Source organism: Lycium ferocissimum, chromosome 1 (genome assembly GCF_029784015.1).
Source record: "Lycium ferocissimum isolate CSIRO_LF1 chromosome 1, AGI_CSIRO_Lferr_CH_V1, whole genome shotgun sequence".
Lineage (NCBI taxonomy): Eukaryota > Viridiplantae > Streptophyta > Magnoliopsida > Solanales > Solanaceae > Lycium > Lycium ferocissimum.
In genome coordinates this window covers 11017400-11088809 of record NC_081342.1, presented here as the reverse complement: position 1 = coordinate 11088809, position 71410 = coordinate 11017400, and the positions used below count along the sequence as shown (strand labels likewise).

At 34.6% G+C, this 71410-nt stretch overlaps 7 protein-coding genes, 1 long non-coding RNA gene and 1 pseudogene across 9 annotated transcripts; 3 read left to right on the top strand and 6 right to left on the bottom strand.

Moving 5' to 3' along the window:
• Nucleotides 1-4444: 4444 nt before the first annotated feature.
• On the bottom strand, nt 4445-5734 carry LOC132068646 (GATA transcription factor 16-like). Its single transcript, XM_059462301.1, has 3 exons — nt 5444-5734; nt 5248-5352; nt 4445-4960 (listed from the first exon to the last, which is right to left on the bottom strand). Exons 1-3 carry the CDS (start codon nt 5462-5464, stop codon nt 4730-4732), a joined length of 357 nt encoding a protein of 118 aa, XP_059318284.1. The 5' UTR covers nt 5465-5734; the 3' UTR covers nt 4445-4729.
• Nucleotides 5735-8828: 3094 nt separating this feature from the next.
• On the bottom strand, nt 8829-11543 carry LOC132068638 (uncharacterized). The gene is made up of 3 exons (XM_059462291.1): nt 11125-11543; nt 9976-10356; nt 8829-9382 (listed from the first exon to the last, which is right to left on the bottom strand). Exons 1-3 carry the CDS (start codon nt 11522-11524, stop codon nt 9015-9017), a joined length of 1149 nt encoding a protein of 382 aa, XP_059318274.1. The 5' UTR covers nt 11525-11543; the 3' UTR covers nt 8829-9014.
• A 3018-nt stretch (nt 11544-14561) lies between these two features.
• On the bottom strand, nt 14562-21716 carry LOC132047498 (protein FAR1-RELATED SEQUENCE 11-like). Of its 2 annotated transcripts, none has more exons than XM_059438536.1 (4): nt 21520-21716; nt 17684-18737; nt 16219-16662; nt 14562-16121 (listed from the first exon to the last, which is right to left on the bottom strand). In XM_059438536.1, exons 2-4 carry the CDS (start codon nt 18650-18652, stop codon nt 15261-15263), a joined length of 2274 nt encoding a protein of 757 aa, XP_059294519.1. In that variant the 5' UTR covers nt 18653-18737; nt 21520-21716; the 3' UTR covers nt 14562-15260. The 2 variants fall into 2 exon arrangements, with proteins under 2 accessions (XP_059294519.1, XP_059294523.1); XM_059438540.1 differs by lacking the exon at nt 21520-21716 and adding an exon at nt 18865-19710.
• A 7166-nt stretch (nt 21717-28882) lies between these two features.
• Nucleotides 28883-30008, top strand: LOC132068631 (uncharacterized). The gene is made up of 2 exons (XM_059462278.1): nt 28883-29198; nt 29497-30008. The coding sequence occupies exons 1-2, from the start codon at nt 29115-29117 to the stop codon at nt 29731-29733; spliced, it is 321 nt and encodes a 106-aa protein (XP_059318261.1). The 5' UTR covers nt 28883-29114; the 3' UTR covers nt 29734-30008.
• Nucleotides 30009-30699: 691 nt separating this feature from the next.
• On the bottom strand, nt 30700-32616 carry LOC132068622 (uncharacterized). The gene is made up of 2 exons (XM_059462266.1): nt 32274-32616; nt 30700-31456 (listed from the first exon to the last, which is right to left on the bottom strand). The coding sequence occupies exons 1-2, from the start codon at nt 32493-32495 to the stop codon at nt 31085-31087; spliced, it is 594 nt and encodes a 197-aa protein (XP_059318249.1). The 5' UTR covers nt 32496-32616; the 3' UTR covers nt 30700-31084.
• Nucleotides 32617-42091: 9475 nt separating this feature from the next.
• On the top strand, nt 42092-43088 carry LOC132068612 (uncharacterized). The gene has a single exon (XM_059462255.1). It carries the CDS (start codon nt 42287-42289, stop codon nt 42854-42856), a length of 570 nt encoding a protein of 189 aa, XP_059318238.1. The 5' UTR covers nt 42092-42286; the 3' UTR covers nt 42857-43088.
• A 3511-nt stretch (nt 43089-46599) lies between these two features.
• LOC132068608 (uncharacterized) lies at nt 46600-48189 on the top strand. Its single transcript, XR_009417450.1, has 2 exons — nt 46600-46760; nt 47857-48189. It is a non-coding gene; the product is annotated as an uncharacterized LOC132068608 (long non-coding RNA).
• A 16085-nt stretch (nt 48190-64274) lies between these two features.
• LOC132047489 (hydrolase 3-like) lies at nt 64275-66132 on the bottom strand. Its single transcript, XM_059438529.1, has 2 exons — nt 65528-66132; nt 64275-64932 (listed from the first exon to the last, which is right to left on the bottom strand). Exons 1-2 carry the CDS (start codon nt 66039-66041, stop codon nt 64466-64468), a joined length of 981 nt encoding a protein of 326 aa, XP_059294512.1. The 5' UTR covers nt 66042-66132; the 3' UTR covers nt 64275-64465.
• Nucleotides 66133-71060: 4928 nt separating this feature from the next.
• Nucleotides 71061-71410, bottom strand: part of LOC132068600 (2-hydroxyisoflavanone dehydratase-like) — a 1612-nt pseudogene continuing 1262 nt past the window's right edge.

The window sequence follows — 71410 nt, the reverse complement described above, 5'->3', positions numbered from 1 at the left end:
TGCGTTTTAACTGGAAATGGAAGTGGAGACAGAGATGAGAGGAGAGAGACGAGAGAGAGGGTGCGGCTGTGTTTAGGCAAAGAAAGAGAGAGGATTAGGTTTAGGGATGAAGAAGAGGGGTTGGGCCGGATCGGGTCGAGGATATGTGGGCTGGAGCGGGTAGTTGAGGATTGTGGGCTGGTTGGTTTGGGTAGGAGTAATTAAATAAGTGGGCTGTGAATTTTGAAAGGGTAAGTCACGAACTGGGCCTATTTTGGCTGGAAAAATGTTGATCTTTACTCCTCTGTTTAATCATTTTGGGCTTTTTAACTTAATAATTAGTACAAAATATATTATGTGAAGACAAATAGTAATTAGTGTATATAAAGTAAAAAATTAATTTAACGAGTACGAATCCTAATACGAAACGATGGCGAACCGTTTAAAATTCGTGATAAAGTAATACTAGTAAAAAAAATAGTGAAAATGAAGGTAATGGTATTAATAGTAGCAGAAGTAAAAATAGTAGTGAAAATAAAATATTTAGCTCGTCAGTAAATTTAAAAGCCCGCAGAAATAAAAAGTACGAATAAAGGAGGGACAAAATTGGGTGTCAACAGCTAAGCCACACTATGAAAGTGTTAGAAAGGATGGTGGAGATGAGGGCGAGAAGAGGCATGTCCATTTCAGAGAACCAGTTCGGATTCATATCGGGACACTCGACTACAAAAGCCATATCTTGTGAGGAGACTAGTGGAGCAGTATAGGAAGAGGAAGAAGGACCTGCACATGATTTTCATCGACCTAGAAAAGTCTTACGACAAAGTGCCAAGAGAGGTTTTATGGAGATGCTTGGAGGCTAAAGGCGTACCTGTAGCGTACATTAGGGCGATCAAGGACACGTATGAGGGAGCCAAGACCAGGGTAAGGATAGTGGGACGAGACTCGGAACACTTCCCAGTGGAGATGGGGTTGCACCAGGGATCGGCTCTTAGCCAATTTTTATTTGCCTTAGTGATGGACTGTCTGACGCGGCGAATTCAAGGTGAGGTGTCATGGTGTATGTTATTTGCGGATGATATAGTCTTGATTGACGAGACATTCAGCGGAGTGAACCCTAAGCTGGAGGTTTGGAGACAAACTCTGGAGTCTAAAGGGTTCAAGTTGAGTACGACCAAGACAGAGTACATGGAGTGCAAGTTCAATGACGTGACACATGAGCCTGGCGCGGAAGTGAGGCTTGGTACCCAGGCCATCCCAAAGAAAGGAAGTTTCAAATATCTTGGGTCTATTATACAAGAAAATGGGGATATTGACGATGATGTCTCACATCGTATTGGTGCGGGGGTGGATAAAACGGAGGCTTGCTTCGGTGAGTCTTTGTGTGATAGAGAAGGTGCCACCAAAACTTAAATGCGAGTGTTCTACAAAGTGGTTGTGAGACCGACTTTGTTGTACGGGGCAGAGTGCTGGGCAGTCAAGAGCTCTCACGTCAAAAAGATGAAAGTTGCGGAAATGAGAATATTGCGATGGATGTGTGGGCACACTAGGCGAGATAGGATTAGGAATGATGGTATCCGGGATAAGGTTAGAGTAGCATCAGTGGAGGATAAGATGAGGGAAGCGAGGCTGAGATGGTTTGGGCATGTGAGGAGGAGAGGCACAGATGCCCCAGTGCGGAGGTGTGAGAGGTTAGCTATGGATGATTTCAGAAGAGGTAGGGGTAGGCCGAAAAAGTATTGGGGAGAGGTGCTGAGACAGGACATGGCGCAGGTTCAGCTTACCGAGGACATGACCTTAGATAGGAGGTTTTGGAGGACTCAGATTAGGGTAGAAGGCTAGTAGGTAGTCGCGGTTTCGATCTATAGTCTGTTGTCCTTTGTTTCTTTCTACTATATGTTGTTTTTTGTACTTCGATTATCTTATTTATCTGTGGTAGCTACTGCTCCCTTTTTTAGACTGCTCTATTTTGACTTATTTGCTTTCTTTAGTTTCATTTGCATTTTGCTTTGAACTGCTTGTGCTTATCTACCCTTTCTCGTTGTGTTTTCTCTTGAGCCGAGGGTCTTTTGGAAATAACCTCCCTATCTTCCGAGATAGGGGTAAGGTATGCGTACGCTTTACCCTCCTCAGACTATGCGTACACTTTACCCTCCTCAGACCCCACATTGTGGGATTTCACTGGGTGTGTTGTTGTTGTTGTTGTATTAAGAAATAGATACGCAAAAAATATACTTAATTTTACTTAAATCAAATTGTTTCCTCAATGCTCCCACGTAGGTCTGATCCCTGGTGGTTGGGATAAAAAAAAGAGATGGCTAAACCACCAAGCCAAGTTTGTGAAAGTGACAATGTAGACATTTTTTATTATTTATAAAGTTCACTATTGCCATCTAACTTGTTTTCATAAATTGAATTTCGAACCTTGAAATTGACATTCAAAACATCATTACTACGGGATTACCATCTTCAAATATATTTTTTATCACTAGATTTTTACTAAAGATGAATGAAAATTGTGCACCAATTTGGGGCAAAATTCTAATTGAACGGGAAAAAAGAGGTTTGCGCGGCTAGATCTCGGAAAAATACACAAAATAAAAAAAATAAAAAAAACGCAAAAAATCGGATGTCCGAGCGCAAAGTTATGACCATTTAAAGTTTCACCAATTTACAACTACTTTTTTCTCCCCATACTCATTATTTGATAATTTTATCTTATTTTTATAACTACTTAAGTCTACTGGAAATTTACAACCAATTTACTGCGTTATTCAATTTTTTTTTTTTTTTTAATAACGCTTAAATCAAAACTGCGCTATAAAATAAAACACTTAAACCTAAAGATAACAAGTTTCCAAGCAAACGAAACTTACTTCGGGGCACTTTACAACCCCCTAAAACGACGATCCAAACGTTTACGTATACTTGATGTATTGAACCTACATTATTGTTCGCAGAAAAAGATATCCGGCGTTTTGAAATATGACTAATCTTTGGTCAAAGTATGGAAAAAAACGTGAAATTTCAAAACTTTAAAATTGTATCAAAAAAATATAACTCCTATTTAGTGCGCAATAGAACTTAACTGTAAATTTACAGTTTGGTCCTATTACGCAATAATTTAATGCGCAAAGGTTACTTTGGTAACTTTTTTTTTTTAATTGCGATATTTTGATCCCTACAGTCACTTTTTGAGTCATTTAAGTTGCAGGACTCCCATCATCAGCACTAATTAAGTGCCTCTACTAGTAACTTTCATGGCACAATCCCATTAATCATTTCCATTTTGCTAACCGCTACCATTACATAACAATTACTACTTGCAACTCGATCGTAACTAATTCTTTTATTTTTCACCCGATATCTGAAAACTCTGCGTTGCAGCTCATTCCCACGTTGATGGTAACATGTTCTCTAACAAAGACAAACGAGACTAAAATTCGAGATCTTGGTTAAGGATGAAGATCGACTGGACAACCACCACTATTACTTGTCACCAAGTCTAACTTTTAGGGTATGGTTCATGAAAAAACAAGTTATACAATGCCATGTAAATTAATACTCTCAAATATATCGTGAATGTAATACTTTAAAATTAATATATTTGACTTCTATATTTATTAATTTTTTCATTAAATAAATTATTCATATTCGGCTTTTGAGCAAATAAATAATCTTAGTTATTCAATATTTACATTTAGACGTAACATTTTAATTTCCAGAATCTTCATGAACTAGAAAAGGCGTAAAAGTAAAATTCTTTCTTTCTTCCCCACTTTCTACAAACCAAACAGCCATGTACCAAACGAAAAAACGAACAGCCATGTAACTTTTTCCTTCATATTCGTTCCTACTTTTCTCTTTCCTTCCCTTTGGCTTTGCCTAACTCCAAACAAAATATGCTGAGGCACAAGCTGACAATGATAATAAATGTGATAAATACTTCCCCTATCTCAAATTATTTACTGTGATTATCTTTTACATGCTCGTTAAAAAACATTAATTATAAGAGAATTTTAACTATTTTACCCTTCATACATATTTGAACAATCATAATATCACCCCATAATTGAGGTGTTTATAGTCTTCAAGTATAATAACTATCAAGTGTAAAGTGAAAAGAAAAAAATTATCTTGAAATTTAAAAACGACAAATAATTTGAGACTAACTATTTTCAAAAAGCACGATAAATAATTTGAGACGGAGAGAGTAGCAACGAATTAAATGATTTTGATACACAGTTACGGCTGCTTTACACAAAATCACCCTAGAGCAGTAATCACTGGTTGTCCGTAATGATGCATTTGACACCAACCAAAATTGAATTTCTTTTTAAATGTTGTGAAATTACATGATGTTGATAGTAGAGTTCCAAGTTTATGGGCGTTGAATTCAATTCTCAGCTGGATTTCTACTTCTGGATGCCATTTTGAAATTGAATTTTTCCCTCGAGTCGAGAAATTAATGTAGTCTATCTAACAGATGTATTCAGAACTAAAAGATCCTCGACAGAAAGTACAAGTAACACGACAAAATTCCAAAAATCAAAATTTGAATCAAATTCTAGATTCAAAACACAAGGAAAAAAAGAAGAAGTCAAGATTACTACATTCTCCTCTACTGCTCCTTCATGAGGCATTACAGCTGAAACTCAAAAAAAAAAAAAAAAAAAAAAAAACACTTGATCAAAATGGGTCAATTAATTAGTAAGAATACAAGGGTTACTGCTAATACTAGAACTTGGGGTTAGAATAGTAATTTCTTAACAGATCCACAGGAAAGAGCCATCAAAAGTATCGCCGCTTGTTCTTCTTCTCTTAATTTGCCACCCAATGCCATCAATTTCATTTTCAATGACTGTCCAATTTCTTTACTGTTTTTCACTTCACTAATTTTCTTCTTCTTCTTGCCGTTGTCAATACCTAAAAGCTGCCTCCTCCTCTTGTTGTATTTGATCCCACATGCGTTACACATCGACTAAAATACAACCCCAAAAAAAAAAAAAAAAAAAAAATATCAGAACTTTGATGAGGTAGCTGACACAAGAAAAAAAATGGTCGATAAAATTTTATTGAAAATATAATTAAGTAAATAAAAAAGTGCTCTCTCTAAAAACAACATAGTGTCAGAAGAGATTTAGAATCGAATCTAACCGCTACCCATTATAAAAAAAATTCCACGTGTTTGGCCATCAAAAAAAAGAATCAAGCTCGTACGTGAGTTGATCACACATTTCTAATCGATTTTGATCTAAGAATTTTTACCTTGGGGCCTGCTGGACCACTTCTCCAAAGAGGGGTTCTTGTGGTATGACAACCACTGCAAGATTTGATCTTGTTAGTACTATTCATTTCCTCTGCTTGTGATCTCTGAAAAATAATCAAAAAAAAAAAAAAAAGTTTGAGATCAGTGATCAGAAACAGAAAAAGAAAAACCAAAAAGTTGTGAATCATCACTCACCTTTACGTCCTTCAGATCCATCACTAGAAACTCAACTCTGAAAAAAATGTCCTAACAAATGGTAATGGAAATGACAATCCAGGGGGGAAAAAGGAGCAAATATTTTAAATAAAAGAACTTTAGAGACTGAAGGCGGGAGAAAAATGGTGAAAGATTTGTACCGTTAATGTGGAATTTAGTGAACTAAAACAGAAAGACAATAGAGTCTAGTAGTAGTAGGTTGGAATGGCTAAAAAAATAAGGGCAAAGGAAGCTAAAACGGCAAAATCTGGTGGACACTAGTCAGCAGGACACGACATCATAGTTAACTCTGGATTCGAATTTTGCTATTACTTTAATACCCTTGTGATTCCAACAATTTCCTTTCAATCAAATCTCAGCCGTACAATTCTTATATGATCCTATGTTGAGGGTTGTGTGTTGGAAATACACGTAAGTGTAATTCTAGCAAAATGCAAAACCATTGGGCATGCCACTAAGTTGCTCTTAATTTGGTAGTTTCTGGAGTTCATAAAGAATTATAATCGGATTGGAGTTGTCACCTGATCATCAGTTTTATAAGCTCAATACTGTCAACTGATGGAACTTCATTTTGTAATGCTAAAAAAATGGAAGGTTAGGTTATAACAATTTTTTTTTTTTTTATAATTGTTGGAAATTAAGTTTTGATAATTAATAATACGCAGCTGTGATAGGTGATTATTCTTGGTCCTACTAGTTGGTTCTTATATAGTGTCTACACTTAATCGTAGTAGGGAAGTGACTTAGGGGTAGGATTCGCTTCTTCACGAGATAATTGTTTATTTCGTGCATGCTGAGTTGCTGACCTAGCAATCGCCTAATTAATAGAATTTGATAGATCTTTTATTTGCTAACTTAAAAGACCAAGTGTGTAAGCAAGTAAAGCTCTAGTTGAAATATTATTCTCAGATCTTTTACAACCTTTCATATATATCTCTAATTTATACTGCTGATTGGTGTTATATATTGTTTGAGATTGTCTTCTTGCAAATTATTAATAACATTTTAGAGAACATAAAGCAAGAAGCAACTCCGATAACCACAAGAGATCAAACTGAAGAACCGAGTTCAAGTAGTTGAGTTCATTTCAGTTTATCTAGATCTTGTAATAGGTGTTTCTAATTGACCTTATTCGCTTATTAAAGAATCACTATTGTGACAATCGATGATCAAACGAGTGCAAAACTGCAAACAAATGGCAAATTACATGTTATTAGCATTTCAAAGGCAATTAAATAGACAATACAAAACTAATCATTTGGTAAAAGCACTTGATTTGGACAAAACATTAAGGGCCTGTTTGGAAAGCCACCCAGGTAATTGGAATTCGGTGTACGTAATTGGGTTAGGTGGGAATTGGGTGTAATTGAGAGGGTGTAATTATACTATTCAATTCTCGGGAGGGGGGGGGGGGGGGTGTAAATTCCAAAGTTACTTTTTAGTTTCATTCTTTTTTGTTTTATTTTAATTTCTTTTCTTTTTTAATTTATTTTTATTTCTATTATTTTAATTTATTTTTTATTTTTTATTTTTACTTTTTAATTATTTTTATTTTTTAAAATATATTTTTCTTTTATATTATTCATCTGTCATTTCCTTTCTTCTCAATCCCAACCTTTACTTCTTGTGGTTCCATGTAATTGCTCGCTATTTTATTTTATTTTATTTTATTAATTTAACATAACCGTGCTATTATTCTAATTTTTGAAACTAAACCTCTTAATAGTAGATAGAATGAGTCATCAACAAACTTGGCATATAATGAGTGACGTTATTAAAGTAGAATTTCGTTATGAATGAGGTTATAGACTTTATTTTTCTTTTCTTTTGAATTATATTTACTTAAGTCTCGTTGGAACTTACTTATGTAATGTTATAATTTGACATAAGAGTATTATGTCAAACTTTTTCTTTTAGATTTTGAATTTAGATTATATTTTCGATTTTAATTTATTTGCTTTAGTATTATTGACTTTTTATTTCACATTGCATGTTGTTTATTTTTCACTTACAGGTGATAGATTTTTTTGTCAACATTTGAATAATGTTATGGCATTATATTTATATTTTTTTTTCTTTCAAACATCCCATCCATGATGTTCTCACAAAAAAAGTCTACTTTTAAGTTTTATAATTAATTAAAATAAAAATATTATCAATTTGAAAAATATATATCAATTATCTTTTACATCATTAGTTACAAATATATGATTATTAATTAATATATTTTCAAGAAACAATGTTTTATCAAATAACTAATTTAATATCATTTAAAAAGGCACATATTTTTTAATATTAATTTTAAATTTTTGATAATTAAATTTTATTTTTAAATTAAACAAACTGTATAATTACACTTGTGCAACCAAATAGCACGCTTGTAATTACACTGTAATTACATTATGACAAACAAACAAGTTGTTGTAATTACAATACTGTGTAACTACTAGGCTGTGTAATTACTAGGGTAGTAATTACACCAATTCCAATTACCAGGTGGCTTTCCAAACAGACCCTAATTGCTATTCAACAAAATATGTATTATTTTCACATTTCATTTCGTTAGTCCTATTGCATCGTAATGACTTCCGCTAGCAGATCTCAGATATCCCATAAACTCATGGGTATTCAAGAAGAGGTCAATATGTGGCCGGATATTTCTTGACATCTAAATATTTCAAGAAGATCCACAATATTCTTTCATGGAGATCAAATGCATCCCAAAAAAGTCCACATATCCAAATCATCATAAGTTCGAGAAATAAGCTACTAACGGCCCTCGAATTACGGAGAAATATGAGGAGAGAAGAAGCAAGGGAATAAACACATCTTGTACCCGCAATATTCATCAATAAAATCTCTGTTTCTTCAATAAATAAAAAAATCCGCTAGCAGAAGTTTTTCTTTTACTGTAAATCATAATCTGTTTGCATTTTTTCAAATACAATACAAATGGCCATCTCCAAAACTATAGGTTTAAACAAAAATAATGAAGTTGAATTAATATTACACAATAGATAGGATTTCGGGAGGTATTTCTATTAATGGTGTGTTCGGTGTGAAGGAAAACATTTTCCGAAAAATAAATCATTTTCTGAGGATGAGTTTCTTCCCTTGTGTTTTTTTGCTCGATAGTCCATCGTAGAAAGTGTTTAAAGGCAAAATAAAGTTTCTTCTAAAAATGTTTTCCGACAAATTATTTTCCTTAATTTGAATTTTAGAAGCAGCGAGTTGCATCAATTCACACACTCTGTCGACTGTTGACAATTGGCATCCACTAGCACACAACAGTAATACATAAAGCTTTATAAAATCTACCATAGTATTAATAGCAGTAGGTAATTTTGTCAAAGCAAATGTACCGTTGCTCATAATTAAATAGCTACAATCGAACCATAGTCATTGTAACATAGTTATTAATCTATTTTAGCTATGAGGCTCAAATCGAGTTAGCCCATTATATCTAATCATCCAACAGCAAGGACATCATTGGGAGAAAAAACATATGCTAATAGGAACATGCTAATACAAATATTTGCCTAGATTTGCTTCACCATTTTAACTTGCCTTTATGTTTCTGGGCCAAAACCTTGAAAAGATGGGCCAGACAGGCAAATATACCGGCTAAGAAGCACATAAACCATGACAATGTAAATAATGCGAAGTCCTTGAATGTTTGCTTGACAAGTTGAGCCCTGTCTGAGATGAGCAGTGCTCTGTAAACGGCTTCAGTTACAGCATATGCTGAGATTGGATCATATTCATCTGCCAATAATCCATATTCTGTCACGCAAACTATATCATATATTCCATTAGTCTCTGAGGCACCAAGAAAAGCGCATATCTTCAATCGGCAATCTATTCGATCCTCGGTTGATAGCTTGTCTCCATGAGTCAAAATCAATATGGGGTTCCCATCTGCAACAAGAAATGAATGCCCGAGTCTAAGTTTTATATACTGACAGTATAAAAAAAAACATTTTAATATAACAAATGGACATAGTAACGTGAAAATAAGCCAAGTAACCATCTAAAACAGATTAAATTACAACGTTAATTGGGTTATCACTTGATATAAATTAAACAAAAAAGGGTCAAATTAATGTCCTTAAAGTTTGAGAAATTCACAAAATTTGCCCTTCTTTAATAGTTTGGTCTAACCATGTCCTTGCCGTTACTTAATTGGGCAAAAAATGCCCTTATCTCACACAAAAATTAACAGAATACCAGTAAGGACATATTTGGACCTTCACGCATACATTAATATCATATTTGGTCCAATATAGTTCCTAACTGCCATGATGCAACTTGTGTAGTTGTATTTATGAAGCAATTTGGTTAAATTTTCTAACCAATTAAGGCAGCACATTGCACATTATGAACCATTTTTAAATAACTCGACGTTCCATCTTATACAGTTTAAATTAGAAGTTCTAGATAAAGACGTAACAATCATAATATCATAAACAAGAAAATTCATATTTGAGGAATAGTGAATAATTAGAACTCACTGGATTTGTTGAGTGCAGGAGAGCAGAAGAGTTGCTTTAATGCATCCAAAGGCTTAAAATCACCCATTCTGAGAGACTTGTATATTTCAGAAGCATTAGCTACCAGCATAACACAATTGACTTTTCTCTTTATGAACATTGAAGAAGAAGTATCCTCCAATTCACTATCTAGCATTGGGAAAAGTACATGATCTTCTGGTCTTAAGCATAGCTTCTTATGATGGACTCCATCATCAGCCATCCATTCTTTCAATTCTTGAAGAGCCTGATCTATTCTATCATAATCGAAACCCCTCGTATCGTAAATGCAGAATCCATTTCGTGTTGATCTCAGCACATTGTGCTCCTCCATCATTAAACTCGTGTAAGCACAATCATTTCCTATGAATATGGAAACTAGTCAAATTTTGATGAATTCTCATAACATAGTAAATAAATTAGAAATTTGAAATGATAAGTAGGTACGTACTACATTGGCACCTGGTGGTTTGGTACATGGTACATGTACATTAAGTCATGTGTTTTCGACTTTTAGTGCATGTATATTGAAGTCTTGGACTTATATGGGGTTTATGGAATATTAGAACGAAATAAGACAAAATAAGCACAAATTCTTCTGTTTTATTTTATATGATGATGTTTAACTGACATAAAGTTTAAGAAAGACTCTTGACACATCAAAAGTATTAAACATGACATGATTCCTATGACTATAAATGCACGTCTTTAGGGATATTGTGAAAAGTGTAAAGAATTTTCAAATATAAAAATGTATCATTCTTTCTGAAACAAATTAAAAAAAAATGTCATATAAAATGAAACATATGGAGTAATATAAGATTCTAAGAAGCGATTCTAACTAGTTGTCTTTTACAGTCTCAATTGTTCGATGATAGTTACTCCCTCCATTCTCTTTTACTTATTCAGTATACTAAAAAAGAAAAACTTTTTATTTTACACTTTAGAGAGTGCAAAATGCAAATTAATTGGAGTATTAAAAATCAAATTTAGATTTTCAAAGTAACATTAGTAAGAATAATTTAGTAAAATAGACACTTCATTAATTAATGCTTCTCAAGGAGAATGCAAAATGAAAAATGGACAAGTAACAAAGAACGCAGTAGAAGAAATGCTACATTAACTACGTACCTGAAGAAGTCTGAGCAAAAGGGATGAGACCAGAGCGACCAAGAACACTATACATAAGGTTGACAAGTGAACTTTTGCCAGCATTATGAAAACCAACCAACAGTATAGTATTCACAGGTGGAATATCCATATCTTCTTTCTTAATTCCACCAATTGACACCCAAAAATCACCTGCTTTATAAGACATTAGCTTTTGCCTAAGCTCATCAAGACTCTCTGTGGACATCAAATATAGCCTCTCCAGTTCTCTAAGGACTTTAAGTATAGGTGTCATTTTTGACAAATTTGACATATCAAACTTGAATTTTACACACTCATCAAATTTTGCTGATGATCTCCACCAATAATACATAGCTTTACTTTCTTCATCGTGTTGAGTAACAAAAATTTCGTCCCTCATTGTAGTAGCACTGTTTTTTCCCTCTCTTTACTATATTTTGTGTGAGGCCACAGGAGCTAATTTGCATGGCTATTTAAAGTAGTGCTTGTGAGTACTTGCTACAAATAATTACAAGAAATTGTATGTACCACTAGTGACGTAGTGTTTGTTTGCTAGCTTTGCTTTTCACCACAACGGTTATACTCATTTCGCTCTACGGGAAATTTCTAAGCAACTTCAAGTAACAGCACAGTACAAAGTTTTTTCCGACATTTATATACCCATAACATGTACGTATACAAGAGTTCAAGTAGAAAAGACTTTTCATTCTTTTTGTGCGTTTAAAGATGATTCCTTAATTTTCTTGTAATAACTTCTTTTGTAAATATATAAATCATTTTTTTAAAGTGATAATAACAGTTTTGGCGGCCCCATCGGTTATTGGTAAATTCTTGTTTTGGTGCTTTTAATATTTTAAATACATGTAATCTTTAATTAATTGAAATGTTTGTTTTTAGTCCCTTTATGTGGGAAGTAGAGAATGCTATAAATTTACAATTACAATAAAGTATTTCCACCACACTGATTTTGGCCACAATGTTCCAAATGGGGGTAGCACAACAGGTTAACAATAGTATGAAGGTTATTTATAGGATGTCATTGCTACCTGTCCCTCCCAAAGTTCCTCTTAATTCAAAATTTGCATGAAATCTCTCATCAATTCAATTTTAGTTTTTTCCCAACACATGAAAAATAGTCTTTTTACAGGTGTGGTTATATTTGGGCCAAATTGGTGTGGTCATTTTGCAGCTCTCAACTACGCAATTCAATTAGTTGAAGGTTAAATGTGCCTCCTCAAATATTACAAGGACCAAAAATCACAATTTACCAATAACTGAGGGACTGAGAGTGCTTTTCGCCCCTTTTTTTAAACTATAATTAAATAATATTATGAAAAATCGTAATTGAAAGAAAAATTGTTTTGAGACTTCAATTTAGTTTTCCATAAGGTCGGAAACTGACCCACGACTTTGATTTTGATCTCGTGCTCTCTTGGTGACTTTTCTTCAGTCTATAATGCAAGACGGTCAGAGACAATTTTGTGGCACCATTTACTTCCTTCACGTGTTCCTATATATCCTTTGTGGATGTACAATTTTTTCTTGTTCACCATATCCTCAACTATTTGTTCATTATGCTGTCTTTGTATTATCAAATTCACTCTTGTATTCACATTCAGGTTGCAAGTATATTTTCTCAAACATTTTCACTTTTATGCACCGGCGGTGTAAAATATTATTTACACCGATGGTATAAAAGTTGATTAGATTGTGAGTGCATACAACACAACCTAAATCCTTACTCAAATGCCTTTAAGAAATACCCTAAAGCAACAAAACTGCAAAATACAATTGAATGAAGGTTGTAATCTCAGAAAGGTTGATCAGGCAACAGTTAAGTGAGTGCACCATGCACACATTAGCTTTAGCTTGAACTATACTACATATAGATGGTTAGAATTTGTTTTAAAAGATGATCCATTTATACTCTTGAAGAAATGCAGGTAAAAAAGTGTATCTGAAAAAGACCTTGTGATTCGCCTTCTCTGACCCGCATAACCGAAGCCTTGCGCAGCTGCCCTTGATGCATTTATACTATACCATAAAAGAATAATGAGTGTACTAAATTAAGTCGTAAAAATTTTCGGTTGAGCGGCGCCAAATTTGTAACTTCCCCAAATTAAAATCTTAGATCCGTTTTTGTCTAATTAGCCCATTCCAGTTTTGAGCATGAGCTGCTGGGGCCAGATGTGGGGAATATGGTGGGGATGAAAACTGTAGAGAGCACTAGATAAAGGTGAAAAGATGGATAAAGTAGTTAAAGAATAAATTCCTTGGATCCATTAACGTCATGTAAAGAAATGTTTAGAAAAGGAATTGTTTTAATGTCAAGCAAAAGCATCGTCTCCATTAAAAAAATTGAGATTCCTGTAGCCCATTGTGACTCTCCAACTAAAACTTTGTTGTGTCACACAACTCATGAAATGAAAGACCCAAAGTCGTTGTTTGATAGAAATTTTAATGCAACATCCTAAAATCCAAATTCAATCAGTTTTGGCAGATACAAACGAAGAAACTGTCACTGACGTGAAAGTCTAAATAGAGCTGCTTTTATTCTTCAGTGCTTGTCTTATGTTAAACCTGGTCGCTAGGGCAGAGCAACAGTATTAAGTATGGTTACGGACAAACCAATAGCTTTTGCTTAAACCCTATTAAGGTTCAATCCTTCAAGGCTCGTTAGAACTCTCTTCAACCTGCTCATGGCTTAGATTAGATAACCACTAAATAAGTATAAATATTTAATTGCGAACCTAGTAATTAAAACGAGCAATACGTTCAGTGGCAAGTTCAAAACTCATAGCTTAATGTTCAAAATTACTAATGAAGCGACAGTAAAATTATGATGAAGGCAGCCAATTATTATTGAAGACACAGTAAAACTATGATGAAGGCAGCTAAATTTAAGGAGAATATAGGCAGCAGTTAGCGAGTAATAAGTGTAATATATTATTCCTTCTTACTCAAGAGACATTGATAAATGCATGGACAGGTTAAAAAGGATTTGCGTAAGGAGTAGCCTTTCGGCTATGTGAAACTTTGCTTCAAAATTCCTCCAACTTTACCTTTTCATGCCACCACCAACGACCCAACTTAACCATCTTTATAAACATTTATTCCCTTCAAGCCAAAAGGGCCATATATAAAAGTTCACCCACTTCTTGATTTCCTTCAAACCAATATCCTAGTCCTCCTTTGGTGTTCTAATACAATGGCTACTGACAAAGCAACATGTGAAGTTTCTGAAACCTACAACAGCAATGGCAGGCAACAGCAGTGTGATGGTGGTGAGACGAGGCAACAAGATCAGACCAATGCTTCCAGGGCCGAGTACCGGCTTTTGGGCAAGGCATTGGCACATAGAGCTGTATTTGGTTCAGGCAGCCGCCGAGGAAGAGCCAGAAAGGTCAAGAACATGAATGATCTTAAGACACTGCCCAGCAGGCTAAGCAAAGTTTCCTTAGCTGATGAAGCTCAAAATTACTAGAATTTTATGTTCCATTTCATCACATTATGGCATCCCAAGTACCAGTTTAACCATTAGTATTGTGTCCTATAGCTAGTCTTGTAAATATAATGTTGTTTGAACCGAATACAAGTATTAAATCAAAATCTACACTTGATATGCCTTAGAATAGATCTCAAAACTCGAGGAATTTAGACCTGTGTTTTCACACATTAGTCAACTTGTACCATTGAACATTTTCAGAAAGACACACAAAATGCCATGGTCACAGGATGAAGAGGAAAAAATCACATGTATCTTGCAGCAGTTGGATTTCAACTAAAAACCAAAATTATATCATCTAACCTTGCTCTTTGTATTCCCGTTGGGGCGTGAGAATCATAGTGCTACATCTTAAATGCTTCTTTTTATTTCTTTTAGGAGTTGAGGTTGGTAGTACAGAAATAATAACGCGTCATTGATTGGTTCCTGAAAAAAAGACCTTCATTTGTTACAAAGAAGAATTTTGGTCAGAAAGTGTGTTCCGTCCATGTCGGAGTTGATTTTCTGGGTGACAAAAGTTTAAAGGTGTAAAAGATTTGCATTTAGAGGAGAAACTGTCAGCCTATGAACAGAGTAGATGGTACATATTCCTACTTCCTCGAAGGGCTAGCTCCATTTCATAACATTTCTACTATAAAAAGCCAAGTCTATCTCCATTCAAATCTTCATCTTCCATCATTGGACAATCATTTGCATCATGGTCATACTGCCCACAACATGGAATGGAAAAACGCCTCCTCTTCCCGTAAAGATACAGTCCATCTCTGGATCCTCTTTCTTTCAACTTTCCAGAATTTATACACTCATGAGGGTTGCCAGTGAAACTCTGACCAATGCCTTCAGAATCCTCAACCTCTGCAAGAATCAGGGAGTCTGATGGGCTCTCATATGCAATAGCATTACCCCCATTGGATGCTGTAGGAAACCCCTTAATGCGAGATATAACTGTAGAAACTTCATCACAAACAACATTGAGGCGTTCTTCGGTTTCAACTGATTCAGTAATCAGTGTCGAAATCATGGACTGCAATAACTGAACTTTTCCCATATTATCACTTGGTAGAGTAAAAAGGGTGGGCTTAGCCAAAGATGAGGTCAACTCACGCCAGCGAATGGGCAGATATTGGTCTGGAATGTGAAAACAGTTGTTAGTTGACAGAACACGAAGCACGTGCCTACAGAGAATACCAGTAAACTCAAAATTATGGCAGCTACAGCTAATGAACTCATCATGCGGAACCCAGAGTACTTTGTAAGCCCCATCTATTTCCTTATGGTGTCTCACGACGAAGTAACTTTCATCTACCATCAGTGATGCATACTGTGGTGCCAAAACAAGCTCCTCTTGTAGTTTTGAGAAGGCATATGGTGTAAGAACAGTTGCAGCATGAGACTCTATTGGTGAACCTGTTTTCAGGGGAACCTTCTGAACGTTTCTCTGTACCTTATGTTTTGCTCCTGCTTGATCTTTAGCATCTACAACCCGAGCAACCTGCAATATGTACAGTTATCAGCAAACGAATTGAAGAAGAATTAAATGAGTAATAAATAAACTGGCTAAGAACAAAAGGTGAGTGTGAATCTCACACCTGCTCCACAAAATTATCAAGTGCAGATTGAGCACTCAAAAACCTCTGGATATAAGTATTTATTGTTTCTGACTGAATTGTACTTGTCATTCCAGCAAAGAAGAAAGATCTCAAAAAAGGTAGCGCCCAGTATGAACGTAAAGCATATAGACTGACAATGTGTTTATTTCCATCCAGCCGGTAGGTTTCAACCATCTCATTCCATCCCACTTCGTATTCCTCAATCGAATGTAAATTGTAGAGGCGATGGAACTCTGCCTTCCAATTACCATATTGGGATCCGAGAAGTGTTGAAAACCAATCTGAAAACCTCGAAATTATATTCCAAATGCAAAATGCATGTTTTACTCTTGGCATTTCAGTGGCAATTGCTTCTTTGAGCCACAAACTTTGATCAGTCAAAATGGTTCCTGGAGCCTTGCCATTCATGAAGCCCAAGAATGTCTAGCACCAATTTTAGAGAAACAAAGCAAAACAAGAGAGATTTCATATTAGCGTGGAACCACAGGAGTTGCAAGCTATGGATAGAAAGATGCATCTCAAAGATATCTGCAGTTGTTATAGCTAAGCTAGTAGCATATGCATACCAGAATAGAACTGAGATGGCTAGACCTGATGTAACAAACATATATACCAACAAAAGATGATAAGGAGAGGGGAAGATTGGTAAAAAGAAATAAAAGTAGTGAGGGTTCTGTCTCATTAAACAGAAAACAAGAAATTCAAGGAAAGATCACAAAGAGATTAGTCATTCGGATAAGGCGAGTGAAGCAAATTATAAAGCCCAAGCAGACAAAAAGACAATAATTTATTAAGCAAGAGATCTTCCAATTAGCTGCAGCCTGCAAAATACACTTTTTTCTTTTTTTTTATAGATTGTAACATATCGTGTGTATGTATCAGCTGCAAAAATCCTGTCCAACAATCATAGTTACACCTGCAAGATACTCTTACTTATGATTTTTTAGTTTTTGGGTACAGCCAAACACACTCTATTCATCTTCCATTTCTGATGCCTCAGAACTATTTGGCAACTTAAATATGATCTTTTATACTTCAAGAATCAAACAACAAAACTCAACTTTAGACTCTGATCTAATGAACTTCTTTGTTAATAGACTTTGCACACTACTTGCAAAACTTAGTTCAATAATTTCCTCTACAACCAGTTTACACAGTTATTCGAAGTAGCTCAATAACATATGAACAGATGGATAATTCTTTTTTCCTTTTAACATCTGAAGTATAGTAAGTAAGAGAAAGGAATAAACTACACTTTTTTGCACTAGTTTCATCAGTATTTTCTGGGCACTCTCGTGGACTCCTATTGTTAGGCACACAATAAGCATTTCAAGAATTTGAAGCGTTTTGGGTGCTGAAAAATTAAGTAGGTTTAAAGAAAATTCAAGACTTCATAAATGGGATTGGTATAGTGGTATAGCAACATGATAACACGGCTTCATACCTTCAATGCCCAGGAGAAAGACTGCAAATTTTCATCTCGAAGGAGTACACAACCAAAGAAACAATGACTTCCATGGTTATCCACTCCGATCCATATCCCAAGAAGCATATCATAGGCATCTAAGCGGTGAGTAGTGTCAAATACTATGGCATCACCAAACGCCTCAAACAACCTCATCGATGAAGCATAAGACCAAGCAATATGCTCCAACCTGTTATTACAATCTATCTTGTAGTCATATTTGAAGTTAGGGTCTTTGTCTTTCATCTCCTTGCACATTTTGAGAAGGTCAATAGGGTCATTATCCTGGTCCACATTCCTAAAAGATTGTAGCAAGTTTCTGACATCAACCTCTGTGAAGGGTAAACAACCCAACTTAACTCCCTTCTCTAGCTCCATCAACCTCAGCATTTGCCGAACTGACATCCCAGCTTTCGCAAACATGCAAATGCGACTCTTGTCATCAGGAGACATGGTGCAGTAGGCAGGAATAAGCTGCAACTCAGTTGACTTTAAAAGTTCATGGTTATGAACATTGCTGAAACCTGTAATCCGCCATTCGGGGACATTAACATCTGCTCTTTTAACAATTCTCATGAATGCCTGGCATCCACAACGTGATGATTTACGATTCCTTTGCAGCTTGCCATCTTCTGAAGGCTTTAGCTGTGGATAGCCACCACGATGGCATGTAAAATCTCTTCTTGTAATTCCCCTACCAACTCCATCCTTCCCCCGTGTACGATGACGTCTGATTGAGAAGCCACATTGTTTTGCAAAGCTACAGTAAAATTCATATGCAGCATCCTGTGATACAAATCTCTGGCCAATGAAAGGGACAAGGTTCACAGACGTTTGTCGTGATAAGATTGTGTCCTCAGGAATCTCCTCGACAGTGCCAATATCATCCTGAGATGAATCTGTCCCATTTTCAGATATTTCTTTTGCTATGTTTGTTATCTCGGGCATTTCCCAATTCTAGAAAAGTCGGATTACTGATGATAACACCATCTTCACATGCTATATGCGGTCAATAATGCACAATCACTGCGAGCTGTATAAAACATCCAATGTTACAGAGAGAAAAGGAAAGAAGCAGAGAAAAGATAGGATCAGAAGGCAAAACACAAATCTGGACAAAATAAAAGAGTCGTAAAAGGACTTCTATTAACACTTCTCACCAACACAAGCATTGTTACAGGACAGCAGGCTTCAATTTATCAAATTCTGTGAATATCAACTATAGGTACATAGATCCTTCATTTGCCTTGATATATCCATATTTAAAGGTACTTCATGAGGATTTTTCAGAATACAATGAAAATAGTCATAAAGAAAAAACTACACATATTGTAGTATCAATAGACTTAACCATAACCGAGTCTGTGTAACATAGATTATACCCTGCGGGACTTGTTAGGGAGACAAAACAAATTAGCTTTTTAGGAGAAGCAACTAGGGGTGTCCAAAAATCGGTTTATCGGTATCGGGTTATTGGGTTAACGGGCTTTAAACGGTTTTGTAATTTTTTTTAATTGGACTATTGGTTCGGTTTCCGGTTTTGAAATTTTAGTTAATGGTTAAACCGATAACCCAATAAGATTATATTAATAGTAACTTTTTATCCCTAATTATATTAGCGGCTTTAGATTTTAAATACAAACTCGATTTCCTAAATTTTAATTACAAACTGAATTTCCTAAATTCTTACTTTCGTTCTAGGATCACTCTTTGGTTCTCTCAAACTAGGGCTCTCGACTCTCTGCACGCTGCCTCTCTCAACCAAAAAAAAAAAACAAGTTTGTTTTAGCAATAACGTCTTTGAATTTGCTTCTGCTTGTAATTTGTGTAGACTTTATGCATGAACGCAGTGTATATATAAACAAATGAAAATAAAGAGAAAACAAAAAAATTAGAGCATTTCCTCATTGGTTAAACCGAAAACTAATTTATTATTGGTTTGGTTATCAATTTAGCATGTTTACAAACCGAACCGGTAATACACAACACCGGACCGAACAGACCGATAGGCATTCCTAGAAGCAACAACAACATACCCAGTGCAATCCCATAAGTGAGGTCTAGGGAGGGTAGAGTGTACGCAGACCTTACCCATACCTTGTGCAGGTAGAGAGGCTGTTTCCGATAGACCCTCGGCTCAAGTAAAGCACAAACACAACATATATGAAAACACACGCAGTAACAATAGCATGATAGTAAGAAAACAGAAGCAGAAGAGACAACAGGTAGTAATAGAAAACTAAGAATAAAAACACGTGGATACTAAAACACTAATGGTAAGGAAAAGCATAATTTAGAGTGCTTTTAAAGGCGCAATTAATTCGCTATAAATACTCAATTTAAGGTATTGTTGACAATACTCGCATTGCAACCGATGATCAGGTCTATCCCGTCTAAGAGGAGAAGAACTACCGAAATTAATCGCTTCTATTATTTCGAGTAAATTAGTAGTTCTTAAAGTAAAATAACAAATGAATGCCGCGAATTTTGCCCATTGGCGCTAGAGGTGTCAAAATGGACTGGCCCGGCCCAACCCAGCCCTAAAGGGCCAAAGAATTAAATGGGCTAGGACGGGCTGGCCCTTTTAGTTGAAGGGCCTGCAAAATGGCAGCCCAACCCAGCCCTAAGTGGACTAGGACGGGCCAGCCCTTTAAGTTTTTTCATCTTCCGAAATAATATTTTCTAAGTGATTTTTGGTACAATTTGAACATGGAACTTTTGCAATATGAAATAGAAGAAACTTTTGCAATATGAAATGGAATCTTCTACCACTCATTCTTGCACAAATCCATATCATAGAAGAAAAAATTCAAGAGAACAAATATAAATTATTTTTTTCAATCACTAATTCTGATCACGTTCCAAAGAAATTAAATATAATATAAATTCTAAGACTAAAAAGTATTACTCCAGTTTCTAATTACTACTTAGTAGTAAGTACATTCTTTTTTCTCATTACCTTTTATCTTTTTGTTTAATTTACTTATATTTTAAAAAAAAATTAATTTATTATTAACTCTCAAGGGCTAGCCGGCCAACGACCGCTTGGAGGCCGCGGGCGGTTAAGAGAGGGCCGGGCTTTTGAGCCTCACTTCTATAGCCCAAAGAAATCTTAAATTTCAACCCAACTAAAATAAAGGGTTGGGTTGGGCCGGCCTCCCGGGCCAAGCCCATATTGACAGCTCTAATTGGCACAGACGCGCAGTAGAAAATTTCAAGTCTCTAAAGTAAATACACCAATATCTCAAATTCCAAAAAACCACAGTAAAATAAATCAGATATCAGAAAAGTAAATTTTCCCAAATAATCAACACAGCACATAAAATGAGCCCCAATAGAGCAGAACAGATACAGAAAATATATATCTGATCCCATAAATCGGCTACAATAACAAATGGTATATTAGCAATGTTAGCCCCTCAAATATCGATAAATTCTAGTTTTGGCCCTTGTGATTTCTTGTTAAGCACATTTAACCTTCAATTAATTGATATGTGCACTTTTGATCCCTCAAACTATGGATCTTCACAAATTCAACAAATTATTAAGTTCTAATTCTTTTTTTTTTTTTTTATCGATGTATTGTGTTAAAATTTGTTAAGTTACTCCATATTTGCGGGTGATATACAGTTCTAGAAATAAGAGAAATATCACATATTTCTCATATGAGGAATCAAAAACACATATTTTAGTTAATATGAAGGTTAAATAAGCTTAGCAAAATATTACAAAGGGACCAAAAGTCCAATTATCCCATAACAAATTAAGCTTCAAATAACCATACACTAAGAAAAATAGAAAAAGACGGAAAAGACCTTGGCTTGAAGAAGTTGCCGGAGAAGTTGAACACGAATGCCGGTGAGAACCACGTGGCAGAGATGGAGTCACTGTGAATCGACTGAGCATCTGAGAGATTTGAGTAAAGCCGAGTTTACCCTTGTAGTCCTTTTTTTATATGTTAGGGTAGAAATGTAATTGTGTAGCCTTATCTCCTATACATGATCTACTCCGCGAGATAAAAAGGAATATTTTAGTAATAAGGATTAAAGGTGTGTTTGGTATGAAGGAAAAATGTTACTTATTTTACTAAATAAGTAAATAAATATTGTTCCAACGGTATTTTTATATAACAACAATAACATACTCAGTGTAATGCAATAAGTGTGCTTTGGAGAGAGTAAGATGTACGCAGATTTTACCTTTACCTTTGCTGGGCAGAGAGGTTGTTTTCGATAGACTCTGGGCTAAAAAAAATATAACCGATGCAGGAATGTAGGAAAAAAAAGAGACAACAAAATAACAAATGTAGTAACAGATGTCAATACACATTAGCTAAAAAAAGAAACTATGCGACTAGATGAATCATACAACTAAAAATACGACAACACTATCTTACCTACTAACCTTCTACCCTAATCCTCAATCTCAATACATTTTCATATAATTAAGAAAAATATTATGCAAGTGGGATGGGGTACTAGGGAGTTGTGGTTCGGGAGTGGCTGGGAGATGGGATGGTCAAGAGGTGGAAATTGGAGCGTTGGGGGAAAGACAATGAGGTTGAAATGTCATTTATGAAACTTATTTTCCAACTTCCATTTGAAAAGTCATTTATCTCATTTTAAGAAACTTATTTTTCTAGAAAAAATATTTTTCTAAATATTTTAACCACAAACACGAAAAAATTGAAAAATCATACCAAACACACCCTAATGTTCCTCTTGAATTATCACTAGGCTGGTCCTCAGTCCTCTCCAATGTGCCTCTTGAATTATCAGCCTAACTAATGATGTCTCGGTATTTACTGTTTTCTTTTAGAAGATTCTCCAGTTCTTTTCTTGCCAAACATTATATGACTTGCTAATGTCATTTTATAAATCTCAGCTTAAGCATTTTTTTTTTCTTTTGTATGCCTAATTTTCATTGTTTTTCTATCAAGTGCCGCTCTAAAATCTTCTTCCATATAGCAGTAGAAAATTCACATTCAAACAGTAGATGGTGAGTATCTTCATCCATGGAATCACACAAAGAACATATCATTTCAGTGACCGGAAAGGTCTTTTGGCCACACTAATGTTGGCCACAACGGCCCAAATGAGGGTAGCATAGTAAATTTACACGGGTATATAAGACAAATTTAATAATTTACACGTAGTTAATGTCATTTCTATCCTTCCCTCCTAAAATTCATCTTAATTCAAAATTATACATGTAAAGGTTATGAAGGTCTTTTCATAGGTGTGGTCAAATTTGGGCTAAATTGGTGTGGTAGTTTAGCAGCTCTCTTCAGTGACAATACTCCATTGTACTAACATGTCCCTTGTGAGTCTCTCTTATAAGCAGCTAAGTACTGAACAAAATTCCATGTTGGTGCTCCCTGACAATAACAAACTAGCTTCCTCGATTTTACTATTGGTAATAGATCACCTCTCAGCTTTCCATGATAGCTTTGATGGAGAAACTGTTTATAGTTGCATGTCATTTAAATTTGATTTTTTTAATTCTATCTCCATTATACTTTGAAGTTATTCATGCCTTCGCCATTTAAAATTGCTCTCTATTATACTTCAGTAAAGTCTACGTTTGAGCAAAACGATTCTCTCAGGATAAGGGTATGAATACGGTATTCATAATACCCAAATATAACGGAGGTACAATATACATGTTATGAGTTATCGGTAAAAAGGTAATTCACATACACACACAATATATATTAGGAACAAAGACATTAGACCAGAGTAAATTTACCAAAAAAAAAAAAAAAAACTTCTTAATTTCTTGAAGAAAAACTCTTATTTTGAATCAAATTGAAAAAGTTAAAAAAAATTACTACGTAAAAAAGGGAAAAAAATAAATAGGGGAGATGGGGAGTTGTCTTGGGAACTATAATTGGTGTTGGAAATACTAAAAAGCTAGCACCAAGGAAGGGTAAATCTATGGAGACCTAGGTGATCTGTGGGGATGAGTGTCTTTGACCAAAATGAGTGGGTTGACAATTTTTTGCCACACAACCGGTTGAAAAACTTTTACATTATCATTATGTTTGAATCAATTATACTATAGTCAAAAAAAAAAAAAAAATCAATTATACTACACTATATTATATTTTGGAGTTAATTTTAGGGAAAACAACACAAAATACCCGTAAAATGTAAAATATATACTCACTTATGTCGCCTCCTAAACTAATTTTGCTTCTGACCCAACCAGTCAAAAATATTTACCCGAGTACCCTCTCCCCCGAAACCCTTCTTTCATGATATCATCGCAGTATATTTATATACATGATGGTATATATCATTTAGGACTAAGAGAAGGAATGAAGGTCCACCATGATATCGTCTCAGTATATTTATGTACCACGATGGTATCATGAGGGACCGATGAGTGTCTCATTGAAGGACTAAAGCAGCCCTCCACGATACTATCACAGTATATGTATATAAGATGATGGTATCATAGATGTTTTTCTGAAAAAAATGTGTCTTTTGTATAATGAACATGATACCATCTCAGTATATTTATATACCACGTTAGTATCATAATTTTTGGGGCATTTCGGATAAATAGTTTCAGGGGCATGAAAGTAAGAGGGGTATGGGCGGGAAATTATTTTGTTTTCAGGAGGCAGCGACGTTCTTCAGTCCTTCAATGAGACACTCCTAAGTCCTCTGAAATACCATGGTGGTATATAAACAGACTGAGATAGTAGTATCATGTAGGACTGGTTCAGTCCTTCTCTTATTCCTCCATGATACCATCATGACATATAAATATATTGTGATGGTATCATGAAGGAAGGGGTTTTGGGCGAGGGGTACTCGGATAAATATTTTCGGCCGGTTGGGTAAGAAGCGAAATTAGTTTAGAGGGGGCATGAAGCAGGTAAATATTTTGCATTTTAGGGGTTTGTGGTTTAATATTTTGTTAATTGTTTATATTTAAACTATGAAAAAGGGTATTAAAAAAAATGCCCCGAACATATTGGAATCGGCTTAAATTTTTCCTCCTTCCACCTATTGGAATGCAATTGCACTTAACGTTATATTTTGGGTTAAAAATGTCCCTCATTCTACCTATTAGTCCTCAATCGCCCTTTATGGTAAACAATGTCCTTTCTTTTAATGGAATTATAAAATGAAATATGTGAGCTTTAATTAAATAGGTGATACTTGATTTATTTGTCCACGTGAAAATTAGAACCAACCCATAAATAACTCGACCAATCCGAATTTATTTATTCGGTAATTGTTGAGGCTGAATTATACCACTGTTAAAGGATGAAGCATCTGAGTTGAATTATGAAGCAGCTGAGTTGAATTTTAAGTTCAAATATTTATTGTCGGATTAATCAGATCGTTTTGAATTTGGGATTTTAAGGTATTTATGATCCAAAGCATCATTTTTACAAGGAACTCAACAAGGTATTCGAATTGTAACTGTTGAGTTTTGTTGAGCTCTCAACTTGTTTTCATTTGAAGTCCGTTGGTTGTTGAAATTGATGGTTTCTAGCTCATTGAAGTCGAGTCCACTATTGCTGAATTCAAATAATTCTAGCTATTTAGGATTAACCGGATAGGTCGGGTTATTTATTGTGGAGCCACCTGAACCAATAAATCAGTGTGGCATATCTAATTAAAGTTCCACATGTGTCATCTCATGCTTTTGTTGAAAGGAAGGACATTTTCAACCTGAAAATTAAAGTTAAGGGTAGTTAATGGGCTTTTCGTTAAAATATAAGTTAAATGACGATGATATTTTGTACTCCCTCCGTTTCAATTTATATGAACCCATTTGACTGGGCACGACATTTAAGAAAGAGTAAAGACTTTTAAAACTTGTGATTCAAAATAAGTCTTGAATATTTGTATAGCAGTAAATCACTTCATAAAGTGAATTTGTTTCCAAATTAGGAAAGAGGTCATTCATTTTGGCACGGACTAAAAAGGAAATAGGTTCACATAAATTGAAACAGAGGGAGTATAATTTTTTTCTCATGTGGCATGTAAACAGTGGCAAATTATGATGTCCTGATGACATGTCATTTTTGGTGACCAAGAATTTAACTGTTACGCTCCGTATTCTTGTACGTTAAGCATCTTTGTGAGTTGGTGGTTATAGATTTGGAGGGTGGAATTATCTTCGAGGTTATATGAGATTAGACGTGTTCATCTTGAGTATACAAGAGTTCAAGTTCATGTTTGGCATGTATTAGAAGGATTAGAGGATGAGCGAACCGAAGAGAATACGTTTCGTCGGAACTTGATTTTGGGGAGAGGAATACGGACCGTATATTGAGAAATACGGACCGTACTTGGAAATACGGTCCATACTTCTCTTGGCAGAGAGGAAAAAATTGGTGATGGGAAATACAGTCAACAAATACGGACCGCATATATATATATATATATATATCCAGTATTTTTTTGCCATATTTTTATGTCAGTCCAGCTCTTTTATGTTATATGTTTCATGTACTCCTCATTTTATCTCATTTCCTTTATCTCCCCTGACCTCTAACCTTCTAGAAAACTCTCTCCAACATACCTAATCAACCCATAAGTAAAATCAAGGATCAAAAGAGAAGAACAAGTGCTCAAAGGTTCTAAAGTGATTGGTTGAAGCTTGTTTCTCCGTCTTGTAGAAGCTATGGAGGATATTCCAAGGTGAAGTAATCTTGGAATTGAAGTGTTCTTGAGCTCTTAAGGTAGGATTTCATCTTATTTGCATGTTTATGAGTTTATATGATGGTTATGTTAGGTTTGAAGGGGAAGAAGTTGAAGGGAAGATTCAACTATGAACTTGAGTTTTTGTTGAGATGTAATCTAACTTGAGTCATGTTGTTAATGCGTTTTTGAGCTAGAATCTTGTTGTAAGGATAGTAGTTGGTGTTGAGATTGTATTAAGGAGGTTATACTTGATATAATTAGAAGAAGAAAGTGTATAAGTGTCGTATACAAGTGTATATTGGGCTGTTTTGATGAGAATCTTTAGGGTAGTAGTGATGTGAAATTAAAGAGTACTCTCCGACGGTTTCGCTGTAGGTTTGTGTTGACGATTTAAGGTATGATAAGGCTAACTTTCTTTCTTTTGGCATGATCCTCATGAACGAAACGTAAACGTAACGCTACCCATAATGACTCCATTCTTAGCAGCTAGAGATGTCCTATGTTGATTCATGTTCCAATGATATTGTTCATAGTAAGTCCTTCTTCTCTTATTCAGTATGCTTCATAGAGTCTCATGATGATGAAAATGCTATTTCATAATAACGATCGGAGGTGTAACAACCTTACATCACTCCGACAGATTCAGGATGCACTCTTATCATATTCATGTATTGCATTATATATATATACACACACATATTTTGACCCCACAGGCGTTATATACGCGTATACTTATATTTTATCTATATGGGGTATGGGGAATGTGACGGCGTTATATACACACTACCACCTGATCAGCTGATCATATGATGATGATTATGCCTACAGAGGCCGATATGATACAATGGGATGCCCACAGAGGCTTGACAGGGCTTGTATACGCATATATATATGCATGACCAGGCACTATATACGCATATATACAGTACTTATGCATGTCATTGTCCCTCAGAGGCAGTTCAGATGTACAGGTTGCATTCTTTTTATCCTACATGCTTTCATGGCTTCTTTATATTACTTTCATGCCTTACATACTCGGTACTTTGTTCGTACTAACCCCTTTTCACTTGGGGGACGCTGCGTTTCATGCCCGCAGTTCTGTGTAGACAAAGGGACGATTCGCCTCCGTAGGTCTTCGTTCGGTCACCGATATCGAGCACCCTTGTCCCGGAGTTGTCGCGTGTTTTGCTATGTTATATTTTTTTGTTGTACATACGGGTATACCGGGGCCTTGTCCCGACCTTGTTATATCATGTACTCCATTAGAGGCTTGTAGACAGTTGTGGTACAGTTAGACCTTGTATGGCCCCCTCAGCCTATATTTTGTTCTATAGTTGTCTATGATGGCATTGTCGGCTTATACGCTTTTTGTCCAGCATAGTTATATACGCATGTCCTTTGGGTTCGTGCCTTTTCAGTATAGTTTTATTATGATCTAGCAGATTGCCAGCTAATGACCCTCGTGGTCCACCCTTGTTACGACATGACAGCTTGATTAGTGGTGCTCGGCAGGTAGGGCCCGGGTGCCCGTCATGGCCCTCCGGGCTGGGTCGTGACATTAATTTTATAGTGATTTGTATTTTTTGAGCAACGAACACAAAGTTTAGTAACTTTTTATTGTTATAAAAACTAATTTTATGACTTTGATGTTACAAATTGTTTTGTTCATAAGCAAAACAAAAACCAAAATGCTTAAAAGAAAATCAATTTTCTCCGAGTAAATCTAAAAAATCCAAACACTTAAAGAAATAAACAAAACCAAAATAATATCAAACCATTTTCCAATCTAAACTGGACAAACTAGTTATTTTGGAAATTATAAATTTATAATACATAAGATAAAATTCGGATAATAATACAGGACAGTGAAACTAAATAAGGCACTTTCTTTAACATATAATTATACATGTAAAAGTTGTGTCATTGTGTAAGAAAAATTTTAACTCAAAAATATTAAGATTTTATCAGTAGAACAAGTAAGTTGCTTTACATTTATGTGTTTTTTAAATCATTTTAGGCACTCTTATTCGCCTATCGCTAATCTACAAATGTTCTGTGGATATTATTTAAGTAGAATACAAAAACCACAACCAATTTTTACCAATAATTTCGAATTTTTCGTTGGTATTGATTTCAATGAAACTGAGCTAAAACTTCGTGACTATGTTCAGTGAATATTGTGCATGGAAATCTTATAGTCATGTCTATTAATCATCACTTTGGATACCCTTTGTGTAAGTAGAATAATTGTGGACTTCTCTTATCATCGCCAGCCAAAATTAATTATGATTTCTTTTAAGGTGACAAGATCGATAACATCGAGGTTGGCACGACATATAAATCCCAGGCACCATAATTTTGAAATGTCCATCTAATTAATTATAGCACCATAGTACGAAATAGTCATAAAACTCCCTATTTAAAAAATGCTGCAAGGGAAAAATATAGCGTCATCGAGTACTGGGAGACCACCATTAGAGAATCTAATCTGAAAAAATAATAAAAACAAGCTCATTACAGCTAAAGTTCTGTTCCATTTTGCAGGTGCCTCACTTTTTTCTACAAAAAAGTTAAGTACTATAGGATAGAAAGAAAGTAGGAGAATCCTCTTACTTATTCCTATTACAATAATACCATTTCACATTCCCAAATGTATTCTTGAACTTCTGTATAGCCTCTTGGCAAGTTTACATTTTGCTCTCTTTTATAGTATACTAATAATATATAGTCTAAGACCAGATATGGAAGAGTTCCGACCGAGTTTCCAGTGCTCCGGCGACCGGAGACTGGAGATCGTAAGCGGAAAGGGGTTCTGCAACAACCAGGTATGCAGGAGCGCATGTTCAACTGAACCTAGTATTTTTTATACGAACCAAATATAAAGTATATGTACATGTGCAAGTTTTAGATTTTGAACCCATAATTTTGAAGAACTTTAAATGTTGATCCTAAATTTAAATTCTAGATTCGCCTCTCCTGGCAAAGCTAAGGGGTGCAAGAGGTGTATAATGTATGGTCAAGCTTTTTGTTTAAATGCTAGTAATATAATAAATGCTGAAACTCGTGCCTCCTTATATTTTGAATTCTCTTACTAAAAATCCTGGCTCTGTTATTGTTTGCTAGGTAAGTAGGGCTCGGTCACCGGATCTGGCAGGAGTAACGAGCAAGGGAACGTGGCCCAGCCAGGTGGCACCAGCGTCTTCAAATAAGCCATGGGGATTCAATGATCCAGAAATGAAGAGACGAAAGAGAATAGCAAAGTATAAAGTGTACACTATTGAAGGGAAGGTCAAAACTTCTATTAGGAATGGACTAAGGTGGTTCAAGAATAAATGCTCAGAAATCATCCATGGTTATTAGTTACTCTGTAGCTACTCATGTTAATGTACAAGGTGTTTTTCTTCTTTTTTTTTTTTTTTCTCTTCTAATTTCTCAAAATGATCTGTTTGTGAGTTCTTAATTAAGTTGTAAGAAACAGAGAAAGGTGGAAAACATAGAGATGATCAGGCGAAATTCTAATTTTTGTTTAGTACTTTAAAATGTTTTTTTGTTTCATGTTCCAGATTAAATTCTAATTTGCTTGCATGTCATTTAATCATGTTTAACAATTGAGATTAATTTCTCCCTTACAAGCTTTAAGTCATTCTTCCTGTAGGTAATGGTTTATCAACATTTGTTGTTCTGACTTTCCATTCCTTTTTGCTTATCAAATCTATGAAATCGATTTATCCTTTTCAAGTTATTACGCCATCAATCTCAGGGGTCTTTTGCTCTTAATTTTTTTTTGTCAAACAGTTTACATTTACCAAATTGAAGATCTTTACACCCAATTTGGGCTAAAATTGCTGTGTTATAATTTGCAATATCTGAACCTGACAATGAATGAGATTTTGATTTGGCACCTTCTTTAATCCTCATAATTGGTTTGGAATTTCAAGTTAACCAAACTGGCTATCGATATGGAAGATCAAATGAAGCTTTGATTTTGGCCTTAAATTCGTTTGCCAGGTTATAAGCGAAACAGAAGAAGTTGCATTTCCTAGATTACACCTACATCTAAGTAGTGAGTACTGACAGTATTATTAATTTACATAATGCTACTTTCTCATGAAAAGTCAGCAGATACAGTATTACTATTTACATCAAATCGTCTTGATTTATCATGATTAAGTGATAAATTAAGGTGAGAATACGTATTAGTAATTAGCTATGATTTAATGATAAGAACGTATATGAAGACATGTGTCATGTATTCATTGGGTTAGTATAAAGACCAAGTAAGGGAGGATAAAAAGTGATAGACGAAATAGGAGTACAACACGTGTATCTTAATAACAAAAAAAATTCTCTTAGATTCAGATACATATTCGTTACTTACAATGTAATACATTGTCTTATCCATAGCACATTTAGAACAAACATAATGAAAGGATTCAAATGTTTTGGATTTTCTTTCTTTTTTCTTTCACAAGTTTCTTTGTTCCAAAGAGAGAGCAAGTAACGTAGCAAAAAACCTGCTCCCTTGGAACTAATCAGTAAAGATCTAAGAGACATTAGAGCAAATTAAAAGGCAGTGACATTTCTACACTAGTACTTAATTATGAAATATGCCTTAGCTAAAAGTAATCAATTATACTAGGAGTACTACAAAATGAATGAAATGAATTTGATCGTTACGTTCATGCTTTTATGTGTTTGATTAAGTGTGCGATCACTGTTGACGCCTCATTTGTTCGTAAAATTGAGCAATGAAATTCTCTGCCTTTGCATCAATCATCTCGTCTGCTCCAATTGTATCAAATACATGGTCAGGATCTTCCTCCTCCTCATCGTCGCTCTTGTCACCGTAGAGTTCTTGTAAATTATTTGCCGAAGCATACTGACTAATGGTGCCAGCAGAGGACGTTGAGGGCGAGGGAGAGGAAAAAATTTCACAGCATTCTACAGGCAGCGATAGAGATTTCACCGGTGGTGGCGGGTGAGGACTAGGTGGCGATTGGTTGTCTTGGAGATGTAAAGGCCTCATTGAGCCCACCAACTTCTTCCAGTTTTCTCCCTTTGACTCCGCAGTGGGCACCGCTTCCTGCAGTACCCAGAATTTAAAATCAATGGATAAGTATATGTCTACTATTGTCAGACCTCTCTATAACAGTCATCTTCTTTAATTTTACTATAACAGTCAAGTTCTTTTGGAATAGATGTTTCATGTTATGTTATATTATATGTTCTTTATAACAACATTTTGTTATAGCAATCAAAATATATCCAGACAAACGACATCGTTATAGAGATACAACAACAACATAACCAATAAAATCCTACAATGTGGGGTCTGGGGAGGGTAAAGTGTACGCAGACCTTACCCCTATCTTGGAAGATAAGGAGGCTGTTTTCGAAAAGACCCTTGGCTCAAGAGAAAGCATAAAAAAATAAAAAAAATAAAAAAAGCCAGATGAGGACAAACAATTTAAAGAAGTATGAAACAGTCTGGAAAAAAAAAGGGAGCAATAGTTACCATAGAAAAATAAGATAATCGAAGTACAAAAAACAACAGATACTAGCATAAATCAAAGAACAAGAAACAATAGGGCAAAATTGCGAGACTAACAGTACGGCGTCGTTATAGAGGTGTTTGACTATATATGTACAAACATGCTTTTAATTTTTTATTTATAAAAGCTAAAAATTCATTGTTCCTCTTTTGTCTACCAGGAAGGTGATTCGATCATTATACCAAAATGACTTATGCATACGTACCTTTAAAAAGAATTGATAAATTTTATGTAAATGAAAGCCAACAAATCAAAATTCATCTTCCTTTTATAAGAAAGGCGATTTGCAGACAGAATCAGAATGAATAGTCATCGTAAAAGAGAAAATGAAACTTATGCATGGGCTACCTGAGAAAATTTCTGTTGCTTTAGATCGAGGGAACGACGACGAAGCTTGAGTGACGCAGCTTTGATAAAGCTAAAAGCACCCTGCTTTTTCTTCTCCTTGACAATTAACTGTCGTTGATTGACATTGTTGTCATCGACTGAAGATTTATTATTATTGTTGTTGTTGGTGGTGGTGGTGGTGGTTGTGGTGGTGATTGTGGAGCTGACTACCTCTTCCGTCATTCTTTGGAGGAGAATGTTCCACGAAAAAATGGCTACGCTCTGTCGAACGATGGTTGCACCTAATCTGCCCTCCCTGCAATGCAGGGCGAGTTGTTAAGAGAGACGTTGCGAAGAAATGAGGTTTCTTTTGCTGTATATATAGAGAAGCTATAAAAAAGGGAAGGTAGAATTTGTATGTTTGGAGTTGATTCTTTGTTGGACAGTTACGGCATAACTATATAACCACCTCAGGTTATTTGTGCGGTTCACAACCTAGGTTGGATGTTGAAACATACAAGTACTAGAATGCCCATTGCCATGCACGTACATCTGTAATGGTTTATGATAGTAATAACCAAATTGAAAGGGAAGAAGGGCTTTTTTTTTTTTTGAAGCTAACTCATTTTATTCATCTTAAATATCATTACATTAAACTTTGAGGGAGATAGCAAAAAGTTCCTGCTTAACTCCCTGTTCATGACTAAAAGATAGAACCAACCTATCTTTTTACAATCATAGATGATGTGAATTCACAGATGGTAAGCAAAAAAGTATTGTGCAATGGCACAAGGTATCCAGCCTATACAAAAGGGATCCTCAACATATTTAATCCCTCTTCGTCCTATGAATGGAGAAAGAACATATGATCGAGGGGTTTGAAGGTGATGTCGTGCTTCTTATTGTTGGAGATCTGAAGAGCCGGAAGACTCCATCTATCCATGTTAAGTAAACCTTTAACCTCGGTACAAGTGCAGCGTAAAGTTTTGATACTCCTTAGTCTCAGAGAAATTGTGACTAAGAGAGGCTAATTTGTCAGCAACCTGATTACTTTCCCTAAAGCAATGGCTTAAGGAGACATTAGCTTGTCTCATGGCATAGTTAAGCTCTTGTACTTCTTTGGCAATCCTCCAGGGAACAGCATTAACACCATTTACACAGTCCACCAACAACTTTGAATCACTTTCAGCCTTTATATGCGTAAAGCCATTAGCAATGCACCATTTAAGACCATATGAGAGGGCACTAGCTTCTGCCCAGTTGCTAGTACCTCTACCAGTGGCAAAGAGCAAAGGCAAATATCAAGCGACGGAGGAGTTCCCACAGAGCCACCTCCCCACACATGACACCCTGACTTCCATCGCATTCGGTTTCACATAATGAGTAGGAGGTTTGAACCATATAATAGGAGTGTAAACTTTAAACTGGATGTTACTCCTAATCAAGATAGCTATACTATTCCATCTATGCTCAACATTAATTTTTTGAAATATGTGATTAACCAGCTGAGCCATAGAGAAGGATATCAAGTTCAAAGTCCTATTTACATTAGGCTTCACTTTGTCATATTTAGAAGAGCATCTGGCCTTCCAAATTTCCCATGTAGCAATAATAGGCAGCATCTAGCCAAGAAGGTTTGAACGAGATTTGAGTTGTCGGACTTCCACATTAATCATCACTTGTTTGAAAGGAATATTAAAACAAGCTATACCAAAAGGACACCGCTATTTTCTCCATACCGCACTTGCAAACTTACCGGTGCTAAAAAGATGATCCACACTTTCAAGAGTTTGAGAATTACAACAAGGACAAGTAGTTTGGATAGGAATTCCCATTTTAGAGACTTTTGCATCAGTAGGTAGCCTATCCCTAAGAGCTTTCCACACAAGAAAACACATTTTGAAAGGGACACCTTTCTGCCAATTCATGGTGTTGATCCAATTTTTTTGCCTTTTCTTTCTGAAGAACTGCCTAGCTGAAGCCAATGTGAACACTCCAGTATTCTCAGCAATCCATATTGGTTTATCTTTGCCATTTGGATTAAGGGTGATTTGCATTTCCAAAATTCTGCTGACCGCAAACTAGGGAAGCATATGAATCCACCCATTCCAATTCCACTGCCCATTCACCAAGATTTCTGAGAGTTTTGTTTTCCTTGGTTTGACACCCACTGGATGCATAGTGTATAGAGGACCCAAGTTGGTCCAATTATCAAACCAAAAAAACACACTCCCAGTCACAATTTTCCAGATTATTTGACTATCAACCAGCTTCTTTTCCTTGCACATGGCATGCCAAGATTGAGATTGGCCTGATTGTCAAATTCTCATCACAGGATGCACTCTCTGACAGTACTTGGCCAGCATGAAGTCTCTCCAAAGAGAATGTCCAGCCCTGAGATTCCACCACGCTTTCCGTAAAAGCATTGCAAGTATCATCTAATTTCCTGAAGTTGATGCCACCTTCATCATATGGGAAACACATTTTATCCCAGGCAACCTAATGGTGTTTCTTCTTATCAGCTTCTCCCGTCCAAAAAAATCTCTGTATCATCTTCTCCATCTGTTCTAGCATCCCTTTTGGAGGATGAAATGCAGCCAAAATGTGGATAGGAAGGGCCAGTAATACATGTCTGATCAGGATTGCTTCGCCTCCTGGAGATAAGAGTCTTGTCTGCCAACCTGTAATCCTGTTAAGAATTCCAGAGATCATATTAGAGAAAATACAAATTGTTTTCCTACCAAGAAAAACTGGACAACCAAGATATTTGATAGGAAAAGGCTTATAAACAATTCCAGTGATGCTTTCAATTCTAGCAATGTCCCCAAGTTGAGGTTTTGGGGCTAGAAGAACACAAGATTTATTTTTGTTGACCAATTGGCCAGACATCTTCTCATAGCTTGTTAGTGCCTCCATCATTAGTATTAAGGATTTCCTGCAACCACTAGAAAAAAGGATTAGATCATCTGCAAATGCTAAATGATTAATTAAAGGTCCATTCTTATTCATGTAAAAACCAGTAAAGTCATTATTAGTAGTAAGCTTGTTAAGTTTTTTTGAAAGGAATTCGCGCACAAAATAAAAAAGAAGGGGATAAAGGGTCTCCCTGTCTCAATCCTCTTTCTGATTTGAAAAAGGCTTGCCTCGAACCATTGACAAGGAGGGTATACCAATTGCTGGAGATGTGCCTATATATGAGGTCAATCCACACTTCACAAAAACCCATTTTCCTCATGAGAATACATAAGTAGGGCCAAGAGACTCTATCATATGCTTTGGCCATATCTAACTTAATGGCAACATTACCATTAACATTGTTCTTTCCTATATCTTGAATGATCTCTTGTGCCAAAAGGATGTTCTCAGTGATGGCTCTACTCTTTACAAAGCCACTCTGATTTAAACTGATAATATTAGGAAGGATCTTGCTCAGCCTTGTATTGAGTAGCTTAGAGAAAATTTTGCTAATGACATTGCAAAGGCTTATGGGCCTTATATCATTGAACTGTTGAGGGAAGGGGACTTTAGGAAGCATGACCAAACAGGTATGAGTTAGCCATTTAGGTAAATTAGCACCACAGATGTAGAAGGTAATTGCTTTCAACATGTCATTAGCTATAACAGGCCAGCACTTCTGATAAAATTTTGCTGAGAATCCATCTGGGCCAGGTGCCTTTGTCGGTGTCTATGGAGAAAATAACTTTCTTGAGCTCATCAATAGATGGCATGGCCACCAGGTCTGTATTGAAGTTATCAGTAATAGAGGGCTCAATGATGTCAAGCTCTTTGTAATCTACAATCTCTGGTTTTTGACTGAAATTGTTTTGGAAGTACCTGACAGCAGCTTCAGCCACATCCTTAGTACCCTCAACCCATTGAAAGTGCTCATTTTGAATCTTATTGATGCCCAGTTTTCTTTTTTTTTTTCTTTAACAACACTATGAAAAAAGGCAGTGTTGGCATCTCCATCTATTAACCACTTCACTCTAGCTTTCTGTCTAATGATCGAGTCTTGAATCTTGAAGTATCTAGTGAAGTCAGCTCTAGTCTTGTGAAGTAAAGTTCTATGCACCTCATTGTTATCATCTATCATCTGAGCTTCCAGAGTAATGATTTCATTTTCCAGCTTTTTGTAGTTCTCATGGATATCACCATAAGTTTCCCTTGACCAAGAACTTAGTTTAGAAGCAGTCCTTTTAAGTTTTTGATGAAGAGACCAAAAAGGATTCCCTTGAGTCTCCTACTTCCAGCAACTATCCACTATGTTTAAGAACTCATCATGCTCAGTCCAGAAATTTAGGAATTTGAAATATTTCTAACCTTTATCTTCCACAGAACTGAATTGAATGAGAAGAGGAATATGGTCTGAGCAAGCATTGGCAAGGTGTGTTACAATCGTCTTACTATATTTGCTAAACCAATCAGCATTATATACCATTCTGTCAAGCCTTTTCCATATAGTGTTAGGGGCTCCCCTGTTGTTGCACCAGGTGACCATGTTACCAAGGAAACCAGCATCCTACATTCCACAATCTCTAAGACAATCAATAAAGTCAAAGCTTTTATCAATTCTATAAGGAGTGCCCCCAATTTTCTCCTCGGCATCTGAGATGACATTAAAGTCACCTGTAATTGCCCAAGGTCCAGAAATGGTATTGGAAATATCACATAGGTCCTTCCACAGATCTTTCCTTAAAACAGTTTTGCATTTAGCATACACTACTGTCCAGTGGAAAGAAGAGTTTGACGGGTTATGAGTAATGTTGCAAGAAATAAGTTGATCGGTATCTTTGATAATGTTAACTAAAAAGTCATTGCTCCAGAATATCCAGATTTTGTTGTTGATATTAGAATAGTACACTTGCGCAGTCCATGTTTCTCATGTAATAAGGCATCTTATCCTTTTTCACCTTGGGTTCTTGAAGGCAGATGAGATTGCAATTGTATTGAAGCTTCAAAGTCTTGAGCCTTTCAAAGGCACTTTGAGTTCTTATACTCCTGATATTCCATGAAAGAGAATTAATCATTGGAAACTTTAGGATTTAGAACTATGCATGAATTACTTGACTTTATTTCAACCATGGTAGAAAATGCCGAGGTATCTTTGTCCAATACCTCCCTTGATAGGGAATATATTGGTTTCAGAAGGCACACTATGATCCTGAGCCAAAGGTTGGTCAGTTAAGTTATGCTTCTCCCTTTGCAGTTTCTTTGAAGTATCCATATCTGAAAGAGAGTTCACAACATTTTGGAATTGAGTCTCTTCCACTTCCTCCTCAGAGTCTGATTCGAAATGAGAGTAATTATCAATCTCATTCTTATCATCCTGGGAGTTGGGGTCTTCAATATTTGGCTCCATATCCACATCAATATTCTTGTCAATGGGCACATTAGGTGCCTTAAGATCATTCAACTAAGAATTTATAGGGTTTTCACACATATTAAGAGCAATTGTACTATGCTCTTCAAGAACTTGCATCTCCTCTTGCATTAAAGGTTGTGTGATCATCAAAGCTCTGTCCAACGAAGGGATACGCTTCATTTGCTCAGTTTGAATCGTACAGTCCTCCAAAATAGGCTCACTCTCTTTGTAAATAGCTAGTTGAGACTCTCCCCCTTCCTTAGTCTTTTTAGGGGTTTTTTTTATATAGAGGGGCAGATTTGTCAAATTATCAGTTTAGTTTATACTACTGTAGTTTTAGCATGTCATTCGAAGAAATTGCGAATTGTCCTTCATATAGACGGGTCTTTAATCTTTCCCTTTAAATGGGCTGGTCTTTAATTTTTGTCCTTTAAAAATCGAACTTATGCCTAGTGGCATAAGTTCTATAGTCATGCGGAGCATAACTTGTGAGATATTATGATGTATAAAGATAAACTTATGCTCTCGAAAAAGTTGTTTATTATGAGGGACAAAGTTAAGACCAACACAAAATAGGGACACAAGTGCCAATGACCCAGTTAATTCCATTTCTAAAATGGCCAGGTTCTTTTTCCATCTTTCTTTTGGGCTTTTCGTTTGTGGATGTAGAATTGAATGGTGAATTTGGGCCTGTAGACCAAACAGATTGCTCCTTTATATGGTCGTCCCAAGAGGCCTAACTGGTGATCCTTTTTCAATTTTTTGCGCGGAGTGCCCTTCTTTTGGGGTGGTCTTTAAATTTTGCCCCTCATATTTGTGGTCTTTAAATTATGCCCCTCATATTCTTTGGTCTTTAATTTTTGCCCTTCGCGCGAGGTTCCCGAGTTCGAACCCTCGCTCAAGCAAAAATTAAAAAAAAAAATCGCAAGACAAGGGTTGAATCGCGTGTATGCCGGACCCGGCATACTTTTGTTAAGGAATTACAAATTTTATACTCATACCTTATGGGCAGACTTGGCATAAGTATGCCGGGTCCGGCATAACTTTGATAATTTCTTCACAAAGTTATGCCGGTGGGGGCATACTTTTAATGGGCAAACTTTCTTCATCACAACACTTGCACATAACACAAATTGGTTCTACACTCAAGCCCCATTGTATGATCCTATTAGCGATCGCTAGCCTTCCATGTAATCACAATCACATTGTGAAGTATATTTTCGTCGAGTGGCATGTTGAAACACCATAAATTTTCGATTGACTCTTTCAGGATTACCTAATAATTGCAAGAATTTAGTTCGAATCAAGCTTTTTCCAGGTTGAGAAGAAGTATGCACTTGCTCCAGGATTCTCCAAGAACCAATAATTTGTCTAACCATCCAATATATCTGGCCAAGCAATCGTTAAATTGGTCAAATCCTACTCTTTGACATAGTAGGCATGGATCCACTTTATCCATAAACTTTTATGCCGGACCGGCATAACTTTGTGAAGGAATTATCAAAGTTATGCCGGATCCAAGAGATACTTATGCCAAGTCCGCCCATAAGGCATAAGATGCCGGTCCAAGATAACTTTGATAATTCCTTCACAAAGTTATGCCGGTGGGGGCATACTTTTAATGGGCAAACTTTCTTCATCACAACACCACATAACACAAATTGGTTCTACACTCAAGCCCCATTGTATGATCCTATTAGCAAATCGGCCTCTTCCATGTAAGCACAATCACATTGTGAAATATATTTTGGTCGAGTGGCATGTTGAAACACCATAAATTTTCAGTTGACTCTTTTCAGATTACCTAATAATTGCAAGAATTTAGTTCGAATCAAGCTTTTTCCAGGTTGAGAAGAAGTATGCACTTGCTCCAGGATTCTCCAAGAACCAATAATTTGTCTAACCATCCAATATGTACGGCCAAGCATCGTTAAATTGGTCAAATCCTACTCTTTGACATAGTAGGCATGGATCCACTTTATCCATAAACTTTTATGCCGGACCGGCATAACTGTGAAGGAATTATCAAAGTTATGCGGACCCGGATACTTATGCCAAGTCTGTGCCCACAAGGCATAAGTATGCCGGGTCCGGTATAGCGAAATTTAAACTCACTTTGCGAATTTTTTTTAAAATTTTGCCTGCGCGTGGGTTCGAACCTGAAACCTATGGGTGTTAGCCGAAGGGCAAATTTTAAAGATTTCAAATATGAGGGGCAAAATTTAAAGACCACCCCAAAAGAAGGGCAATTCTGCGAATAGGCCATCCTTTTTTCATTTTCTGGCAATCTCAATTCATTAATTGAAAATGGAGAATGAAGACATCCTAATGGTCCAAAAATAACCAAAATGATGACTTATTTATGTTGATTTTATGATGTGTTCCTGAATATTGATGATTTTCCTGGGAAGCTACAGTACAGGTACATGCTTGGCGATTCACATTATTATTATTACGAGTAAAACAGTAGCAGAGAAACATCTGTCACCAACCAAGACATAGTTGTCATGTGGTGGCAGTACAACCTTAATTTTTTTAATAGGTTTGGTTTTGTTCATAAGGGAATAGTTAGTTGAAGCTGGGAGGCCACTGAAAATGGGAACGGAATATGGAAGGCTTCGACTAGTAGGGCTACTAGTCTACTACTCGATCTCTAACCAACTGTATTAATGTGTCCTGTGATATTTTTACTTGGTCCATCCCTGAAATACGACTCTCTCCATCCTAATTATATGACAGTGTTTGACTATATAAGAAATAGAAAATTTCCTTTTTATATGCTTGTGATATAAAATACACTTTAGACATCTGTGTGAGTATAATTTTTTTTTTTTTTTTTTTTTTTTGGGAATCCCCTAGGAAATCCGCAGCCACTACAATTTGGGTGTGCACTGGGTAACCTGCTCATTGTGCAATAGCTTGCGAACTACACAGGAGATGTAAACCGCATAGGTTAACCCGGCGCAACGAGCTTTGACTGAGAAGACTGCTGGCTAGGGTAATCGATCCCAAGTTTCTCATATAAGAAAGCACTCACCCAACCCTTGGGGATAGTATAACTAATCTTATTAAGGGTGAAATGATGACTTTAAAGTTAAATTGGTTCTAAATATAAAAATATAACATTCTTTTGGATGAATTAAAAAAATTATGCGGCATGAACTGGGAGAAAGAATACACGCATTCACAATTAAACTCTAAGTAGGAAGTTAAACAGCTAGTTCTTGTGTTTAAAATTTATATACATAGTAAAAACTTTTATACCATCAGACTGTAAATAATTAATTATTCGTAATAAGTGAAAGTCCCTCAAAATAAAGCAACAATTTGTTATAACAGGTTAAATAATACCGTTAATATAAAATTTCTTTCACTGTTAGCGCATATAATTAATTACTCAAAATCCTAATTTTTTCGTGTTTTACACTTTAATTAATAGTCAACAAGTGAGAACAGCTTTCGATGGTCAAGAGAATGACAATTGAACCAATTACATCATGATCTGAATGGTGGCTTCGCCCTAATTAAGCTGTCACTGCATGTAGAAAACGTTATTTCATCTAATCATCTCCATATTGTCCCTCCAACAACCCAAAATCAATACTTCATTTTCTACATTTGTTCCAGAAAATAGTATATTCAAGTGTTTCAACAAATTATATTAGATCTATTGGTGTTTGTTATCCGCATCATGTTGGTACTTGTATTTCTTGGAACCTTCATTTGACCCCTTAGATTCGCGTTCATCACCTTCTATTTTATTTTCTTTCAATCAATCGCCGCTAGCATTTCTCGTAGTACTCCACGTCTACAAGACAACAATAATACCAGCATATAATTAAATTATATAGATGAACAAGAAAAGAATATTTTTGGCAGCTTGTTTTCGACAAATTTTTAGAACAAATTACAGAATTGTCTTTTAAACACAACAATGATGAACAATAGTAGGGGCGGAACTAGAAGGTTCCATACACTACTAAAAATTTATTATTTTCCCACTGAAATGTCCCACTAAAAAATGTTTAGTGGTTATTCCACTAAACGTTAGTGGAAAAAATCTAAATAGTAGTGTTTTAACACGGAAAATCAAAAAGCATATAATTTTCGTCTACAAGACAACAATAATACCAGCATATAATTTTGTCTCGAGACCTTTTACCTTTTTTTCATCATGTGAGAGTTCGAATTAATTTCTACATATCTATTTCTATCCATTTCCTTATCTTTTTTTCTGTCCAGAAAAAAGAATGGCAGATTAATCAAAGACCCCAATGTACAAACAAAAAGAAAATGCATGTTGTCTCTACGGGATCTTTCTAATTCAAGCACCTAGCATTAGACAAAACTTTAGCTGGCACAACTTGGATATTAAAATTTCCAACCTAAAAATTCCATCAAACAGAAACGCAAACAGCTTGCAACTGTGCGTGTCCAAATTATTTTCATTCATAAAAACATTTACTTCCCCTCAAACCGCGTTATTACTTTGAGTTTATTCTCAATTTCTCAAATTTTGTCATGTCATTCTATATATAGCTTCTACCTCTCCCCCTGCCAAACCATAACCAAAACAAAACAAAAAACGATACTTTTTCTCTTTGTGTGCTTCTCTGCCATCTACATTTATTTCAATTTTAGAGTACTAATTTTTGTGTTCTACTAATTAACCATGGAAGAAAAGTCGAAAATGCAGAAGAAGAAATCATTGGTTGCTCGTAGAGCTTGGAACGTTCTTCGCTTGGCCTTGTTATGGGCAAGAAAAGGTGGCATTTTCAAGAAAAGGTGGCATTTTCATTTGCTTCCCAAATACATTAAAAACCTTCATCATACCAACAATTACGGTGCACTACATTATGGGGAGCGTGAGCTTTCCTTTGATGATACCCCTATCTTTCACGTCAAGATGCATCGTCCTGCTTCCTTGCGTTTCAAGATGCCTAATATCCCTTGCATCAAACCTCAAGTCGATTTTGACTTTGACTTTGACTTTGACAACGATCATGATCAGAGTGACGATGAAATGTACCATGGTAATGAGGACGATGATGATGTTGTTCCTAGGAAAAGTTTCTTGAATGGAACGGATGATTATTGTGAAGAGAATGAAATAATTAATGCTGGTCCTGGTGATGAAGCTATTGATATGAAGGCTGAGGAGTTTATTGCAAAGTTTTATGAACAAATAAAGATGCAAAGACAAATATCATATTTACGATACCATGAGACGATCGTTAATTAATGGTACAAATTGATGGCCGGAGAGTTTGCAGATGCTAATTCCACTCTTTATTATCCCCTAATTCCCATTCTTTTTGCTATCATACTCTTGTTTCAACTTCATAGTACTAGTATTCTTTTTGTATAGGAGGAGTTGCGGCATTTTTTGTATATTGAAAGAGGTATTCGATACATTCGACTCTGCAAAATGAAAGCTCAAAATTTTCCTTTAAGATATACCATATAGTATTTCATATGAGTACCATTTTGGGTCTGAATTGGACAAATTAAATGTGAAAAACATTGCCATTCTCAAAATAATAATTTAAGACAAATTAAAGTTACCATTAGAAAGGCAAACGTAATGGTATCATCAGAGTGAAGGAGAGAAATAAAGCACATTATTTGCCCCTATCAATAAGATGATAAACTCCGATTATAGATTAAGTTTTCCAATTCTTCACTTCTTTTTTTTTATTATTTTAAATTCTGTACTAATAAATCCAAATTACTTGCTTAATTGATCTTTACGTTAGAACAGAGAGAGATAAACCCGAAAATGGCCTAAGGAGATAATTGTGACTTCAAGATAAGTACTCACTTATAATTTCTTTTGTTCTCTTCCTTAAAAAAGGGTTATTTTCATTTTTGGCCCGTCGGCCGAAATTAATTATGGGTGGCAGCCAAAATATACATAACATATACACTGATTATGTGTATGTCATGTATATTATATGTATAATTTTGTATATAATATGTATATTACATGTATATTTATACTTAATATACAAAGCCTATACATGTACTGACTATTATTGTTTGGAGCAGTCATTGCCCCTATCAATTTGTACGTTTGGTCCTCAAGTAGAGTTCTGTGAATGTCTTTAGGATGCAATCAAATCGAAAAATCTGGCCATGTTATGCACAAAAAAAGTGGGCGTTTGGCCATAAAAATTATTCACTCTTTTCCGGAAATTTTTTTCACCTTTTTTACTTTTAGCGTTTGGCCATAAAAATTATTCACTTTTTTCCGGAGTTGTATTCCAGAATACTAAAAACAAAAAAAACTTGTTTTTCAAATTTTTTCAACTTTTTTCACTTTTTTACACTACATTTCACCAAAAACTACAATTTCAAAAACTATGGCCAAACACAACTCCAACTCCAACTCCAACTCGAACTCCAACTTCAAAAATTCCAAAAAAAGTGAAAAAGTTTTTTATATTTATGGCCAAACGGGCCCAAAATTCAATTCATGTGCTTTTCACCGGATTTGGCTCCCCTCTGTTTCCTCCATTACACGCTTAAAAGAGTGAAAAGTGTCTATTTTGTCGATCAATGGTCCAGATTTAATTATTTTAACCATTCGTCTGACTATAGTTAAAAACAATTAAGTTAACATTTAATTGGGAATTCCCACGAGTTTTGGGCCAAAAACATCCTTAATCTATACCCCAAACCTAGACTACATCCTTAAAATATCCTTCTTAGCCTAAAACATCCTCCAAGTATTTAAAAGTTAACAACTTTCATCCTTCTGTTAGTAATTGTCTAAAAACTAACGGATCCAACAAAAATATGTACAGTACATGTGACTCTCAGTAAAACTCCATAAATCAGCTTTGAGTACCAATTCTCTACATCAAATCTTCAGAAACTATTTCGAAGAATTTCTTTATTGGCCAAAAGGAAGTTCATCTGTTTCCTTGCTCTTTCATTTTCCTTCAAGAAGCTTTGATAATTTAAAAAAGAAAGCAGAAAAAATAAGAGAAAAGTCATACTACGTTTTGTTCTTCACATGTAATCCCTTTTAGAATTTGAATAAGAAAAATTTTATGAAATAATTTTCATGTATTGACGTCTATGCACCATTTCAATTATCTTCAGTAAATCAAGTCACGCCTTCGTCTTCATTCTGAGATACGTCGAAAATAATATATTGAATTTTTTACGGACTTGGTTTAGCATTATGCAGAACGTTTTATTAACAAATTTTTATCATTTATTTTTCATGTGATTTGATATGATCATATCAAAGAATTACCAGTCAAAATGTGTTTTTTCTCAATTGAATTTGCAAGCCAATTTGGGGGAAAATTAAAATTGGAAGGGAAAAAAGAGGTTTTCTAGAAAATCGGCCCGGCCAAACCGCCTTGTTTGCACTGCTAGATCTCGGAAAAATATGCAAAATCAAAAAAAAAATTGCATAAATCGGATATCCGAGCGCAAAGTTATGACTGTTTAAAGTTTCACCAATTTACAACTACTTTTTCACCAATTTACAACTACTCTTTCTCCTATATTTTTTAACTATGTTTTTATCTAATTGAATTAGATTTATATTCAAAATAATGTTATGTCTTGATTAAAAAATGACACGCTTGAATCAAAACCTTAAAAAATAAAACACTTAAACCTAAAGTTTTCAAACAAAACTTACTTCGGGCACCTTTTCTACCCGTAAAACGACGATCTGAACATCTATGTATCCTTGATGTATTGAGCCTACATTATTGTACGCAGAAAAAAATATCAGGTTCTATATAAAATATTGACATTTCGGAATCTTGACACACGACTAATCATTGGTCAAAGTATGAAAAAAAAAAAAAAAAAAAAAAACACTAAGTGTTACCAAAAAAAAAAAAATTATTAAAATAAGATGTTGCGATCTTTTTATGAAAAAAAAAAAAAACACTAAGTGTTCCTTAAGTGTGTTAAGATATTTGTTAACGAGATTGATCCTAAAACTTCTCCAAACTCTGATTGGTTCTCTTCCTTTATTTAATTTTCAATGTGCGCATTGAACTTATTGGAGAAACATTCAAAATAAATGCCTATATCTTTTTCTTTTATGGATTTGCCCAATTTTAGTATAACTTTAACTATATTGAGGGGAAACTAAATTATTCTAGAGTGCAAGGTATGGAAAGTGACAATAAGACGGAGCAAGAAGAAATATTTCAAGTTGTTTCCCCAGTAAAATTTTATTATAACATGCTCATGTCACAAACTAGACGTCATTATACGTAACATTCGAGATAGAATTTATAAAATAGTGCCACCATATGTTTACTATTGAACCGGAAATGTCAAAGGCAATATTATAAAAGAATTGGAAAACTTTAGTGGGAACCGGAAATGTCAAAGGCAATATTATAAAAGAATTGGAAAACTTTAGTGTTTTTCTGTTGAACTAAACTTGACATGAAATCCAAGAATAAATGTTGATTTGAAACTTAATTAACTAGTTAAAACTTTATCCTATGATACTTTTCTTATTTAATGTCATTACACTTTATTCTATGATACCTAAAACTTTATTTATTCTATGATTTTTTTTTTGGGTAAGTTATTCTATGATACTTTTTCTTAAAGTGACATTAATTCGTGTTAGTAATATAGGCAGGCTTGCAATCACACAAAAGAAAATCTATATATAGTACTAAGGTCTTTTTAGCTTCAACATCATTTTCTTCTTTGTCTTCATACACTTTTGTATTTTCCATCTCTCATCCTTCAGAAATGTCAAGCAGAGAATAGACTAAGAAGAAACTCAAGTACACTCCAATTAGTCCACTTTTGAATTTACGAACAACCAAACCAAAGAGGTAATTAGCTTTAAATGTTTTATACAACATCCCACATTATTAATTATAGAAATAGTTTGTGCTGTTGTTAGTTTTTTCTAGTAATTTTTAGGGAATAATAATAAAATATAAGTATGTTAAATAGTATTGCATGGCATCGCAAGGTTTTAATTTTCACAGCAATTCGTGTCCTTTGAATTTTGACTTTGCTAGAATGTATTATGGAGTATATTTCCTTTTGAACTTTTCTTCTATTGCAGGTCTTCAATGACGGCCGTAAGAGCTGCAAGAAACAAATACCTGCTAAAGATTTTAGCCAAAAAATAAACTTTGTTGGTAATGACTCCCTCTCTTCTTCCTTCTCCCACATATATTTTTTCAGATTTTAAAAAGACATGCGACATAGAAGAATCCTCGCCCGTCCTTGTATTTTCACTTTTTTTTTTGTTCGTTTTAAGCTTCAAATTTCCTATTTTGTCAACCCGAATTTACACCATGTTATTGATTTTGCCTACTCAACTCCGTTGCTTCTTTCTCTCTAAACATAGAAGTAGGAATCAAAAGAATTGTTTTCTTGAAAAATAGATACCTATGATTTCAAAGGCTTTAAAATTAGTTTTCATGTAAGAGCCCTTATAATTCTGTCTTGACAGTACAATATAGGCGAATTTGATAGACATCTCAGAATTAATCATTAGGTGCTTAACTGCTCTTTCCATTTCTTACAATTTATAATTAAATTGACTTGAGCGGAAAGAAAAGAGATGAAAACAAACTCTTCACATGTAATTGAGAGGAGACAGGGAATAAGAGACGTTTTTGATGTCTTGGTCACTAAGCTCTTAATCTTTGGTACAACTTGATTCATCCTTCTATTTTTTGATTTTGTTTTATAGGTTTTGGGCATATGATCGGCCATTTATAGTCACTCTGACTGAGTGACTCTTTGAATTTCTTTTGGTTTCTTTGGTTTGTGGGATTTCTATGGATATCTTTATGTATTTTCTTTTTTCTGTCACTTATGCTTGCTTTACATATAAGAAAGAAAAGAGATCAGGTAAAATTATGTGTCTGAAATCCCTTTGACATTGCTGACTTTGATTTCAGAGACTCAAAGATTTAAGAAAAAATAAACATAACTCTGATATGGTATGTTCAATGTTTTCTAATTGGTTACTAAGAAAGTTTTGGATCTTGATGAGATCATTAGCTACGTATCATCCCTTCGATGCCAACTTTGATAAATTAGTTAGATGGCGTTTGTTTTAAAATTTGCAAAAACTGACTTTGCAAATTTAGTAGTTGAGTTTTTTCTAGAAATGATTGTTTGATATGTTATTGCTAATAAAAAATGAATCAATTTATGTTTCAAATTATGGGGTTAGACATTTACCAAAATGGTTGAATTTTGTATATGGATGCTTTCATGCAGTTCCTCACAAGGAAGTTAGCTAATCTGAATCCAAGAAGCATTTCAACATGGATGTTTGATCCCTCCAAGGAAGGAAGGAAGTCAAACATATAGGACTATTGACGAGTTTTTGGCTTCGTGAATATAATTGTTCATGATTCTCTGACAGCCTGAGATGAGGATCGTTGTATCATACTAATAAAAGTAGTTGCAGGGTTTGGATTTCAAAGTTATGAAGGTGGTATAGAGGAAATTTAGTTCCTCTAAATACGTTGAAAATATCTAAAGTCACGTTGTACTAAAGAATTTACTATAAACATTATTCCTATATCAATTTGAAACAATAGTTCAATATGGCAAAATGACTTATTGCCTCCTTTGCAGTACCTTTATGAGATTTCTACTCATATTTTTCTTCTTTAAAATCCACTCATTTTAATGTGGTGTTTTTGCATCCCCCATCCATTTTCGTATGGTGATTTAAAGTATCACCTATCACTTCTTTAAATTATTTTCGTAGTCATTGCTTATACAATCCTTGATTGGTGATGAGACTATCAACAAGACATGTTTAATTATTGTCACTTTATGCATGCATTACTACATTGCGGGATATCTTCGTCTCCTTTTTGTTACATTTTACCTTCTTTAAACTGTTTCAAATGGACAGTAATATGTAAAATGTATTCTTTTTTCCTTAATACTTGATTGTGATATACAAGCTGTTGACATGACTAACTATGAAATATTAAATAACTAAGAGCTTATTGTTGTTAACTAAGTAGAACTACTATGATGATATTGCTTGCTGATATTATAGATGCCTTTTTGATTGACACGAGATCTTGAGACTGATAAAAGAAAATGGAGTTTTTTTTTTTTGATTTGTGTTGTGTTAGTTTATAAATTATTCTACTTTTCATCTTCATGTTATTCGAATAGAAGGAAATTTTAGAAAAATCCAGCTCTATTATCTAATGAAACAAATATACCAAAACACTTGAAACACGTGTTTACTAACGAGGTATCTAAGAGATTCATGTATTCAAGTTACGCTCATACACTGACATATATTCTTTAATTTATCCCTTTTAAAATATGCTAATAAAAAGTGCAGTTCATTTAAAATAATTGATAATACACAACACACGCAATGTAAAAATTGATAATAGTATCAATTTATTATAAAATTATTACTGTCGTTCTATCCCGAATATATTTACAATAATATCAACTATTATGAAATTACCAATATCCTGTATACCGCGCGAAGCGCGGGCTATTTCACTAGTTCTGTACTAATAAATCCAAATTACTTGTTTAATTGATCTTTACGTTAGAACAGAGAGAGATAAACCCGAAAATGGCCTAAGGAGATAATTGTGACTTCAAGATAAGTACTCACTTATAATTTCTTTTGTTCTCTTCCTTAAAAAAGGGTTATTTTCATTTTTGGCCCATCGGCCGAAATTAATTATGGGTGGCGGCCAAAATATACATAACATATACACTGATTATGTGTATGTCATGTATATTATATGTATAATTTTGTATATATTATGTATATTACATGTATATTTATACTTAATATACAACGCCTATACATGTACTGACTATTATTGTTTGGAGCAGTCATTGCCCCTATCAATTTGTACGTTTGGTCCTCAAGTAGAGGTCTGCGAATGTCTTTAGGATGCAATCAAATCGAAAAATCTGGCCATGTTATGCACAAACAAAGTGGGCGTTTGGCCATAAAAATTATTCACTTTTTTTCGGAAATTTTTTTCACCTTTTTTACTTTTAGCGTTTGGCCATAAAAATTATTCACTTTTTTCCGGAGTTGTATTCCGGAATACTAAAAACAAGAAAAACTTGTTTTTCAAAAAATTTCAACTTTTTTCACTTTTTTACACTACATTTCACCAAAAACTACAATTTAAAAAACTATGGCCAAACACAACTCGAACTCCAACTTCAAAAATTCCAAAAAAAGTGAAAAAGTTTTTTATATTTATGGCCAAACGGGCCCAAAATTCAATTCATGTGCTTTTCACCGGATTTGGCTCCCCTCCGTTTCCTCCATTACACGCTTAAAAGAGTGAAAAATGTCTATTTTGTCGATCAATGGTCCAGATTTAATTATTTTAACCATTCGCCTGACTATAGTTAAAAACAATAAAGTTAACATTTAATTGGGAATTCCCACGAGTTTTGGGCCAAAAACATCCGTAATCTATACCCCAAACCTAGACTACATCCTTAAAATATCCTTCTTAGCCTAAAACATCCTCCAAGTATTTAAAAGTTAACAACTTTCATCCTTCTGTTAGTAATTGTCTAAAAACTAACGGATCCAACAAAAATATGTGCAGTACATGTGACTCTCAGTAAAACTCCATAAATCAGCTTTGAGTACCAATTCTCTACATCAAATCTTCAGAAACTATTTCGAAGAATTTCCTTATTGGCCAAAAGGAAGATCATCTGTTTCCTTGCTCTTTCATTTTCCTTCAAGAAGCTTTGATAATTTAAAAAAGAAAGCAGAAAAAATAAGAGAAAAGTCATACTACGTTTTGTTCTTCACATGTAATCCCTTTTAGAATTTGAATAAGAAAAATATTATGAAATAATTTTCATGTATTGACGTCTATGCACCATTTCAATTATCTTCAGTAAATCAAGTCACGCCTTCGTCTTCATTCTGAGATACGTCGAAAATAATATATTGAATTTTTCTGGACTTGGTTTAGCATTATGCAGAACGTTTTATTAACAAATTTTTATCATTTATTTTTCATGTGATTTGATATGATCATATCAAAGAATTACCAGTCAAAATGTGTTTCTTCTCAATTGAATTTGCAAGCCAATTTGGGGGAAAATTAAAATTAGAAGGGAAAAAAGAGGTTTTCTAGAAAATCGGCCCGGCCAAACTGCCTTGTGGTGGTTTGCACTGCTAGAGCTCGGAAAAATATGCAAAATCAAAAAAAAATTGCATAAATCGGATATCCGAACGCAAAGTTATGACTGTTTAAAGTTTCACCAATTTATAACTACTTTTTCACCAATTTACAACTACTCTTTCTCCTATATTTTTTAACTATGTTTTTATCTAATTGAATTAGATTTATATTCAAAATAAAGTTATATCTTGATTAAAAAATGACACGCTTGAATCAAAACCTTAAAAAATAAAACACTTAAACCTAAAGTTTCCAAACAAAACTTACTTCGGGCACCTTTTCAACCCCTAAAACGACGATCTGAACATCTATGCATCCTTGATGTATTGAGCCTACATTATTGTACGCAGAAAAAAATATCAGGTTCTATATAAAATATTGACATTTCGGAATCTTGACACACGACTAATCATTGGTCAAAGTATGAAAAAAAAAAAAAAAAAACACTAAGTGTTGCCAAAAAAAAAAAAAAATTTATTAAAATAAGATGTTGCCATCTTTTTATTGAAAAAAAAACACTAAGTGTTCCTTAAGTGTGTTAAGATATTTGTTAACGAGATTGATCCTAAAACTTCTCCAAACTCTAATTGGTTCTCTTCCTTTATTTAATTTTCAATGTGCGCGTTGAACTTATTGGAGAAACATTCAAAATAAATGAGTATATCTTTTTCTTTTATGGATTTGCCCAATTTTAGTATAACTTTAACTATATTGAGGGGAAACTAAATTATTCGAGAGTGCAAGGTATGGAAGGTGACAATAAGACGGAGCAAGAAGAAATATCTCAAGTTGTTTCCCCAGTAAAATTTTATTATAATATGCTCATGTCACAAACTAGACGTCATTATACGTAACATTCGAGATAGAATTTATAAAATAGTGCCACCATATGTTTACTATTGGAACCGGAAATGTCAAAGGCAATATTATAAAAGAATTGGAAAACTTTAGTGTTTTTCTGTTGAACTAAACTTGACATGAAATCCAAGAATAAATGTTGATTTGAAACTTAATTAACTAGTTAAAACTTTATCCTATGATACTTTTCTTATTTAATGTCATTACACTTTATTCTATGATACCTAAAACTTTATTTATTCTATGATATTTTTTTTTTTGGGGTAAGTTATTCTATGATACTTTTCTTAAAGTGACATTAATTCATGTTAGTAACATAGGCAGGCTTGCAATCACACAAAAGAAAATCTATATATAGTACTAAGGTCTTTTTAGCTTCAACATCATTTTCTTCTTTGTCTTCATGCACTTTTGTATTTTCCATCTCTCATCCTTCAGAAATGTCAAGCAGAGAATAGACTAAGAAGAAACTCAAGTACACTCCAATTAGTCCACTTTTGAATTTACGAACAACCAAACCAAAGAGGTAATTAGCTTTAAATGTTTTATACAACATCCCACATTATTAATTATAGAAATAGTTTGTGCTGTTGTTAGTTTTTTCTAGTAATTTTAAGGGAATAATAATAAAATATAAGGATGTTAAATATTATTGCATGGCATCGCAAGGTTTTAATTTTCACAGCAATTCGTGTCCTTTGAATTTTGACTTTGCTAGAATGTATTATGGAGTATATTTCCTTTTGAACTTTTCTTCTATTGCAGTGTGTCTTCAATGACGGCCGTAAGAGCCGCAAGAAACAAACACCGCTAAAGATTTTAGCCAAAAAATAAACTTTGTTAGTAATGACTCCCTCTCTTCTTCCTTCTCCCACATATATTTTTTCAGATTTTAAAAAGACATGCTACATAGAAGAATCCTCGCCCGTCCTTGTATTTTCACTTTTTTTTGTTCGTTTTAAGCTTCAAATTTCCTATTTTGTCAACCCGAATTTACACCATGTTATTGATTTTGCCTACTCAACTCCGTTGCTTCTTTCTCTCTAAACATAGAAGTAGGAATCAAAAGAATTGTTTTCTTGAAAAATAGATACCTATGATTTCAAAGGCTTTAAAATTAGTTTTCATGTAAGAGTTCTTATAATTTCGTCTTGACAAGACAATATAGGCGAATTTGATAGACATCTCCTTTAATTAATCATTAGGTGCTTAATGCCTCTTTCCATTTCTTACAATTTATAATTAAATTGATTTGAGTGGAAAGAAAAGGGATGAAAACAAACTCTTCACATGTAATTGAGAGTAGACAGGGAATAAGAGACGTTTTTGATGTCTTGGTCACTAAGCTCTTAATCTTTGGTATAACTTGATTCATCCTTCTATTTTTTGATTTTGTTTTATAGGTTTCGGGCATATGATCGGCCACTTATAGTCACTCTGACTGAGTGACTCTTTGAATTTCTTTTGGTTTCTTTGGTTTGTGGGATTTTGTGGATATCTTTATGTATTTTCTTTTTCACCACTTATGCTTGCTTTACATATAAGAAAGAAAAGAGATCGTGTAAAATTATGTGTCCGAAATCCCTTTGACATTGCCGACTTTGATTTCGCAGACTAAAGATTTAAGAAAAAATAAACATAACTCGATATGGTATGTTCAATGTTTTCTAATTGGTTACTAAGAAAGTTTTGGATCTTGATGAGATCATTAGCTACGTATCATCCCTTCGATGCCAACTTTGATAAATTAGTTAGATGGCGTTTTGTTTTAAAATTTGCAAAACCGACTTTGCAAATTTAGTAGTTGAGTTTTTTCTAGAAATGATTGTTTGATATTGCTAATAAAAAATGAATCAATTTATGTTTCAAATTATGAAGTTAGACATTTACCAAAATGGTTGAATTTTGTATATGGATGCTTAAAATAATCCTACAAGGAAGTTAGCTAATAATCCAAGAAGCATTTCAACATGGATGTTTGATCCCTCCAAGGAAGCAAGTTAGTCAAACATATAGGACTATTGACTGAGTTTTTGGCTTCATGAATATAATTGTTCATGAACTCAACATGTCGAGAGAGACGAGGATCGTTGTATCATACTAATAAAAGTAGTTGTAGGGTTTGGATTTCAAAGTTATGAAGGTGGTATAGAGGAAATTTAGTTCCTCTAAATACGTTGAAAATATCTGAAGTCACGTTGTACTAAAGAATTTACTATAAACATTATTCCTATATCAATTTGAAACAATAGTTCAATATGGCATAATGACTTATTGCCTCCTTTGCAGTACCTTTATGAGATTTCTACTCATATTTTTCTTCTTTAAAATCCACTCATATTAATGTGGTGTTTTTGCATCCCCATCCATTTTCGTATGGTGATTTAAAGTATCACCTATCACTTTTTTAAATTATTTTCTTAGTCATTGCTTATACAATCCTTGATCGGTGATGAGACTATCAACAAGACATGTTTAATTATTGTCACTTTATGCATGCATTACTACATGATATGGATATCTATGCTTTTTGTTACATTTTACCTTCTTTAAAGTCTTCAAATGAGGGCGAGAATATGTAAAATGTTTTTTTCCTTAATACTGATTGTGAATAAAGCCGTTGACATGACTAACTATGAAATATTAAATAACTAAGAGCTTATTGTTGTTAACTAAGTAGAACTACTATGATGATATTGCTTACCGATATTATAGATGCCTTTTCGATTTGTTTGACACGAGATCTTGTTCATAAAAGAAAATGGAGTTTTTTTTTTTTTTTTTTTTTTATTTGTGTTTGTGGTAGTTTATAAATTATTCTACTTTTAATCTTAATTTTAAATATAAGGAGATTTTAGAAAATAGCTCTATTATCTAATGAAACAAATATACCAAAACACTTGAAACACGTGTTTACTAACGAGGTATCTATATATCAATGTATTCAAGTTACGCTCATACCGACATATATTCTTTAATTTATCCCTTTTAAAATATGCTAATAAAAAGGACTACAGCTCATTTAAAATAATTGATAATACACAACACACGCAATGTAAAAATTGATAATAGAATCAATTTATTATAAAATTAAACTTCTTTGTCTTATCCCGAATATATTTACAATAATATCAACTATTATAAAATTACCAATATCCTTTATATTAAAAGTATTTCCACTAGTTCGTACTAATAAATCCAAATTACTTGTTTAATTGATCTTTACGTTAAGAAGAGAGCAACCCGAAAATGGCCTAAGGAGATAATTGTGACTTCAAGATAAGTACTCACTTATAATTTTGTTCTCGTTCCTTTCATATTTTCATTTCAAGCCCATCCAAAATTAACCATCAAAACCAAATATACATGACATATACATTGATTATGTGTATGTCATGTATATTATATGTATAATTCTTGTATATAATATGTATATTACATGTATATTTATACTTAATATATGAACTATACATGTAACTATTATTGTCCTTCAATCACGCCCTATCAAACAGAAAACATAACTTGGTCCTCAAGTAGAACTCGCGAATGACAGGATGCAATCAAATCGAAAACACATTTGATCAGAAACAAAGGGGCCATAAAAATTATTCACTTTTTTTTCCGGAATTTTTTTTCACTTTTTTTTAGTTTTAGCGTTTGGTCATAAAAATTATTCACTTTTTTCACTGGCTGACATAATACTAAAAATAAGAAAAACTTATTTTTCAAAAAATTTCAACTTTTTTACACTACATTTCACCAAAAACTACAATTTCAAAAACTATGGCCAAACACAACTCCAACTCCAACTTCATCCAAAAAAGTGATTTTTTTTTATATTTATGGCCAAACGGGCCCAAAATTCAATTCATGTGCTTTTCAAGATTTGGCTCCCCTCTGTTTCCTCCATTACACGCTTAAAAGAGTGAAAAGTGTCTATTTTGCCGATCATTGGTCCAGATTTAATTATTTTAACCATTCGTCTGAGTATAGTTAAAAACAATTAAGTTAACATTTAATTGGGAATTGCAACAACAACAAAAACATCCTTAATCTATACCCCAAACCTAGACTACATCCTTAAAATATCCTTCTTAGCCTAAAACATCCGCCAAGTATTTAAAAGTTAACAACTTTCATCCTTCGATAGTAATTGTCTAAAAACTAACGGATCCAACAAAAATATGTGCGACAGAAGAAAAAACTCCATAAATGGTTGAGTAATTCTCTAATCAAATCTTGTAAACTATTTGACGAAGAATTTCCTTATCGGCCAAAAGGAAGATTTTGTCCTTGCTCTTCATTTTCCTTCAAGAACTTTGATAATTTAAAAAGAAAGCAAGAAAAAAATAAGAGAAAAGTCATACTACGTTTTGTTCTTCACATGTAATCCCTTTTAGAATTTGAATAAGAAAAATATTATGTTATGAATTTTCATGTATTGAACATAACCATTCCAATTATTTGGGAATCAAGTCACGCCTTAAGAACATTCGTCCTCAAATGTTAACTTTTCGGGAAGGCACCGATCGCACCATTTTTGGATAGACCCTACCACCGTCACAAGACCTGTAAAATAACATCGCCACAACGTTACAACATCAACAATGAGAAATATGGCAGGAGAATAACCGAAACAAGGTTTTATTATTAGCCGAAGTGTGTGTCATCTTGAGTTTTACGTCGAAACGGTGGTTTATTAGGCGATCTTGTGCTTTTTGTTTTTTGGATATATTTTTTTGCTTTCCATAATGGTGAAAGATAAACCCCTTTATTCCTAAGCTTCGCACTTGTCTATCTAGTATAAGAACAGAACTTCTTCATATATATATCGAATTTCGTGTGCAGGAAATGATCTCCAATACACTTGCGCAACATCGATAAAAGATGACCGAGTTCAGCCAGTAAGTCCAACTCATTACTTGGCCCACTCGCGTACAACTGTGTGGCCCAATGAAATCGAGGACTAAGTTTACCTTTCTTACCAAACCTCATTATCCCCTTCACAAGTTAAAACTTTCAAAAATACCCAATCATTGACATGAAATTCCAAATTCCTAATGTCGCATAAGATTTTTATTTTGAGTCGTTACAACCGGTTCCTGATAAGCTTAATCTTCTCAACCGCTTTTGATTTTTTGGGCCTATTAGTTGTGTCTCTCCCACTCCGAACCATCCAATAGGCGACATTACACTTCCTCCCCATATAAGGCCTCGTAAGGAGCCATCCGAATACATGATAATCGTTGTTATAACTCAATAAGTGTCTTTCCTCCCAATTTCCGCCAAAGTCCATTTTGCCGTAATATGTCTGCATAAGGTTTGTATTTTCCATCTCTCATCCTTCAGTGGATGGAACGCAAGCTAAACTTCACTTGAGAGTGCCCAATCCTTCTTGAATAATTTAGTGACTTTTGAATTTACGAAATGATAGAAACCATGAAGCCGCACTATCTCTTTTCGAGAATAATTTAACATAATCTTCTATTAATATGTGGAACCGGGAGAGTTTGTGTCGATTTTGTGAGTTTCAACAATCACCCAAATGGAGTCGTATTTAAGTCGAGAACGAGGTAATCCAACAACAAAATCCATGTTGATCGCCCTCCCATTTCGCAAAGTTGGAATTTCCATTTCTTGCAAGAGTCCTTGAATTTGGTGCTCAATTTTTTTGCTAGAATGTATTCCGATGCTATTCTTCATTCCTTCCCACCAATACATTTCTTCTATTGAGGTCTTGATACATTTTCGGCCGTAGTGATGACTAATAACGGGAATAACGATTTTCTTCCAAAAAATACGACGAAGTCCCGCAATATATCCGGAACACATAACTCTTCCTTACCCGAGAACCCCATTTCGCAGATTTTAAAATGGTGACCTTTCTTTGGGGAATTGCACACCTTTATAATACTTCAATTTGGGATCCTCGTATCGACGCTCTTTTTTTCGTGTCCAAGGATTTTAAGCATTCAAATTTCGCCGATTCCATTAAACGAACTTTACACCGTTATGGTGGAGTTCACTAGCTAATTGCCTTCTTTCCATTGAACATCACTCTCTACCCATATTTACGGCTAAGGGCATCAACCACATTTGCTTTCTTGGTATATATAGAGTCATAATCCTTCAAAGCTCTAGCCATCGCCTTTGAAAGTTTAGTTTTCTTTTGTTTGAAAATATACCGGAGACTTTTGTGATCCGTGTAGATGTCCACATGAACGCCATACAAATAGTGCCTCCATATTTTCTGGCGTGAATTAATCATTAGGTCAGCGGGTCGGATAATTTTCTCATTTCTTTTACAATTTATAATTAAATGATTGCCGTGCCGCATCAAAACAGATAACCCGACACCCGAGGCATCACACACCACATAATTCGAGGAAGTGTCTGAGACGGGGCCGAGGTCAACTTTGTTTTTGATGTCTTGAAAACTTCGCTCACAATCTCCGTCCACCGAAATTTCATCCTTCGTGTTAGCTTTGTCAATGGTGCCGAAATAGAGGAGAATCCTTCCACAAATCTCTTGTAATAAATGGCATAGACCCAAGAAGCTACGGACTCTCGCGGGCGTCGTAGGCCTTGGCCAAGTTTCTTTTGGTTTCAATCTTTTGGGTATCAACTCGAATATCTACCGAGATGATATTTTCTTTAAAAGTCACGAGTAGTTCAACCAAAATTCACATTTTGAGAATAAGCATATAGAAAGAGAGAATTCCAAGAACAATGCGTATCGCCTTCTCGCATTTGAATATACCGACTTTGAATATCATCGATGAACACAATTATAAACAAATAGGAATGGCCTAAACACATCATTATGGTGTGTTCATGAACACCGCTGGAGCGTTAGTCAAACCAAACGACATCATCCCGAAATTCGTAATGACCATACGGTCCTAAAAGCCATCTTCGGAATATCTTCCTCTTTGAAATTACTTGATGGTATCCCGACCTCGCATCTATCTTGAAAATCAATTTGCAATTGATCGAATAAATCGTCAAATTTAGTAGTGGATATTTATTCTTTATTGTCACTTTGTTTAGATATGCCTATAATCGATACAAATCCGCAAGGATCCATCCTTCTTCCTTACGAATCAAGTGCTCCCATGGGTTAGACATCGGGCTAATAAAATCGAGTAAATCCTTATATGCGCTTTTAGTTCTTTCAATTGCACAGAGTCATTCGTAGGAGGAATAGATATGGGCTCGTGTCCAAGAATACATCGATAGTGAATTCAATCTCCCTCCGTGAAAGACCCGGAAGCTCATTCGAAAATACGTAGGAAACTCGTTCACCACCGGAACGGACGAGTTTTTGCTTCGTGAATGGATAACTAAGTGATAAATATCTTGGCAATCATCTTCCTTGCCTTAAGATAAGAAATCGTCGTATCATACTGGGATAAAAGTTACCCTTCCACTCCAAAATTGGTCCTCCAGAAATTGGAACCGACCACCTGGTATAGAGCCTACGTTTAGTTAGAAATAACCAATCCATGCCCATAATAACGTAAATCACGTTTCCAATTCAATAAAAAATTTCGACCACACACCACAATTATTCCTATATAGATTTGCCGGCTAGTACCGAGTCACCGATTGGAGTGGACACTTCAAAATGACTTATTGCCTCGGGTGTTATCCCGATACGACCAGAATATGCGAGTAATATATGACTCATATTTTTCTTCTTTAAAATCCACTCATTTTAACGTGGTGTTTTTACCCCACCATTTTCGAGGTGATTCCAAAGTATCACCTATCACTTCTTTAAATTATTTTCTTAGTCATTGCTTATACAATCCTTGCCGGAACTCCGAGAAGACTATCACGGACAAGACATGTTTAATCCGTTGTCGGGCCCCGCCTCCCGGCCGCTCCTCATGCATTACTACACGTGGCCAATATCTTCGTCTAACAAGCTTTTTGTTACCATTTTATCTTCTTTACCGCCGGTCGCCCGACTAGAGTCGCCAAATGGACAAGAATATGTAAAATGTCTCTTTTTTCCTTAATACTCGATTGTGATATACACTTTTGGCTCCGACATGACTAACTATGAAATATTAAATAACTAAGAGCTTATTGTTGTTAAATTCAAGTAGAACCGCCGATGTTGATATGTCCCCCGTATTATAGATGCCTTTTCGATTGACACGAGATCTTGGAGACGCGATAAAAGAAAATATCCATTCCTTCTTTAACGAGTTTTTGATTTGTGTTGTGTTAGTCTCACAAATTATTGTACCTTTTCATCTTCATGTACCATTCGAGCATATCTAGCCAATGAATTGAATCGGAGACTATATTTCCGGCACTCATATTTCTGCTTCGAGAGAAACAAATATATCCTCGCCAAAACACCAGGGGGAAACACGTGTTTACAAATTTTTGGGGGAGGTGCATTTTCTAAGAGATCATATTATACCATCAACGTCCCGAGCTCATACGAAGCCAACTCCACTCGACATAAAATTCTGGATAATTTAACCCTCAATATCTCATCAATAAAAAGCCCCGCGGGTCTTTAAAATAATTGATAATACACGAAAAACCGGAGGATTTAAAATTGAAATAGTACCGGTCAATTTATCATAACCCACATTATTGCCGAGCTCGCACGACAACTAATTGAGTCAATAAATCGAACAACATCCCGTAAGTACCAATATCCTTTAACAGGGGAGAACCGGAGTTTCTGCTCCCCTCGCCGCTAATAAATAGGAAATTACTTGTTTAATTGATCTTTACGTGTAGAAGGAGAGAGCTCTAAACGATGCCTTCCTCGGCGGCATCTAATATGGCGCGGATTTTCTTCCTTGTGATCGCTCGAAATCATAACGCACGGTTATAGGGAAATTACATTATGGCTCTATCGCACGATCTATGAAAAAAAGGGTCATTATTCCATTTTAGCCTCTCGTTTATAAGTGTGGCGCGCTTCACACCCATAAACAAGACTTATGGACACGGCTCGTAGACACATCCTATACGAACTATCGATACCACTTTTGTCACGACCCGCCTGTAGGCCGCGACGGCATTATATAGATACCGAGCACCATACATCGTACCATTATCGTCTATTACGTATTATGTAAGCTTCATAAACATGTACACATATCCACATTCATGACAGCAAAAGAATGATGTACGAAATATACGTCGAGGGCACATGACAACTACTACCCACATACAAGTATCTACGAGCCTCTAACTGAAACTCGAGGCATGACGACGGGACAGACCCCATCATATCCAAATATGTACACAAAAGAATATATATCAAAAACGGCACCTCCTGGCCTACGGGCGTTTATTCACTAAGCCGGTCCGAATTATCTTTTTCTACTTTTAGCGTGAGCACAACATCCAAAAAAGGATGTCGGACGAATAATGTACCGAGTATGTAAGGCATATATCATAAAGTAACAGAGGTACAAGGAGACAAAACAAAGCTTGAATTATTCGGTAACTTTTTTACTTTTTTATGCATGCATACGCGTAACATATCATATCATGTATCAAAACGTACGGCCAATCCATATTTTGCCACGGAACGTACGGCCCGATCCATTATCCATATATCCATCCGGCGTCCCGCGTCCGGATAATATCATCATATTCAACCGATCGTGAGGTTATGCGTCTATATCATACATATAATACACGTATGCATGCGAGCCCAAATTCTCTGAGTGACATAAGGTCGTAAACCTCCGAGCACATTATTCATCATGATTGGATCGTGTCTGGTGCCCCATGACGTAACCTACGGCCATATGTAATATAGCTCAAACATAAGCTGAAGCCATATGCTTTATAGCCTGGGGCTTTATGTAATATAGCTCATCGAGACACGATTGAAAAGGCCATATGCTTTATAGTCACTCAATGGTCCGGAAGCCATTTAGAAGGCTAAACTTGAAAGTCTTTCGGATTGGAGTCATTGTAGGATTCTTTAGGACTATAAGCCTTTACCATTTCTGGAAGTGAAGGTATAGAGGATAACGTATACAAAATCAACATATAGGGGTCATGCCTTTGAAAGAAGAAGGGGATAGCCTCACATACCTTTGTGTCTCCTTAACGTTGTCGACTAAAAGCCCTCCTTCCGACTTACAATTCTACATAGAAGAGGGTTCGTACGAAGGTTAGATTATTGAAGGCATACTTAAGTTTAAACTAAAGCGGATAAGACTAACGAAAATTGGGCAGCATTTCGTTTGTCTCGACAACTTTTCCTCATATAATCAAACAGCTCCCAAACCATACAACAACATCCATAATATCATAACACGTAAATTTCCCTCAAGTTAAACATTATTCAACCTCTAAACTCATTTCCGGAATCCTCCACAACCACAATTAGAATACAACTTCATACTTATTTATAATTCGAGTTCTCCAACTACTCAACACCCTTACTATCATAAAATAATTGTAATACTCACCTTGATTACGTAAAGGTGATCTTCTGGATAGAAATACTCCACTTGAGAAGAACTCCACTTGACTACCAAGGAGATTTTCAACCTCTATCAATCTTTCGGAGGCATTTACACCCTTGATTCTACTAACTTTTGGTGTTTGATCCTTTAATTTCCTACTTACTGACGTGTATTAGTGTGATATGAGAGAATTTCAGAGGTTTGGAGATTGTTTGGATCGTGGGAAATGAGAACGCTTTAGGAAAACCGTGCCTTTATAAAATTAAAATTTTGGACCCATGGAATACACGGTACAATATACGGTCCGTATAATTTATACCAGTCGTATATCGGACCGTTTGTTCCTTGACTTTGCCGTAAATTTCCCCCTTCACCTGGAACTTAGTTCTACGGCCAAACATACGGCCGTATAAAATATACGGTCCGTACATGGACCGTATAACATTCGTTTTCCCGATTTTTCGTCGCTCGTTTGATCTCGAGTCCTTATGGAAAATTTGATTGTGAAACAATTTGGTTTTGGAGAAGACATTAAGATGGTGTGAAATTGCTCCAGCATTCTTTCAATTAGGTAGACGATGAGAATCTTTCCCAAAGTAATCATATTCCTCACACGTTCCTAACGTTTTTTTTTTAATTTCAGCAAATAATGGTGTCAGAGATTTTTAATTTTTTTTTTTTTTTTCGGGAGCTTTTTACAGTAAGTATAGGAATTATGGAGGAATTTTTTGCTGAGAGTCGCGTGAGCTGCACATGTTTTTTTGGGATCCATTAGTGTCTTGACAATTTCTAACAGAAGGATGGAAGTTGTTAACCTTTAAATACTTGGAGGATGTTTTCTGCTAAGAAGGATATTTTAAGGATGTAGTCTAAGTTTAGAGTATAGTTTAAGGATGTTTTGGCCCAAAACTCGAATTCCCACCATAACTTCAATCCCTTCCATAAAAGCTCCTTCGTCACATTTGGGTTTGCATCATTAACCTTCTATAAGACCTTTCACCACAGTGAAGAAATGATAATTTGTGCAAATTGATGGTACCGAATTGACTCCAATCCCATATTGCACCACCATCACAATTTGAGATTAAGAAATTAGAACTGCAGCAACTATATAGGAGTCACTAATTGTCTGCTTTTATAGGGGAAAGATAGCCATTATTGGAGCCGATAAAATCCAATTAATTTTTCTAAAGCGGAACTCTGAAACAAGAAGATGAAAGAACTTGATCCAATCGACATAAAGTCTCCGGAAAAGAAGGAGATGAGTATGATTGTATCAGTTCTATTTTTTTGCAATCAAATGAGAACACTGAAAGAATAACTCTGTCTTTGAAGAGAACTTCGAATATCAATGAAGGTATGCACATGTACTGAAGGATTAACTCTCTCTTTGAAGAGAACTTCAAATATAAATGGAGGTAACTGAACTAAGACACAATATCCTGCAGAATTGAAACTACAAATTACGACCAAATTATTTTACACTGGAGGAAGGCTTTGGGACAATTTCAAAGTTTGCCATGATTTGCAATTTTGATTTGCAATTTTTTTGGCATGGTTTTGCTGGGAAAATGGAAAGTTAACTATAGTCAGACGAATGGGTTAAAATAATTAAATCTGGACCATTGATTAACAAAATAGACACTTTTCACTCTTTTAAGCGTGTAATGGAGGAAGCGGGGGGATGCCTACTGGAGGGGAGCCGGATCCCTTTTCACCAAGAATAATTTGACTTAAACATTCAATTTTACTCCTAAAGATAAGTTTTTATGGCCACATAAATGTTATATATGATATATTTAAGATCATAAGATTCAAAAGTCAATAAACTATGCAAATGTTATGGTATATTTACAACCATTAGTTTCAAAAGTCTTGCTTCCTTTCTTAATTTTCATGTAAGATATACCACATAAATTAAGAAGAAGAAATTATAAAGATATTTAAAGAAGGAAACATGAATGAAAAATGAAGGATTTGGGTAATACTACAAAAGTATATAAAGGAAGCACCAAATGACTGTACAGAAAAAGAGTTCAAATCAAATTTTGCAAGCTAAAACTTTTATGAATAAAGACCTGCAATAGAGATTAAGATGACAAAAGTTGAAGCAGCCATACAAGTAACTCGATCGAGGGCTAGTGGGAAAAGTTTGAGATTCAGTGGATAATGAGTTGTTCATTTACTTTTCTCCACTTAAATACAACGTTTTAGTCAAAGACAAAGTTTAAACTTGTAAAGATGCACCTTATAATCTACACATCACGTGTTGCGTTTTTACCACTAGACCAAAGCCTTATTAGAGTACACGTAACACAATCTACAATAGTTAAAACTTAAAACTCATGATCACTTATGTTGGATGAAAGAAGCAAAGCGTTTTATTAAATCTTTAGCTTTCTCAGCTTCGGGATCCTCTATAAAGAAGCAATGTTCTTCTCCTTCAACTTCAAAGAACACCAACTCACCATTCCACCCACTTCTCTTCACACCTTCAACAAATCGAACCATAATTTCTCTTGGAACCAATACATCATTCTCAGCTATACCCATAAACAACCTCGAGCAGCCTAGGCCCAATAGTCTTGGAGCCTTTTCAGCAAGTGGATTAATCATTGGGCTATCAATTGGTGATAATCCAGATTCCAATTCTGGACATATGGTGACCCACATATTATAAGCTAAATTACCCTGATAATCTATGTTCTCGTCTGGCATCAAAAAGAAGGGACAAGCAAGAATGGAACCCAAGATTTTAACATTTCCATTTAAGCTTTCTGTACCAGCTCTCATAGCCATGTGATAAACTATATTACCTGTTAGAAAAATTATAATAACAATCCAAGTGAGAAAGAAAGACTTTTACGGCGTGAAAATAACTTTCTTTAAAAAACAAAAGTAGAAAACCACTTCAAAATCAGGGGCGAAATTAGGCTCTAACATAAACGTTCGGGAAAAATCAGTAGATGTGGTCCAAATCCAATATATATATGTATATGTTAAGAAATCTACTAAGTATGTACAAAGGTAAAATTGTGATGTTACACTTGAGGTCACTATCCTCAATCTAAAATTCATAAAGTTCAAATTTTGAATCCGTCTCTTTTCAGATTACAACAGAATCACCTTAAGCCGTAATCACTTCTAAGTTAAGTTTTAAACAAAACATTTTAATTCGAATCATGTAGTTCTAAATTAAAATATGTATGATACATCAAAAATGTCCTTTAAACTTTATGATTCTAAACATGTCATGTCACATGTATAAGAAAATGTCATCAAGAACAAAATAAAAATATTGAAATGTAAAGCTTATCAAAAATAAAAATTAAACAGACTAAAAAGAAAAATTAAATAGTATAAAATTTGATACGGAAGGAGTACAAAGTACAAACTACTTAACAATATTACCTCCAGCACTTTCCCCAGCAATGAACACCTTGTTAAAATCACCATAGCTAGTTAACCATGAGTCTTTGTTAGTATTAGTAGAGTTGTTATTCTCACTATGAGAAGCAACCCATTGAAGCGCAGTCCAGCAATCTTCGTACAATATCGCCAAATCATTCTCCGGGGCTAGCCTGTACTCTACAGACACACCAATTGCATTTGATTCAGAAACCAAGTGGTTGAAAAAACGGTGCACCTTATTGAAGAAAGCCGATCCAAGAACAAGTCCACCACCATGATAAAATACTAATACAGGAAGTTTCTCATTAGAAGTATTTTTTGGAAGGTAAAGTCTAGCGGAAACATGAGATGAAATGGTGATGTCTTTAGAGGAGACACCCGTGACCGGATCTTCTTGTGACTGGGGAACGTAGAACACGTTAAAATATTCGTAGAAACGTTCAACGCGGCCGTTTTTGTAGAGTCGGAAAGTAGGATAGAGATCAGTGACTACCTCGTTATCGTTTGTAGCCATGGCAAGCAGAGAAACGAGATACTTTTTGGATATTTTGCTTGCTTTGTGTTTCCAATTTATATATTGTGTATACAAGGGATATTTACGTTTGAATAAAGTACCAAAAATTTTATATGCTACTTCTCTTCTGTTTCATTTTACTTGTTCGACACGAAAATTTAAATTTAAACTATAAAGAAAACCTTAAAATTTTATGATTTTAAATTAAAAATATGCATTATATTCAAAAAATACAGTTTAAATTTTATAGTGTACGTTGAATATGAAGTTATTCTTATGATAGTGTATTAATTAGTAATAGGATCATTTCGGGGAAGGGTATGAGTTCACTTGCACACATGCTTTCCTCTATAGATCACATATAACAATGCTATACCTCTTTCGAATGATTTAAATATGTATACACCCAAGTCTAAAACTTTTTATGACGCCAATGGATATAGGGTGCACCTCTACAAGAGAGGATGAATGTTTACTTTCCTATATATGTCCATCTTGTATTTTAATGGAAAAGGCGTAAATATACCTTTCAACTTTGCGATTTAGAGCAGATATACTCCCGTTATAAAAGTTGTGTCAATATACCCCTGCCGTTACAAATGGTGAAAATATACCTTTTTTGCCGACGAATTTTTTTTATAAATCATTTAGTTTATTTTTTAATTAAAAAAAAATACCACATGACTTTAAAAAAAGTCAACTCATATTTTTTTTTTTTTGAGTAGACATATTTTTCTAAAGCCACATGGTTTTTTTTTTCTGGTGGGTTGGGTCTGCTTCGTTTAAAAAAATGGGTAGACTTATTTTGTTTTAAAGCCACAAAGATATTTTTTTTAAACGAACCAGACCCGACCCATCAGAAAAAATTTACCATGTGGCATCAGAAAATATGTCTACTCAAAAAAAAAAATGAGTAGACTTTTTTTTTTAAAGCCACATGACATTTTCTTAATTAAAAATAAGCTAAATGATTTTTTAAAAAAATCCCGTTAGCGAAAAGGGTATATTTGCATTATTTGTGTAAGGGCAGGGTTATATTTGCACCATTTTGTAACGGCAAAGGTATATATACACCACTACTTTAACGGGAGGTATATCTGCTCTAAATCGCAAAGCTGTGGGATATATTTGCACCTTTGCTCTATTTTAATTTAGTACTGTAGTACTTTTTCTTTGTTTTTCTTGTTATGTTTGTGTTTCAAAATCCCAAGTAAAGGATGTAGCATATATCTATATATATAAGTGTGGAAGAGGGACTAACACAGTTGTGACTGCTTGTACCAAAAGATTTATAAATTGTACACGCAATGATTGCTTGTACCAAAAGCTATATAACTTGTACACTTTAATCAACTACTTTTTTATCCCACGTGGACATATGTCATAGTACTTAATATTTATTCCCTTCTCTTGTATGGACGTATATACTTCAATTTTAATTTTCCAACACATTTATTTCCTCCGTGCACTTTTACTTGTTCACTTTTGACTTTTCACGTTCTTGCTGAATATTTATTCTCTTCTCATGTATAGACGTATGCAGTTCAATTTTAATTCTCCTACACAAATTTATTTACACTTTTACTTGTTCACTTTTGACTTTTCATGTTCTTTAAGAATTAATAAATCCCACGTGGATATATGTCATAGTAATGAATATTTTTTCTCTTCTCATGTATACACGTATGCACTTCAATTTTAATTCTCTGACACATTTATTTCCTTTGTGCACTTTTACTTGTTCACTTTTGACTTTTCACGTTCTTGCTGAATATTTAATCTCTTCTCATGTATATATGTATGCACTTCAATTTTAATTCTCCGACATATTTATTTCCTCCTTGCACTTTTGCTTGTTCACTTTTGACTTTTTACATTCTTTAAGAATTAATAAATGAAGTACTCCCTCTGTCCCATATTACTTGACCACATTACTTGACTTTTCTCGTTCTTTAAGAATTAATAAATGAAGTAATCCCTTCGTCCCATATTACTTGGCCACATTACTATACTTGACTTTTCACATTCTTTAATAATTAATAAATGAAGTACTCCCTTCGTCCCATATTACTTGGCCACATTACTAAAAATATATGTCTATTTTTTTATTCTATATTTTTCTTATTATATATAAACGCCCAAGGTAGACGAACACAACAACAATAAGTTGTACAAATAGCAATTGAAATTGTACTCTAAGCAGGGACTAACATGTGTACATTTCAGAAGTTGAACATTAATTCTACCTCTTATGTGTTTACTTTTTAAGTCCCCACAAGTCTGCAGTGTCTTAATTGTCCTTTCATTTCCTTCATTTGGCATATACTCCCTCTGTCTCAATTTAAGTGTCTACATTTGACTAGACACAACGTTTAAGAAATAAAGATAGACTTTTAAATCTTGTGGTTCTAAATTAAAAATGTGTATAATATAATAAAATATCCTTTGAATCACGTGATTATAAACTTGACATGTAGGATATTTGAATTGTCAATTTACTAAATATAAAAAGAGGCGGACATAACCAAAATAAGACAATTTTTATTTATTTAACAACAAACGTCCAAGGTGGACGAACACAGCAACAATAAGTTGTATAAAAAGCAACTGAAACTGTATTCTAAGCCGGGACTAACATGTGTACATTTCAGAAGTTTAACATTAATACTACCTCTTGTGTGTTTACTTTTTAAGTCCCCACGTGTCCACAGTGTCTCAATTATCCTTTCATTTCCGTCGCGTTGGCATATACTCCTCTCGTCTCAATTTAAGTGTAAAACGAAGTTTAAGAAATAAAGATAGACTTTTGAAACATCTAAATTAAAAATGTGTAAAATATAATAAAATATCTTTTGAATCTTGTGATTATAAACTTGACATATAAGATATTTGAATTGTCAACTTACTAAATATAAAAAAAGGCGGACATAACCAAAATAAGACAAATTTTAACAACAATTGAGAAATTAAGGGGAAAAATAAGAGGAAAGGAAAAAAAAAATATAGAGACTCACTAAGGAGAATCGCAGTATCCGTTGCAAAATATACAAATCACAAAGACTAACTAAAGTGAATAACCAAATTAATCATGTTGGGCTCCGTGCATCGCACGGGCATAGTTTGCTAGTAGTCAATAGGTTTAACTAATCATCCGAACATTTTCTTAACTAAATTTCAAAAGTAAAGTATAATGGAGTACTTAATGGTAAGAATCTAAATGTTAAACCCGTCAAATCTAAATTTTTGAACTATCCATTTATAACAGTGCATGCATTTTCTTGAAGTCTTTAATCATCCCCTGATTAGTGATAAAATAGAAATATTAGAACTAAAGTATGCTAAATATGAAGAGGAAATACTATTTCCTTCTGAAATAGATTAAAAAAAGATCTTGTTATAACAATTACAGTAGTAAATCGAAACGAAGAAAGAATTAAATAATTTACATTTAGTACTTGAACATCAATCATGAAGTTGTTCTTGACTTCTTGTAGTAAAGGAAGTCCCTCCCCTGTCTCATCAATTTCATTATTAGCCCCTGCCTTTAATGTATTTAATTAATTGCATGATTGCCAAATCTTCTTTTTCTTTTTGTTCTTTATTTGACAATTGATGTTTTTACTTGTCAAACACGCTCAAACCTACTTCTCACTTTCAACTTTCTCCCTCTTTCATTAATAATTTTGTCTTCTTTTGCATGTCTTACTGGAAATTTCGGTCTGTCTACACATGGGTTTGGTTGGTGAGCCCAAAGAATAGTCCTTAATAATTTTGTTAGTAATTTTAGAGATAATGCAGTGATAATGTATTAGGTAGGAGTGACATTAGTATTATGATATTTTTTTAAAAGGTATTTATAAAAATCTTAATCACCACGGAAGAAAACAAGGGAACAAAGTTTAGAAATCAGTCACTGAAAATAACAGATATTCATTGTGCTACCTAGCTACCACGTAAAAAATATAGATTTAAAGAGATCTCGTTTGATTTGATTTAAATATAATAAGTAATATTCCCTCCGGTCCAATTTATGTAATGGTGTTTGACTGAACACAAGATTTTATGTGGCTATAAGCAGTGGGGCAATTAAAATTTTCACTAAAGGATTCAAAATATGTAGAAGTGAACACACAAAGAAGTCAAAGGAGGTTCAATATCTACTCAATATACATAAAAAAATAATTTTAATCATGTATAAACAGTGTAATTTTTTGCCGAAGGGGGTTCTGATTGGCTATACCTGGCTCCGCCCCTGGCTATAAGTTAATACAATTTAAGAAATAAAAGAAGATTTTTTAAAAAAATTTGTGGTTTAAAATAAGATATGAGTATTTGTGTGGATATACTTTATCTCATTAAGGGTAAATGAGTATTTTATAGTTAAAATCGTTATCGAAACGTGTCATTCATTTTGGGACCAACTAAAAATGAGAAAGTATCCATAAATCAGAACGGATAGGAGGGAGTAACATTATCGTGGTATTGGGAAATATGCACGCACTTCGATCTAACATATATATTAAGTGGATACTCTTTTTAAATCGGAGGGAGTACTATATATGATACCATCTCCTACTAACATTAAAGATTACTCCATATGTATATTTTGTGTATGAAGGTCGCCATATTTTGCTTATACTGAATTTTGCTCATACTGTATATTCCACGAAAATATATTTATGGAATATATTTGAGACCTAATGAGGTCGCTTTCAAAAACCGACAAGCCTTTTGCAACCTGGGCTTGAGATCGGTTTTTATCGAACACTGACCTTATGGGGTCGCTATTTTTTTATCGAATTTCACAGTTTTTTTAGTAGTGATACTGTCAAATTTAACGGTGTCGTTTTCCTAAATATTTTTTAACTATTATAGTAAAATGTTATTATAGAGAACATATAATATAGGAGTAATTAGCATATGAAAAATCAGTCCCAAAATAAACTTGACAGTTACAGTGGAAAATTATAATAGAGAGTGACTCGTAGAGAGCTCAGATTGTAGTAGGCATGAACCAGTTGGAACTTCCAAAAGAACGTTCGTTACAAATAAGGAACTTTAGAACAAATAAACTTTGACATCATGATCTTCTTAACATTTCATGAAATCGACATAGACAAGAAAATGTAATGAATCATCTCAATTATTGGAGACTAAAAAACAGTCACACACAATACTTTGTGATAAAATTAGCCATTTCCTTTATCAAATCTATGGCCTTTTCTTTCTCAGGATCAAATATCTGAAAGCAATGATCTTCTCCTTCAACATCAATCAATACAATTTCCCCTTTCCACTCACTTTTCTTCACAGCTTCAACATACTTAATACCTATATTTCTCAGCTCATCTTTCTCTGCAACATACACC

What these genes read in the sequence shown, in the direction of transcription:
- LOC132068622 (XM_059462266.1), bottom strand. Translation starts at nt 32,495, where the DNA reads ATGACGGAAGAGGTAGTCAGCTCCACAATCACCACCACAACCACCACC. An exon ending in AGCAACAGAAATTTTCTCAG is followed by an intron (nt 31,457 to 32,273) that starts GTAGCCCATGCA and finishes TGGGTACTGCAG; the next exon opens with GAAGCGGTGCCCACTGCGGA.
- LOC132047489 (XM_059438529.1), bottom strand. Translation starts at nt 66,041, where the DNA reads ATGGCTACAAACGATAACGAGGTAGTCACTGATCTCTATCCTACTTTC. An exon ending in TGCTGGGGAAAGTGCTGGAG is followed by an intron (nt 64,933 to 65,527) that starts GTAATATTGTTA and finishes TTTTTCTAACAG; the next exon opens with GTAATATAGTTTATCACATG.
- LOC132068612 (XM_059462255.1), top strand. Translation starts at nt 42,287, where the DNA reads ATGGAAGAAAAGTCGAAAATGCAGAAGAAGAAATCATTGGTTGCTCGT.
- LOC132068646 (XM_059462301.1), bottom strand. Translation starts at nt 5,464, where the DNA reads ATGGATCTGAAGGACGTAAAG. An exon ending in TGGATCTGAAGGACGTAAAG is followed by an intron (nt 5,353 to 5,443) that starts GTGAGTGATGAT and finishes ATTATTTTTCAG; the next exon opens with AGATCACAAGCAGAGGAAAT. An exon ending in GTGGTCCAGCAGGCCCCAAG is followed by an intron (nt 4,961 to 5,247) that starts GTAAAAATTCTT and finishes GTTGTATTTTAG; the next exon opens with TCGATGTGTAACGCATGTGG.
- LOC132068631 (XM_059462278.1), top strand. Translation starts at nt 29,115, where the DNA reads ATGGAAGAGTTCCGACCGAGTTTCCAGTGCTCCGGCGACCGGAGACTG. An exon ending in AGGGGTTCTGCAACAACCAG is followed by an intron (nt 29,199 to 29,496) that starts GTATGCAGGAGC and finishes ATTGTTTGCTAG; the next exon opens with GTAAGTAGGGCTCGGTCACC.
- LOC132068638 (XM_059462291.1), bottom strand. Translation starts at nt 11,524, where the DNA reads ATGAGGGACGAAATTTTTGTTACTCAACACGATGAAGAAAGTAAAGCT. An exon ending in TTTTGCTCAGACTTCTTCAG is followed by an intron (nt 10,357 to 11,124) that starts GTACGTAGTTAA and finishes CCATATTCATAG; the next exon opens with GAAATGATTGTGCTTACACG. An exon ending in TCCTGCACTCAACAAATCCA is followed by an intron (nt 9,383 to 9,975) that starts GTGAGTTCTAAT and finishes TTCTTGTTGCAG; the next exon opens with ATGGGAACCCCATATTGATT.
- LOC132047498 (XM_059438536.1), bottom strand. Translation starts at nt 18,652, where the DNA reads ATGCCCGAGATAACAAACATAGCAAAAGAAATATCTGAAAATGGGACA. An exon ending in CTTTCTCCTGGGCATTGAAG is followed by an intron (nt 16,663 to 17,683) that starts GTATGAAGCCGT and finishes AATTGGTGCTAG; the next exon opens with ACATTCTTGGGCTTCATGAA. An exon ending in TTGATAATTTTGTGGAGCAG is followed by an intron (nt 16,122 to 16,218) that starts GTGTGAGATTCA and finishes TACATATTGCAG; the next exon opens with GTTGCTCGGGTTGTAGATGC.